This window comes from Hippopotamus amphibius, chromosome 1 (genome assembly GCF_030028045.1).
Source record: "Hippopotamus amphibius kiboko isolate mHipAmp2 chromosome 1, mHipAmp2.hap2, whole genome shotgun sequence".
NCBI classification, from domain to species: domain Eukaryota; kingdom Metazoa; phylum Chordata; class Mammalia; order Artiodactyla; family Hippopotamidae; genus Hippopotamus; species Hippopotamus amphibius.
The window spans coordinates 218,260,448-218,332,536 of NC_080186.1; positions in this window are offsets into that span (position 1 = coordinate 218,260,448).

Sequence of the window (72,089 nt, forward strand, 5' to 3'; positions counted from 1 at the left end):
TTCGGCCAGCCCTTGAAAAACGGTATTGGTTAGTTGCAAATGTGCAGAGCCCCGTTTTACATGATACGATTCCTGATCTTGCAAAGGGATGATGAAGCCTAAAGAGATAACCAAGGGGGAGCTTTCAGCGCTGAAGTGTGTGTGCCAGGGACCCAGGGCAAATTATGCCAGCAAGTGGCTCCCTCGGGGGCAGCTGGGCTCTGTGGAGGAAAAGCCTACGCATTTGTAAGCAAGTTTTCCTGCGCCCTCCCACTTCCTACCACCACTCTCTGGTTGTGCTAAAATGCATGCTGCCTAAATGCCTTCATGGAACTGCGTATTTTTTTTTCAGAGCCATGGGGGCATGAATGTTTAGAGATTTTTTCTTTGCCACTCAATTATGGAAAGAGAGTAGAGATGAGTGAAAGTGGTGACGATAGCAGGGGAAGAGTACTGCGTTCAGCAAGAACAATTGTGTTTGATGTCTTGACATGGCCTCACAGTGTAGTTACAGAGTCTCTGTGCTTCTGGGCTGGGGGCTGGGGGTGAGAGGGTGGTAGCTGCCCACCAGGGCGTGGCACTTCTCCTAACTATTCATTTGCCGGCAGCTACAGGCACCCATTTCTGGTCACAGGAATGGGGAAGAAAGGTGCGGATGGAAATCTCAGGGTGGAGAGACTCATCAGTTTCAGTTATGTTGCCTGAATTTTTAAGTGATAAAGAGGATGGTTTTGAAGACAGATTGGTAGGCTTTTTTCATGACGATAGCCATAGTTTGGAAGACAAATGATTTGAAGCTGTTTTCTTTGTCTGGAAACATTTGCAAGGATTTTTCTTTATTCCTCTTTGAGCTCATGACCCCGTTATTTTGTTTAGTTTTTAGTCTACCTTCCATTAAATGATAATAATACCTTACATTTGAATTTGACTTGTAGTTTCCACATTATTTTCTTACTGTTAGCTCATGCCCTACATGAATATTCCTTTAAGTGACTTAATTGGAGCCGGAAGGGAAGGGATGTTTGTTTTATTGATTGTGGGCATGTAAATTAAAAGTCCAGGGTCATAAATCACATTGGTGGCAAAGTGGGGACCAGAGCCAAAGTCTCCTGTCTCCTGGTACCATGCTCATCCTTCCTGAGAAGGCGGTGTTTAATGATGCCCATGACCTGATGGCATCCTTCATGAAGATGGTTCCATCTGTGGTCCAAGTGTTCAGTACATCGAGCTTGCCTCAGTAGACACCTGTAGCTTGTTCTTCAGTTTGTGGCCATAATAGCGTTTGTCCTGGCAGCTTATTCCTACCTTGCCTGTTGGATTTTCTGGCTAATGCACCGCCTTTGCTAAAAAGGAGGCTGCACAGCCCTCTTTCTGGAGCCTCACCAGTCTGCCAGTGGCACTCAGGTTCCGGGGGTATTTGGCTACCCTGAACTGCTTGAAGCTGTGCTTTTGGGCCCCTGGCAAGTGCATCTCTGGCTTTGCAGCAAGCATTTGCCTAACGAACGCTCCGTACAAAAGCTGCACTGTTACTGCTGGCCTTTCCTCCCCCTCAACTCCTCTCAGCAACCGGGGAGGGGTGCAGAGATGGTCCACCACCCCTCAAAAGGTAGCGTGGCATCATTCCAGGAACTTTGGTGTTGCTGCCTTGTTGGCTGACATTCTGAAAGCTTTAGAGATGAGGCTGGTTTAACTGGTCAAGGGTGACCATGGAACATCTCAGTTTTGCTCACCCGGAAAAGTACTTTCTCTGCTTTTACTGTCTTGAGGAGCTTGATGCTGGATTGGTGCTACAACCACCCAGAGGATGTGCTGGCTTTTTTGAAGGTGCAAAGAGTTGAAGATATCATTATTAGTGTACTTTATTCTTCTTGCCTTCCTAATTTGCAGAGCTTAACAAGTATGCCAAAGACTGTTTACTTGCACTGTAAGTCCACTGCTCATTAGTTGACATACAAGCTTCTCTAGAAAGAGCTCATCCTCTCGGGTTTTAGAAATGTGACCTGGTTCTCCGCTTAGGTAGAGGATCGCCTTTTCTCTCTCTGTGTATTTCCCAAGCTTCAGGCAAAATTTCTAATCTGGGATGATTTGTCTTTAGCTCTGTTCAGTCTCCATTTCCGAGGCTTTTTCTCTACACCCTCCCCCACCCCTCCTAGGCCCAGCACCTCCTAGCTGCTCACTGTTCTTTGCTGCTAAGCCCCAGCCTTTGAAAGCATCTCTGGGTCATTCCTGGACTCATTTCCTCTCAAAAATTCACCTGACCCCTCCTCTTGGCAGCCCTTCCCTTTCTGTTTATGGTAAGGGATAATTTTCCTTTAAAAATTATCCCTTTAAAAAATTATTCTCGTTAAAATAATTACCACTCTCATCACTACCACGTGGCCACCATTTCCTCCTAACATGTGTTGAGCACCTACCTTTTGCTAAGTCCTGAGGACACACAACATAAAAAGAACTTCTGCTTTGGGAGATTTTATAGTTCGATTGCAGGAAAGCAAGCTATTGATATTGATTGATAACTAATAGATTGCTGTCTCACTTCTAAAATGAAACACTTATGTGTTCTCATAGGGAAATTATAGGAATATGATGCCTGAGACCAGTGGTACTTTTGATAGGCCAATGGGGAGGTGCTCAAAAGAGGCAGAAAGGTTTCAAATCACATGACCTATCTTTTTACCTCTTCTTTCTCATGCTTTCCCAACTGATGACCCTCTAATCATCACAGACAGTAAAACTGCAGGGAATCGGTTTAGGGGTGGGCTTGTCTGCTGCTGGAGAGGTTCTGTTGACATTTCTGCAGCTCATTCTAAATTACTTACATCGAGCCCAGAGCACAGCGGAAGTGACGTACATACAGACTGTTGGAACAGCTCCTGCCAAGCAGAGGCAGGATGCAACAAGACGCTCAAAAGCAGAAATCTTCCCATGTCTGTAACATTTCCAGCTGGAAAACAGATCAGAGATACACATTCCAGCTACGCTTAGGAAGCACTGAAATATCCAAGTATTAATCATCTAGGTATGCTAACTGCAGCTCAAAATAATTCTGGGGTTGCCAGTGCCATATGCCTTGTAGGCTTCCAATTAACTGTGCTCACTCCTCTTTTTCTCCAAAGGCCAATTACTGGGGAAACGCAGCATTTCTACCCCCACTTCCATCCCCAGCCATTCAGAGAAAGGTTGTTACACACCAGAACCTCTGACCGTTACAATACACCATTAAACCATTCAAACGTGGGCGTTGGAAGAATTTAGCCCTTGAAACTTGGATTAAAGACTTAAGGTTTATGAATGTAGAATTTTAGTTAGTGGCAAGAGTTAGAGGAGACCCTAGAGAGGGATGGCCACACATTTATTTAACTAGGATGCCCTTGTCTCAGTGGGATTATTCACATTGCATCTTTTCTCTCAAAAGTGCTCAGTTTGGACAAGTTCTATGGTTATTTTTGCCTTAAAGATTATCCAGTTCATTTTTCAGTTTGGTTCAAATTTCATGCAGAAATTACTTTTTTTCTTTCTTCCAAACAAGCAATCATGTGTTTTGCTCTCCGCATTACTACTTCGCGAGGAACTTCTCATTGTTAAGGAATTCTTGGTTCTGCACCCAAATCTTCCTGCCTCTAGCCTTCACCCTTTGATTCTAGTTCCTTCCCCTGCAACAATGCAGAACAAGCTTCTTCTCTCATCCACAAAATATTTTCCATGTTGGTTTATTTGTGGTATATTTTTAAGAACATACTCATGTTTACTTAGGTTACTTTTTTCAGCATTTAAAATTGCAAGGAGCCTCTTGTGATTTGCTACATCTTAAAGACAAAAGCAAGAAGTTTGCTAGGTTCTGCCACTAAACCCCTAGGCAGAAACCGTACACTTTTGTTTGGGGATTGTGGATAAAAGAGAATGCAGAGGTTACTAACAAAGTAACAATGCCACCATCCTGTAGTGATAGTTTTGTTTTGTTTTTTTTTCAGCTTTCATTATGCTGTGAATGCAGTTGAATGACAGATAATGTATCTAGAACTTTACAGGCAGGAAACAAGCACGCCATAAAGAAACTAAAGGCTTTCTTTAAAGACTATTTCAAGCTACTGGCAGATGTAGCATTCATATGCCTTGTTTTTTAAATTTTATGTTTTAATGATTATAAAATAATACAGGATGATTGTTGGAGATTTAGAACATCTCAAAAAATAAAGAAAAAAGTCTCACTTGTACCCACCATCAGAGATAATACTCCTGTTACTATTTTTGGTGTATATTCTTTCATTCATTTTTCTGTGTGCATGTACTTGATAAATACATAATTTAACTAAATGAGGATCAGATTGAAACATTTTCCCTACTGCTTTTATATTAATATTATATAATAATCATTCTCCCACATCATAAATGAGCTTTAAAACCTGGTGCATTTTGCACTTTTCTAAAGAGTCTTCTATTGTTAGACATTTAGATTGTTTTTAACTGTTCCAATAATGCTGTAGGACACATCCATAAATCTTTGTCAACCTCACTGATTATTCCCTTAGAATAGACGCCTATAAATGGAGATTCTGGTTAAAGAATTGTATTTGTTTGGGCTGCATACAAAATACCATAGATTGGGTGACTTAAACAACAGATTCGTTTTCTCACAGTTCTGAAGGCTAGAAGTCCAAGGTCAAGGTGCTGGCTGATTCCATTCCCAGTGAGAGCCCTCTTCCTGGCTTGTGGATGGCCACCTTTCCACTGTGTCCTCACATGGCAGAGTCAGCTCTGGTGTCTCTTCCTCTTCCTTTAAGGGTACCAGCCCTGTTAGATTAGAGCCTCACCCTTATGTCCTCATTTAACCTTTGTCAGCTCCCCATGGGTCCATCTCCAAATACAGCCACTTTGGGGGGTTAGGGCTTCAACATATGAATTTTGAGAGGGACACAAATATTCAATCCATAGCAAGAATACAAATCCTTTTCATCCTCTTGATCTATAAATATCAACCAATTTAGGTTGAACCAATTGAGAGCTCCACCGGCAAGGTGGGGAGAGCTCTCTGAGCACATTCTCTCAACATAGAGCATTGTCATTAAGGAAAGAAAAAAGCTGTAGCTAACCTGTTATTAGAAAAGTTGCTGTTCATTGTTTGAATCTGAGTTTCTTTGATTTCTAATTCAGTGAATATTTTTCGTATGCTTCTATGTTATCTGTAGTTCTTATTTCGTGAATTAATTCTTCAAGCCTGCAGTTATTTATTTATTTAACTTTGCTTATCAGTTTGTCTGGACTATTTATAGAGAAATAATAAATGACAATCCATGCTGCCTACTGTTTAATATGTACCAGTATTCAAGCCAAGCATATTACACATAGCATCTCCTTTACCGGTCATCAAAATTCTCTGCCTATTGTTTTAAAACCCGTTTCAGAGACAAGAACCCTGAGACACAGAGAAATTAAGCAGATTTCCTATATGAGACGTTTACAGCTACAGCCTCCAAACTATACCCATGCTCATTGCTCTGGTCCCACTGTGTTTTAGTTCTGTCTTCGGTAACACCTATTATTGGTGGTTTGAATTTCCTTTTCTTGTCCTCTACATATATCACCTACTCTTTTGTCTTAGAAAACAGACACGTTTTTTGACCTCCTCCACATTTTCCCCATATTCTGGGAGAACTTTTCAAATTCTGAATGTTACTGATTTGATTTTCCACTGTCTATTTTGCCATCTTCAGTGATGACTTTAGTTCTCTTATTGTAATGTCAGCCTCCTTGCCACACCCGGTTCCCCTCCCATCTGGTTCATTGTCTCTGCATTCCATCGTCTTGTCTGTTCATCTCACCATGCTCTTTCAGTTCAGCTTTTTGGCTTTCTGCTCCCGTCTCAGAGAGGCTACATGTTCTTAGATCCTATTGAAGATACAAAAATATTTCATAGCATTTTCTCTTTTTTTTCAATAGTAAGTTATTTTCAAAGGTATGTTCATCTTCTTGATCTTCAGGATATTGTTCCCTTTCTCTGGAGCTTTGGCACTTTTTTCATAGACCTCCTATTTAGTTTATTGTTTATTAATCTTTAGATTAGACAGATTCTCCTTGAAGTCAGGGTTTGCCAATAGACAACAGATTTTGTGGTTTCACTGTACAGAAATGGGATCCTCTCATCCCACTGCTTGATTCTCTGACACTCTGAAACTGAGGATGTTCGTGGAGACGAGCAACTCCAGCAGGCCCTGCTGTTAGATTTCTGACAGCGTCTTCTCTTTCTAATATAGCTTCAGTGTGTAGGCTACACCCTGGAGCATGCAAAGCATCATGATAGACCCCCTTCATCTTCCTGCTTATTGTTTTCAGTCCATAGATGTGATAGAAAATTTGGGTGGGATGGGATTAGTTGGAGAGGACAAGATGGGGCGTAGATGACTGCTGTATCACTGGCATCTTAAGAGAAACTCTTGCATCATAGAGGGACACTTAACCTGTTTTCCTTTGGGCACTGACCCTGGGCCTATGAGGAGGGGCAGACAGCGGGGAAGGGCCAGGGCCTGCCTGGCTTTCTTTGCCACACGTGGGCTTCTTTGCTTCAGGAGAGCAAGGACAGCCTGGCTACTTACTGTTTCTCTGAATCCATCTTTAGCCATCCTGGAGTTGGTGGAAATTCTTTCCACACTTTGGCAATTCAGTTTTAACTTTTGTGCTGTATTTGAGTTTCATTCTTGAAAATGCGTAGGCATATGTACATCTATCAGGAAATTAGTGGAGGCAGAGCCTGCTAGCCAGGTATCATTTTAAACCAGAAGTTCTTTACATTGTAATTTTTTGCTCAACACCTCCTGCCTGAATGTATGTTGAGGCACTCAGCATCAGAATCATCCCTGATGCCTCATCTCCCCCACTTACCAATTGCCTGGTCTTTTTTTTACCACATTTCTTGCCTGTGTGGACATCCTTCCATCCCCACCATTCCCACCACGGTGCAGATCTTCACTGTTTGCTGTAGAGTTCTATGGTTGCAGCTGCCCAGGCTCCCAGCCATCAGCCTCTTTCCTTTTCCATCTTTGTATTACTGTTAAATACACGTTGCTTAAGGACAGCCTGGGAGAGTTTCCTGGCTCCCCAAAGTTCTGCAGTGGCTTCTCTTTGTGATACTGGTAAATTCTAGATTTAAATCGACATTCTAGGTCCTCCTTGACCTGTGCCCCGTCCTAACCCCTTTACTCTACTGCACCTCTTTGCTCTTATTAATCTGGATGGTCCACCGTTTCCAGATGCGGTCTCTATTGCCTGCCTCTTCCCCTTTACTTATGCCATTTCTTCTTCTGGGATCCTTATTATTATTATTTTGCTACAGTCTTACTCATCTCATAGAACTTTATTAAAATGTGATTTTCTCAATGAGGCTGGAATGCATTCTCTTCTTTATCTGAGCCCTGACAATTAAATCATCTAACTAGTATATTCTGCTGTGTGTTGGAGTTTGAATGTGCATATATGTGTGTGTGCTACCTGCTCTCTCCCTTTCTAGATTGTAAGTTATTCTATCTCACTAAGCCATGGTTTCCTGATGAATAGAATGAGAATAATCTTAGTGCTGAACTCACACATTTGTGGTATTGTTCAATAGGGGAATTCATCTAGAGGGCTAAGCACAGAGCTTTCTGTAAAGTAAGTGTTCAACAAACACTGGTGGAATAAATGAACAAATGATTCTTCTGATTTCCCACCTCAACCCCATATTATTTCAAATGTAAGCCATTGTCCTATCTTAAACTCTGCTAAATTTGCAAAGCTCTCAGTCACAGCTGCAGTCTCCATTTTTCTTGAACACTGCCAGAAGGTTTAGGGGCAAGGAGGGAATGATCAAATGGAACGACCATTAGTGAAAACCACAGGCACTGAACAGCTGGATAATGTGAAGAGACAAGTTCCGCTGAATCTCCAGAAATGCATCCATCATACGATGGTGGCAGTCTTTTGGGAAAGTTCAGAGATGCTTGAAAAGAAGCCAGAGTGTAGAATAAACCAATCCTTAGAGTTGGTTGGGTTTTCAAAACGAGTCTCCATCATGCCCAACACCCTTTGGAGAGATGGCGAATTTAAGTGTAAACAGACCTCTTTGTTTTATTGTGATCCTTAGGAAACTGGAGAGTTTTGTTTTTTGTTTTTTGTTTTTTTTTTGAGCAACTTAATAACAGAAATTGCCTCAGGGACGGGGCCTGCCATTGCTTTACCCGTGCAATACTCTTCTCCCTAAGGGACTTTGCGGCAGACTCCCAGAGCGAATTTTGCAAAAGCTACTAATAAAGGTCCTTCTCGGGTAACATTTTCTGGTATAAAATGTCTTGGCTTAATATCATCTAAATACATTGAAGAATAATGTGGTCAACATGACAGCATTCTGACATATAATACTATTGTCTTTATTTCTGTCTTGCTTCCTGTGGCGTCAGAGGTCCAAAGTGAGTCAAAATGATAAATCTTTAGCTAAGGCAGTGGAGCAGGCACCATGGTACTGCACAGGATTGAGAGTCTCTTGTTGTTCTCAGGAAAAAAGGTGTGGGTAATGTAAGACATAAAGCAATGTGAAGAAGCCTGGATGAGGAGCTAGGATTCAGCCCTAATACTTCAGGAGGGTGAAAGCAATGAGACCTGGGCCTAGCATTTAACCACTCTGGGCCTCATCCATTAATTAAAAGAAGTTGGGCCACAAGGGTCTTTAAAGGACCTTCCAAATAGGGACTTTTCAATTTGAGGATTTCTCATGGTGAGAAAGGAGTATGTCATGATGGTTAGGTCTCTGGAATCAACAGGTTTGGATTTGGAACTTGATGAAGCCCCTTTGTAGCGGAAATCCCAGAGCGTTACACCAATCCTTACTCACTCTGGGCCTCAGTTTCCTGACCTGTAAGATGGGGATAGTAATACTACTACTTGCATCAGTTTGCATATGCAGCAGCTCAACTAACTTATTAGGGACAAAGCTCTTTTGACAGCTTCAACATCTTCATTTTTTTTTTTTATAAATTTATTTATTGGTTGCGTTGGGTCTTCATTGCTGCATGTGGGTGTTCTCTAGTTGTGGAGAGCGCGGGCTATTCTTCATTGAGATGTGTGAGCTTCTCATTGCAGTGGCTTCTCTTGTTGCGGAGCACAGGCTGTGGGCATGCAGGCTTTAGTAGTTGTGGCACGCAGCCTCAGTAGTTGCAGCTCGCAAGCTCTAGAGCTCAGGCTCAGTAGTTGTGGCGCACGGGCTTAGTTGCGGCATGTGGGATATTCCTGGCCCAAGGATCGAACCCGTGTCGCCTGCATTGGCAGGTGGATTCTTAACCACTGCGCCACCAGGGAAGCCCTTCATTTTTCATCTTCATATTTGTTGCCTCATCTTGCAAGACTGCTGTGGTCTTTCCAGACATTGTCCTCCTTCATAGTAGGAAGCAGAGGGTGAAAATGAGAGGTTAAAAAATGATTAAGAGAAGGAAAAGGTGCATAAGGCAAAGGCCCATGTTTCAGGGCTGCCTATTCCTTTTCTCCAAAAAGGAAAAACCTTCCGCAAAGCTCCCAGATAATTTCTTCTTGTATTTCATTGGCCGGAACAGGGCTACGAGGCTCCACATCTGTGAGGGAAGTTGGCAGAGTCTTTTTCAGCTTTTGTAGTAGTGGTTACAGGAGAACGAGTTGGATGCTTTGGGGTCAGCCACACCAGCCCACAGTGATGTCGGGATGTCACCAGGGGTTGAACACTTCGTGCAGAGCCTGACCCGGAGCCAGGACGCGGTAATTGTTAACTCTTATTCTCCAGGTACTGATTTTTCTTCCCTTTGCACTGATTCAACCTCACCGCAGTGATTTTCAACCATGTAGTACGTGAACCTGAACCATTGATATTCAGTGTTAGAAAGTTATTGGTTTTCACAGAACTAGAACAAGCAATTTTACAATTTGTATGGAAACGCAAAAGACCCCGAACAGCCAAAGCAATCTTGAGAAGGAAAGATGGAGTTGGTGGAATCAGGCTTCCTGACTTCAGGCTATACTACAAGGCTACAGTGATCAAGACAGTATGGTACTGGCACAAAAACAGAAATATAGATCAATGGAACAGGATAGAAAGCCCAGAGATAAACTATGGTCAGCTAATCTATGACAAAGGAGGCATGGATATACAATGGAGAAAAGACAGCCTCTTCAATAAGTGGTGCTGGGAAAACTGGACACTTACATGTAAAAGAATGAAATTAGAACACTCCTTAACACCATACACAAAAATAAACTCAAAATGGATTAAAGATCTAAATGTAAGGCCAGACACTATAAAACTCCTAGAGGAAAACATAGGAGGAACACTCTTTGACATAAATCACAGTGAGATCTTTTTTGATCCACCCCCTAGAGTAATGGAAATAAAAACAAAAATAAATAGTGGGACCTATTGAAACTTCAAAGCTTCTGCACAGCAAAGGAAACTATAAGCAAGATGAAAAACAACCCTCAGAATGGGAGAAAATATTTGCAAACGAATCAACAGACAAAGGATTAATCTCCAAAATATATAAACAGTTCACCCAGCTCAATATCAAAAAAACAAACAACCCAATCAAAAAATGGGCAGAAGACCTAAATAGGCATTTTTGCAAAGAAGACATATGGATGGCCAAGAGGCACATGAAAAGCTGCTCAACATCACTAATTATTAGAGAAATGAAAATCAAAACGACAATGAGGTATCACCTCACACCGGTTAGAATGGGCATCATCAGAAAATTGACGAACAGTAAATGCTGGAGAGGGTGTGGAGGAAGGGGAACACTCTTGCACTGTTGGTGGGAATGTAAATGGATACAGCCACTATGGAGAACAGTATGGAGGTTCCTTGAAAAACTAAAAATAGAACTACCATATGACCCAGCAATCCCACTACTGGGCATATACCCAGAGAACACCATAATTTAAAAAGACACATGCACTCCAATGTTCATTGCAGCACTATTTACAATAGCCAGGACATGGAAGCAACCTAAATGTCCATCAACAGATGAATGGATAAAGAAGATGTGGTACATATATACAAAGGAATATTACTCAGCTGTAAAAAGCGATGAAACTGGGACATTTTTAGAGACATGGATGGACCTAGAGACTGTCATACAGAGTGAAGTGAGTCAGAAAGAGAAAAACAAATATTGTATATTAACACATACATGCGAACTATAGAAAAATGGTACAAATCAACCCGTCTGCAAGGCAGAAATAGAGATACAGGTGTAGAGAACAAACATATGGACACCAAGTGGGAAAAGCAGGGAGGGTTGGGGAGGAATGAATTGGGAGATTGGGATACCAAATTATACACTCTAAATATATGCAGTTTATTGTCTGTTAACTGTATCTCAATAAATGTTCTTAAAAAATAAATGAATAAATAAATAAACCAGCACAGAATTTAAAAGACCCTAAGACCTTGAACAGGATGGACTCAAGAATAATGCACTAGATGCAGATTCCAACTCTTATTCTACCACGAGTTGGCTTTGAACAAGCCACTGTCCCCTGGATTCTTAAAAACGATGTGAATTGTAGGAATAACCATTCCTAATCATTATTAACCTTTGTGTGTATATGGAACCATGTCATAACAAAAATCTGAGTGTGAGCTGGTTGTCACACGGTTAAGAATAATGAATGTTCACATCTAAAGTCAATAATGATCATCGTCTATAGATGGCTCTGATTCTGAATGCATTTGGATTTCCAGAAATACATTTGTGTATCATAATCTAGTTTTCACTTATGGATCCAAATTCAGTCAACATGCTTTCATATATCTGTATATCGTCAATAAACTGGCAGGCATTTCTGACAAAAAAAAAAAAAGTTATTGGTCTTTCCCATAGACAAACGTATTCCTTTCCCACGCGTGCTTTGCTCACACCAGCTTCCGTGTGTTGTTTAGGAGCTGTCACGTTGTGCATCGTGGAAGGAAAGCAGAGTCGCAGGGTAGGCTGAGATTGTTGTGGACGAGGTGTTAGGCTGCCTGTGACCCCTCCTGCCTCTGACAAAGCCACAGGGAATCCCTCAGGCGTGGGTTGTCACGCTGCGCCCGTGCCCCTTCTACCCTGTTTGTTAGCGGTTTGGAGCTGGTGCCTGACTCAGAGATAGCCAGCAGGAGGCTGCAGTGAGATTTCTGCCCCATAAGAAAGCTCCACACAGGGCGGCAATTAGCCGACCCAATCAGCTCCTCCGTCTGAATGCGAGATGCTAGAGCTGTCCAGAAGCCGAGGGGCACGCCGAGAGGGGGCAAGGAAGCAGATGCCATGAGGAACAGAAGCTGAGTAGGCAGAAGCCGTGAGGTAGATGGACCAGGTCATGGCAGAAGCTGTAAACGCTGAACAGAGTGTCGAGTTATGATGATGGGAGCAGCAGCTCATGCTGTGAGGGGCAGGGAGACCAGGTCCTGGAGCCACTGCTTTGCCTGAGGTTGCTGGAACTTCCCTGGGGCATGTCCCAACTGTCCTCTGTCTGGGCTATTGCCCCCTTGCTCCCCATGTGTCCCATTTTGGGCTGACTTGCAATGGTGTCCCATCCTGGGAGCTGCAGAGCCTGACTTGCAGAGGAATTCCACTAATGGAGGCATGAGAGTGTGCTACTCTGCCCCTCATGGAGCAAGAGGGTGACTGATGAGCAGGCCTGTGCATCCTTCCACACCTCCCACAGTTGCCCCTTAGGGAACAGCCATGCTGGGGCGGAGGGGAGAAAGCTATCCAAGGACTGGCCGCGATTCTGTCGTGTGCAGGCACAGTGGCCCATCAGCCTGGGCACCAGGGCCCCCCGGGCTCCTGTTGCCTGATGGGGAATCTCTTTGGAAAGGGATTCAGGGGAGCCCCCTTGGCCACCAGACGCTGGCTGCATTTACATAATCCTCTCTAGGCTGTTGCTTGTGTAATTCGATTATTTGATTGACTTTACATTGTGCGGTGCTGGAAGAGGTGAAGAGACAACAGGTTTTTGGCTGTACCCTCTGGCCTGTTCTGTTCTGTCTTGTTGGCTTTAAGGATTTCATGCAGTTTTGTGTTGCTGCCAGCTGTCTCCCCGGGTGTTTTTCACAAGCAGCATCCTGCTTCCCACGAGCGTGTCTTCTTCAGGAAGTGGGGCCTGGACCTAATCCTTCAGTTGCCGGCACGTGGGTGGGGTGTCCAGGGCCCCGGTCAGAGAATTTATGGTGCTGGTGCCTAAATTCTCTGCCTTCTCCCCTTCTCCCCGGGAGAAATGGTGGTATTTGCTTCATTGGAACAATCTCGTTATGTCTGGCGGCTCTGACACAAACGAACCCAGAAACCAGCTTCCCTGACATCTTGGCTCAGCCGATTTTCGAGTACAGAGTTGTGAAGCCACATTTCATCTCCACTTCCAGGCATGCGTCTTCTTTATTTATTAACTCGAAGCTTCTGCCATTTCTTATGGAGCGCGCATCCCTCTTATTTATTGTTGACACATTTTCCCCTTTCAGCTTTCACCAAACTCACGTAAGAACCCCGTGACTCGTCAAACGCCCAAGTTATGGAATGTTTCCCACACGTGACTGGATGGCGCCCACGCTGCGAGCAGCGTGGAGGTCCTGCGTGGGGCCCCAGGGTGGGAGACGCTCCACCAGACTCTCTGCCCCCCACCTCCACCCTGAGTAAGACTTGCAGTGCGGGCTTACTCAGGGTGAAGGATACAGGGTGGGCGGGCTGGTTTGTGGCTGACATCTGGAGTTAGAATCTAAATGCGTTTTCGCTTAGAAACAATATTTTTCACGGAGGTCAGAAAGCCCACTTCACCCTCATAGAGCTCAACATTACTGTGTAAGTTATATCAGTGACTTTAAACTCTGACTACGCATTTAGAATCACCTGGGGATGATTAAATCCTGCCTCGGTCCCTCTACCAGAGAGTCACATTAAACGGGTCTAAGCAGGGGCCCAGGCATAGGTGCTCCTAAGAGGTTTTACCTGGAAATTCTACCATGTGGACAGGGTTGAGAGCCCTGGGATGTTGTAGCAGGGCCAAACCTGGGGTGAGGCCCGCGAGATGCCCAGGGGCAAAATTCAAGGAGCCGCTCGCTCTCAGGGGGTTGCAAGTTGGCCCTGTTTTGGGGGTGACATTAGGAACTCAGACAACATTCAGTGTGTGGATAGAGATGGGTTTTTCAGTTTTAAACTTGCGTATCGTTTCCAGGGCGCGACTCATTTATGAGCTAGGGGTTTCTCATTTCCTCTCCTCCTGCTTCTTTTAATGACATTTCTCTTTATAACTCCTTTCAACCCAAGCCTCCTTCTTGTTTTCTCTTTGCCCTCATTTCTAGTACTTTCTTCTTCTCCATTGCATCCTCCTCTCTCTTCTCCCTCTCCTCTCCTCTGAGGGCAGGCTCTTCACTTTCTGTCTTCCTGTGTCCTTTGGCCATTTGTACGGTCCATTCCCTCCCCGTGATGTTAGGCCCATTGACTTGTCCGGGATCCCTGTCTGGTTCCACTCCCCGACCCCACCCCCATCGCCCAATAGTCAACAGCCAAATGGTTCCAGTTTGAAAATCTTTTCATTAACTGAGGGTCGCTTGTCCTGCTGCTCCGGCTGCTTTTTATGACCACTGCTCAGCCCAGGTCTACACCAGATGGCTTTTCTAGGCAGGGAGGGTGGGAGAGGGAGGAGGAAATAAAGATTGGTGAGGGTGGAAGGATTAAACTGTCACTCACCCTTCCTCCCCCGGAAGCTACTTTGAGGAGTCAAGATAAACGTCTGCAAACGTTTTAAAACCTTGATTCCCGCTGACCCGGGAGGCAGGTTCCCCTCCTGCCATCCCATTCCGTCTAATCCTGGGACTGTTCTGCCCTCTAGGTTTCCTTGGAAGATAAATGGTTCTATCATCTTTTCCCTCGGCCCCTCCAGCGCTCTTGGCACTTCTGCAGTTAGGAATTAGCCGCAGTGCATCACAAGCCGGGCCAGGTCTGTAGAGCTGGGCCAGCATCCCTTTTCTTGTGTGGGAAAGATGAGGATAAGGAAAAAAGCCCGAGGCCCAGATCACCGCGTTGGAACCGTCTTCCTGCCAGGCGTTTGCCCACACAGGCAGAAAATGGAGCTCCCTGGGAATTCGTCCCCGAGTGGCCCGTGGGAGCCTTGCGGGGGAGGCATGAGGGGTTTGTCCAGGGCTTTGCTCTCTCAACTACACAGAGTGGCTGCGGCTCTGGAGCCTGGGCCTGTCCTCACGGGCTCTGCTCCCACCTGCACCCAGGAGGCAGGACGGGGCGGGGGTGGACACGAGGTAGGGGAGGCTGCTGCCCGGCTAGCGGGAGGTCTTGCAAGGGCCTCCCTGTTCACAGGTAGCAGACCCTGGCACGTCCACATGTGCGGGGCCAGTCTCCGGGGCCCACCCCTTAGAGCATCCATCTTCGGTTGGCACAAGTGGGATGTCGCAAGAAGCTGAGAGAGAGGGGGCAGCATGGTGTTCCCGCACCCATCTCACTCTGCTGGTCTGGGAAGCAGGCACATGGACTGCCGGTTTCTTTCCATCTCCAACTTCCAGAGGAAGCCTGGAAGATTCACTGACATCTAAACCTCTTACAATCTCCTAATAAGGAGAACTTCAATCCAGGGCCTCCAATTCCAGATCAGTCCTGTTTTCTCTACGTTGTCCCATGTGCCCAAGTGTTAGACTAGGTTCCTTAACTTTAAGCCTCCAGAGCAGGCTTGAGTGTGCAGTTGGCAGCAGGCCTGGTGGGCCCAGCTGAGCAGAGGCCAGGGAGGCGGGGGACGGGTCAGAGGTGACGGGGCCTCCCCACACTTCCCTCCCCTGAAAAGGAAGCGAGGGCCTTCCCGGCCGGGGTAGGAGCTGCTGGCGCAGTGTCCGTGCTGTGATGTGAGGCTAGCGGCCTCCTAACTGGGGACAGCACTGGGCTCTCTGGGTCGGGGGAAATAGCAGATTTCTCTCCCAAAGTCTTAACAGGGTTTCCCTTAGCAAGGACCTTGTGTCTCCCCCCAGTGTCACTGCCGACACGTTTCCATAAACGCACTCCTGTCACAGGTGGAGCGCGGTTTGAAAGCTGCACACGTGTGGACCACACTCTCCGGCTCGCCTCCCCTCGCGTGGTGTTAACATGTGGGCCTGTAAAACACTCCTGCTTAACGGAAAAGCCACGTCCTATCAGCCGTGTGTGCATCCCGTCACCTAGCGGAACTGGAGGTCTTGGAATGGTGGCCGAAGCCCCGGAGCTGAGGACAGCAGGTAGAACAGAACAGGCCACCGTGGTCTAGTGAGAGCAGACAGGGCGGTGCTGAAGAGCCCCCTCGGGCGCTCCGCAGAAGGCGGCCAAGCTGGCGGGTCGCCCTCCCCTGACGCTGCCCCACGTGGCCTGCGGAAGCAGGAGGAATAGATGCAGAGGAAGGGGAGGTGCTGAGTGGTGACGGCGGGCTCTGGGGGACAGGGCTGGGGCATTTGCCCTCCCCTTTCCGTGCTGTGCCCTCAAATCAGGAGACAGAAGGCCAAGAAAACGCTCCTCAGAACCACCCTATGGCGGGGTCCCCGCTCTGACCTCTACATCCTAGAGAGACCTTCTCAGGAATTCCTCCAGCATTCCCTCCCCATGGCGGCACTAATCTGTGGCCTGAAGGGGACATGTCCTCCTGGAGCTCCCGCCCCACCACATGATAGGAATGCAGGTCTCCCAGGAAGCCCAGATCCCCTCCCGGGGCCTGCTCAGCCCTGTTCCGAGGTCCTTTGACCTCAGGTGGACTGGGCTCGGCCCTGGGCCTGAGTGTGGCCGAGGGGTGGCAGCTCTGGGGGGATGTGGGCTGAGTCCAGAGGTGCAGCCTGGGTGGCCACGTGTGTGCGCTTGAGGCTCCTGTGTGCGGGATGGAGGTGGGGGTAGCAAGATTTGCAGAGCAGGCTGTCCGCCAGGTACAGGGTCTGGGGTTGGGAGGAGTGCCTCTCTGTTTCAAATTCCAAGGAGATGGAGAATTCTAAATTCAAACTGACCTTCCAGGCCGTCATGGAGGTATGTTTGTCAAGGTAGGAGGCGAGAGCTATTTCATTGAACAGGGGGGCCTGCCACTAAGGGAGACTGGGGGTGCTGATAGGAAGGGGCTGGGCTTTTGCCCTCTGGGTGGCTGGTTGGGAGCTACAGAGGAGCAGAGGCTCACCCAGTGCCTTGGGAGAGGTTGGCACCTCCCCCGAGAGTCTGTGGGCAAAAGTGAACCGCGAGCCGGGAGCTGGCCTGGAGCCCACTGCAGTCAGGGCGCTAGCCGCCACGACCCAGCAGGGCAGGGCCAGGGGGCGAGATGGCTGTGGGGCCGTGTCCCCACCATTTGGTGTGCAGGCGCGTGCGAGCTTCCTGTGGCTCAGATGGGTACCTCAGTGCCTTCAGGGGACCCTGAGCCAGAGGACTCCCTGTGAGGGTCAGGGGCAAAGGTGGGACGCTGGGGGCGTCCACGGGAGGTCTGCCAGAATGTTCCTTAACTACAGACAGGAACTGCATAGAGAGAAGGGCCCTGTATGGCATCCTCATAAGCAGCCTCTGATGCCTGTGACACAGAACATTCGGAGTCAACAGATCACTGCTAAGAGGACCACCAAGCAGAACCCCTGAGCGCCTCCTGGTCCCCTCCACCCTGCTCTGACCCAGAAGGACCCAGAGTGATGGGTAAGAACAGGGGGAAGAAGAGTCCCACATCCCTCGCCACTCCTGACCCAAGCAGAACGAGCCTCAGCTACAGGAAGAGGGAAATTTCCATGTGGAGGGACAGAGAAGTCTGGACGTGGACGAGACATTTTAATACCTGAAAAGCTCGTAACTGACCAAACGGGACTCGTTCTTATGGATGGAAACAGCCCAGGAGGCTACAGAGTGAGCCCAGGAAGTTGTATGGGGGAGGGGCGGAAAGGGGATCGCGTGGTGGGAGCCTGTGGCCGTGGATGGACTCGCTTCCTTTTGCACCCCGACAAGTTCAGTAACCTGGTTATGCTGTCGAAGACCCTGCGCTTACAATAACCTAACCGGTGACCCCTCCTCCTTGGCCTCGAATCTGACCTGAACATCCTTTTGCAAGGAAAACGGCTGTTGACTTGCTAGCGGATCCTTGAGTACGAGTCACTTATGCTCTCTTCGTGTTGTCTGTGGGAATGAGGAGAATTTCGGTCCGTGAGCAAGTGCCCAACTGCCACTTGTTTCCCTCTCCTTTCTCTCCCAGGTGATGAGTGTATCAACGTGGTTTAAAAGGAGAAAAGTCACTCGGTTTTGCAAGAGTGACTCAGTCTCCCCAGCCTTTCCTGGGGTGGCTGCTGCGCTGTGCTCTGGCGTCTGTGTCCCGACGGTGAGCCTGGACCTTCCGGCCACGTCTTCAGTGAAATTTCATGCTCGTACTGAAAAGGGCAAAGGCTGCTGGCTCAGCCTTTCTTTAGCTCTCACAGCTGGGCGTATGACCTCAGGAGGTTTGGACAATTAATATGTCCTTTCCCAATCAATGCTTATTGGTGCATTATTTATTCTAGCATGATGATTGGGGGGCCACAGATTACCTCTGGCACTAGCTCTTCTTTTGTTTTGTACGTACAATTTCTCAGCTCAAGCTTGAGCACGATGAGCTCATTGATTCCACCCAAGTTTTGGGGAAAGACGGACTTTGCCGACTAAGGGTCACTGGCTGCGAGCCTGGATGATTGTGAATCCCCTGTTGAGCAGTAGGCTGTACATTCAGGGCTGAGAAAGGGAATGTGCCTCTCTTTTCCTTGCTACTTATTGTTCTGCATTAAAAGATGCCTCTTTGCTTCTCTGCCCAGAGAGATGCTGTCTCATTAAGGAAGGCCAGCAATCGGCCACACGAGATTGGTTACTTCTGTTCCCGTCGGGCACTCTCTCCGCGCCGGCCCCACTCCGCCGACTTCCCCTTCTGTCCTTGTTTGGTTCGGAAGAAGGTGGCATCCCACTCAGGGGAGATTCTGCAGTGGAGAAACAGTGGAGGCGCTCAGTTGGCCGAGAACCGCAGGGTAGCCATTGCGCAGGGAGCGGTGATGTCAGAGCCTGGGACCCCTCCCAGAAGACTGAGATGTGAGGGAAGCTGCAGGAGTGCTGTGGTCCTGTCTTAGCCAAACTCTTGTCCTGTGATGCCAAGATGACCACGAGTCTCTGGGTGGCATTGAAGGGTCGATTATGGAGGTTCTCTAGTATTTCTTGGCCACTGCCAGAGATGAAACCTCAGCCCTTGGGGTGTATCTGCTCTGCAGTCCCTACCTAGGGGATGCTCTGTGGGTGGTGAGATGGCAGCAAGACATGGGTATATCCCCCTCTCCCCGAGCTTGGTAGGGCTGGAGGAAGTCTGCCCCCAGGATGTGTAAGCTGCTCTGATTCTGTTAAGGGTGTTTGTGTGTGTGTGTGTGTGTGTTGGCCAGGGCCCTGGGAGCCAAAAGCCCTGAATGATGGCATTGTTGCATTTGAATACCTCTGAGGAGCTGTCTGCAAGAAAAGAAGAGATAAAGTTGAAATGTTAAACGTTTCCAACAAAAGTTATTAGGGGAGAATTTCCTGACTCAGCGCTGGTTGGCATTTTTTGAGCCTTTTTTGCAGACAACATAAAGTTACTCTTTTGAGTGTGGTTTTTTTGTTGTTTAGGTTTTTTTTTTTAAGCTTACTGGTTTTCATTGATGAGATGGTTGTGCAATCCAGGGCTGAGGCATTGCCAGGAAATGCTGGCAACCAGTCAGAGACCACTCATTTTCCGTGCCGGGGGTCCCTTCCAGACTGGCCTCTGCTGCAGAGGCACTCCCTTCCCCCGCTACACTGGACTCCTGCTCCAGGCGGCTCCAAGTCTCAAGTCTCCAGCAGTTTCCATCCCACTTCATGGAGCTCCGGCTTATTAACCCACATGCCCTGTGGCCCTTAACGTGTGTTATAGGTTGAATTGGGTACCCACCCCCCAAATTCATATGTTCAAGTCCTAACCCCCAGCACCTCCGAATGTGACTCTGTTTGGAGACAGGGTCTTTACAGAGGTCATCAAGTTCAAATGAGGTCCTTAGGGTGGGCCCTACCCCAACATGGCCAGTGTCCTTATAAGAAAGGGAAATTTGGAGTCAGACCTGCACACAGGAAGGATGCTGCGTGGAATATAAAGGCAGAGATCAGTGTGATGCTTCTACAAGCCAAGGAACGCCAAGGATTGCCCGCAGCCCACCAGCAGTGGGGGGAGAGGCCTAGAACAGATTCTTCCTCCCAGCCTCAGAAGGAACTGACCCTGCTGACACCTTGACCTTGGGCTCTTGGCCTCTGGGGGGATGAGACAATAAATTTCTGTTGTTTAAGCCACCCAGTCTATGGTACTTTGTTTCGGTAGTCCTAGCAAACTAATACAAGCTGGAATTCTCTGTTTCCCTCCATCTTCCTATTGATGGTCCCTGCTTTTCTTCCTCCTTCCCCCTCCCCCCTTTCCCATCATATTGGATGAGACCAGGCTCTGCAGCCAGACTATATTCGACTCATACCCTGCCATTTACTAGTTGTGTGTCCGTAACCACTTGGTGCCTGTGTTTCCTCATCTGTAAAGTGGGAATAATAATAGTAATATCGACCTCATCGAATAAATGAAAGAATTGGTGTTCAGCCCGCCTTGCTATCCCCGTGCCCAATCCGAGTCTGAAGCCTCCAAATACAGAGTGTCCACTCCGGGCACACCCTGCGATGCCAGTACTGAAAGAACGGATTCCAGGATCTTATAAGACCTTGTTTCCTTTCAACTTTATCACTCCTGGGAGTTTATAATCTAATGGAGACATAAAACGTTTGTGGGGGACAGTTCACAGTGCAAGGCATTATGTGATTATAGGATCACAGGATCATCGCACCAGCTCAGTCAAGTGGTTCTTGACCCCGGCAGCGCACGAGGCCCCCCTGGGGGTGCTTTGAAAATAGCCCACTACATGGGTTCTTTCCCCAAAGCAGCTACACAGAATTTTGGAAGCTTGAGTGAATTCATGAATCAGTCTGTCGTTCCATGTTCTCATCTGCAAAATTAGGATGAGACTTGGATGGACGTCAAAGGGCTGTAGTGGGAATGAATGAAAGCCGTTCCTGTGTGTAAATGCTTCTCACAGTGCCTGCCCCAGAGTAAACACTCAATAACCATGAGCTCCTTTTGGTGAATAAGTGTTCAAACATCCTCCCCAGTAGACTCTGTCCCAGCTTTACAGCGTGCTTGTGGATTCCTATTTGCCTGAAAAGCTGAGAATAGCTTTCCCCATCGTCCCCTTCCCGTGAAGGCCGTGGCAGTTTAGGACGGTTTCGAACCAGAGCTCCTTGTTGATAAGGTGGATTGTCCGGTTGGAGGACATTGTCTGTGGGAGCAGAGGGGGAGAAGTGTGCTTGCCATTTGAGGGTTTCCATGTTGTCAGCTGTCAAGGCTGCACCCAATGTTGAATCTTAGTGTTAAGTCTTATACCACATCTTCTTCTTTTATCTCCTTTCTTCCCCTCACTTCCTGTGCTTCTCTTCTGTCTCGCCTCATTCTCAAGCAATGCATTTAGGGTCCAAGGCCTGGGCTCCGATGCTGGCCCTGCCATGAACAGCTGTGCAGTGGTAGGTGAGCGTCTCAACCTCTCTCAGCTTCAGCTTCCTTAGTCTTATAAATAAAAATGAAAATCCCTTCTTAAATCCTATTTCAGTATTTAAATGGAAAGCTGAGAAGCACTTTTATCACAGACGAAAGTGCTCAGTAAATGTCATTTCCAATCAGTCAGGTGGCCTAACTCTGATGGTGACATATGGGGCCAAAGGGTGCTCTTGGTGGCTGAGTCTCAGCCCACCTCCGGATGGGGTGGTGTGAGCTCAGCTAAGGTGGCCAGGGTAGCACCGAGCCCTGATAAAGCTTGAGCTGAGCAATCTTTCCTTTCCCAGGAATCTCAAGAGCTCAGGCCCGCACAGCCTGTGCACTCATACTTTGAAAAAACAAAAACAAAACCACACAACAACAATAGCTGTTTGGGCCCACATGTTACTCCCTTATCTCCTACCATTGGCCTGTGCCAGTGCAGTCAGTTGTTCCACCGTCTCATTTGGCAACTGAGAAACTGTTTGTGCTGAGGATCTGTGATAACGATTTTGGCTGAGGCTAAGGTCCTTTTGGAGCGGAGGTGGGAGAAAAGGAAAGCAACGTGACATAGACAAGGCTAGGTGATTCTCTACATTTTGGCAGAAGGGGATGGAGTTTTTGAAAGCAGGCAATTAGAAGGAGAATCTTGTTGTACTTCCTTCTTCTTTTTCCTTCGTTCTCTGGGCTCACATTTCCAAGAGCTTTGATTTTCAAAACGTGAACAAGTATATTACTCTTAAATGTCTCCCATTAATCACCACGTCCAGTCCAGTGGCGAGAGAAAGATGACTCACTTCCACAGTTGATTTCTTAGTAATGGGGGGTCAAGGCTTGCCCTTGCATTTCCCCTCCTGTCTAGCTAATGGAGAAGGCTTCCCCTTAGGAAGTACCCATCCTGGAGCAATTTTTCAAGGGAAAATTGCAGATGGGAATAGCCACTGACGTGAAAATATTTCTCATAGGGCAACTAAGTGAGTAGAATAGTGTAGTGATTATAAATACAGGCCTCAACCTTTGAGAGCTGTTGTAGGATTAAATTAGAGAACCCAATGAAACATGTAATTCAGTGTGTGACATATGAATAGGTCTGCAATAAACAGTAAATATTTCCTGCGTCCCTTCTACGCGCCAGACACGGTGCTGAGCGTGTCCCGTTTGCCATTATGTGATCCTCACCATATTTTGTGTGTTACTTATCATCATTGGCCCCTGGTTTACAGGTAGGGAAACCAAGATGCTAAATGACTTGCCCAAGGTCACTCAGCTGGTAAGAGATGGAGCCAGAGTTTATGCCCATATTGTCACAACATGTTATTATGGAATTATGTACCTTCTTCTACACCAATGGCCTTGGGGTCCTTACAAGCAAATTAGCAGTGATCGAGCCCTGAGGACATGAATCCACCCCCTCCACTGCTGTTGCTGACCAACACCTGAATTCTTCTCTAGGAACTTAAAATTCTACATCATCAATAGGTGAAAGCACAGGGGTTGCTCTACCTGCCCTTGGCCCCTGCCGCCGCGGCATTCCAGGGGTTAAGATGCTCTTTAAAGGATCTTAAAAGGACGCCCTTTCTGGCCCTGGCAAATGTTATCTCGTAAATGTCACATGAGCTGCTCTGTCGCCCACCAGGCGGTCTGTCCTGGATTCCACCGTCAGTGCTGGGTCCTGGTGGAGCTAGGGGAATGCGGAGGATGTGGTGTGGGTTCTACAAGAGGGGCCAGTCCAGATGTGCGTGCCCTGGGGGCTTGGGGGAGGGCTTCCAGAACCTGGGGCTGGAGGGGAGGGGGTAGTGCTGAGGGACTGCTTCAAACTCTGGGAATACTCTGAGCAGTGAAAAGGCAAGTTCATTTTCGTGCTCTAAGAAAGTTTGCAAAGGTGTGAGTCTGTTTTTTTTATAAAGCGCCTGTGTTCCCAACTGGCGGAATCTAGGAAAACCCCATTGGGTTGGAATGACCCAATTTGGTGACTCCTAAGCTGGGCTCTGGTCACCCTACAAGCCAGTCTGTCTTCGCGCTTGCGTGGGGGTGCGGCTGAGCAAGGCGCGTGTTCCGGAACACCTTAATGATGTCAGGACGCTTTTCAGAGCTCATTTATCACTTAACAGCTCAGATTTGTAACCTGCTACCCGCACTCTCCCTTTAGTGCAGACAATGCATTCTTTCAACAGTGTGCGGCTCTGAGGGAAGGGCACTGCTGAAAGCCAAGCGCCCGGGCCTGACTCCTCGGGGAGGAGTGGTCTGGAGGGGGCAGGTGGGGACCAGATGCCTGGCTGCAGCCGAGCTGGGGGAATGAGCGCACAGAACAGCCACTTCTGGTTCCACTTACTCATTTCTCTGTGCTGAAAGGTGTCATATAAATGCTAAATAGAACAGAGAGAGATGGGGCCCATCTATTTGCATTTTGTCTAATGTGAGTAGATGCAGATAGAAAAGCAGCTTAGCCACAGCTGCTCACCTGCTCCATCAGGTCATTGCCATGCAGCCTGCGTAGGTTCTGCTCCAGCGCCGCAGTGGACAGGGCAGGGGGTGCAAAGGGGCTCACCCTCTCTGTCCTCAGTGGGTTCACAAGACTTGTTGGGGAGGCAAGTTGAACCACAGGGACCATCTGAGGACAATACAACCGAGCACATGGTTAAGCGGGAAGTCGTGGGGAGCCAGGGAAGTGCTAGAGGAGGCCATAGAGGAGAGAGTACCATGTGTGCTGGCTGGCTGGCAAGCATCCCTGGGGCAGAAGGACTGGACTTGCCCTGTGAGGGCTGGTGCGAGGCAGCTGGGCCGAGGTGGTGAGTGGAGGCGGTCTAAGCGTGCCACAGGACCTTCACAGCTGCTGTTCTGCGCACACTATTCCCTCTTCCATTTGGATGGTGGGTCTGCCTCATGTTTGAGGACTTGGCTTAAATGTCACACTTCCAAGAGATCTTCCTCCGCTCTTCTGCCTAGTAGCAGCCCTCCCCGCGGCACTATTCTCTGTCAGAGCATCCTATTTTTTTCCTCCCTGCACTCAGCACAATGGGTAAGTAGGTATGCGCTCTGCTGTCCCTGCCAGTGGATGGTACCCACCACACAGGCCGGGACCCTGCACATCTGTTTCATTCACTATTGTGTTCACAGGCGAGCACAACGCCTGGAGCCTAAGAGGTGCTCAGTACATACTTGTTGAATGAATGAGTGACATTTGAGGAAAGCCTCATTTCGCAAATGTGTGTGTTGGCCAATTGAAACCAAGCTCTTGTTTTACTATCCAGGAAGAAAATCTATAGGTTCCATAGATCCTGTCTTTCAGGAGGAAGAGTTTTCATTAAAACATACAACCACAACAAAGCTAGAATAATAGACCAATTGACGTAAGCGTGCCAGTCAAATCTGCGTGTCAAGGAATAGAATAAAAAGAAAAAATGTACGACCAATTGCACTGGGGCCTCACATAAATGTGACGTGCTATTATGCATATAATACAATGTGTGGCATTTGAGTCTTGGACTCTGTCCAAGGCGGTTTATTACTGGATGAAGCAGGAGATGCTTGTTAAAACAAAGGCTTACCTAAAACATGCTCTCAGACATGGACCCAGAGAACAGTGTTACGGGGAAGGTCCAATACGGTCATGAGAAGGCAGTGGAGTTCTCACGTCATTCTCTGTTCAGCTTGCTTTGAGCAAATCGGTAGCCTGGATTGTTCTCCTTTTTAAAAACGATTATTTGTTTGGTGAAGATGAGAAGAGCCATGCCAGCTCTAATGCAGGAGACAAAAAAATTTTTTTAATGTAAATATTCTTGGGTATATAGTCAATCGCCTATTCAAATTTAGTCTGAGCCATATATCATTTTCATTACAGAAATTAGAGGATGCAAATCAGAAATATCCTCAAATTTCCTTGAATGATTAAAAACGATCTCTCTTCACTTTTGTAAAAGTTTATCTAAGAAAAGGTGGAGGTGGGGGTAGGGTGGGCGCTGGGGGAAGAGGGTATGAACAAAAAATATAGAAACTGTGAATCCCTAAATGCTGGCTCTGTTGCCATTTTTTATGAAATCCCACAAGCAGAACCAGAAAGTTCTCATGTCTTCAGAAATTGCTCCTCCCCACTGCCCCACCCCTACCTTTCACCGGCCCTGGAAAGTCAAATTATCTGTGGGAAAATGCATTCTAATATCGAAAACAATCTTCTGATTGGACTGTAGCGTATTCTCAAAGCTGCTATGAAGGAATCTTTGGCAGGAGCTTAAAAATTCTACAGATCAGGTACTTTCTAATTTATAGGACATGAAAAATAAAGCCAGTGGTTTAGCTGGTGGTTTGAGCTAAAAAAATATTTTTGTCGGGCCTGTCTATGATCTTCTTCTTAATGTTAGCTAAGAACAGGGCTCATGTTCCTAAACATTGTGGTCGGGGTGGGTGATGGTCAAAAGCTAGGCTCCATGAAACACCCATTCCTGGACTGTCCCCATTGTCCCCACTCCCCCACCCCTGGCCTGAGTCCAGTTGCTCAGGCAGAGAGATACTCAGGATGGCTGTGAGGGGTCTGTTTCTTTCCTACCTTTCTTTACTTCACGCTGTTGTAAGCAGAACATCAATCATCATCTTCACATTCTCTGCCTAGAGTGCATGTAACTCGTGCTAGAAGGGAACTTTTCCCTACAGACTCTAGACCATAAATATATACAGACAGCTAAACCCTGTAAAGTACTATAAACCACAGACTATGATGTAGTGTAGATGCCGTCATTTATAAAAAGCAATGTGCTTTTAAAATTTTCTTTGTTCTCTAAGCTCTGAAATGGATTTCTTTTAATCTTCTTTCTATACTTGTGCAATCAAAAACTGGGATATTTGGTCAACCTAAAGTAATAAGAATGATGTGCTGTTATTGAGATTTACTCATAAGATGTTGAAGAGTGTGTATCAGTAGTGGGCTATCTCTGTGGATACAGAGCCTAAGACGCATTCCTTCTTTCTCGTGACCTCTAGAATTTATTCTTCCTTCTGCTGTGGAGGAAAGCCTCCCAAACACCTAGACCTCTCAGCAGTGCAAGTGGAATCTCCAACATGGAAACCAAAGAGACCACGTGCCTTCTAGCCTACCTTCCTGAAGAACTGCCAGGCACCTACCAAACTTTCAGGCTTGTGCTCCGCATCAGGACAATAGGAATTATATGAGCAGACAGAAAGTATTAGGCTCAGATGTGCATTATTTTTAAGCCAGAGAATTACACTGAAAAAAAAATGAGAATGAAAAAAACAGATTAGTAAAAGAGCATAGAAGACCAAGAGATAAATCAGTGCATTTATGGAACTTGGTCATTTAAGCTAGAAGTGATACTTACAAAAAAAATCAGTGGGGAAAAGATAAGTTTTTAAATTAGTGGCGCTGGAATGATTTCAAAGTAGACAAATATTCATCTGGATTCCTTCTTCATACCACACACAAAAATAAACATAAGAAACAAAATTATAAAACAATTAGAAGAAAGTACAGAATTTCTTCACTACTTCAAGAATAAGAAGTAGCAAAAACTGTATCCTATAACGGAAAAGATTTATGGATTTGACTATATTGAATTTAAAACTTCTATATGGCAGAAGACGGGAGAGATGGGGGCCAGAGGTAAGGGGTGGTGGGGAGAATTTGTACTGGGTATAACAGGCAAAAGATTAATGTCCAAATTATATAAAGAAAAAAAAATACATAAAAGAAAAAAGAAGCTATTTTAAAAATTTTCAAAGAGCAGAGAAAGGCAATTCAAACAAGAGTAAATCAAAATGGCTAATAAACATATAAAAAAACCCTATCCTTAGTAGTAATAGGTAAAATACAAATAAAGACAAGGAAATACCATTTTACACCCAACAAAATGGCAAAATGAGAAAGTTTGGTGACGTAAAATATTAGTGAAGAATGGGAGTTTACAGTAGCTCATTAGTATAGTTTATTAGTTCATTTGTGTAGCCAACTTTCCAGAGCGGTCAGTAGTTTTTAGTAAAACCTTTGATGGGTATAATATGTGACTCAGTATTTCCACTTCTAGGTGCCCTCGCTGGTAGAGGTGGAGAGTTAGAAACAACTCGTGTCCCTCCAATCAGTATAGAACAGGAGCAATTTTCAAACTATTTAGCCGTAAAGTAGGGTACAGGCACCAACCAATCAGAACAGCTGCTGGCTGTGGACGCGGGCAGAGTCCTACCTGGTGGGGGCGGAGCTTTGGGGTCAATATTTTCACAACAGGTGTGGCTATTCTGGTCAGGATGCCTGGATATTAGGCCTGGGTTATACAGAGTAGAAGTCAAGGCTAGGGGCTCTGGAGTCCAGTCCTCTGGGGTTGAACTCTGGCTCTGCTGCTTATCAGCTATGAAACCTTAGGCAAACTCTTACTTCTTGCTTGCTTTAGTTTCCTGACCATGTACAGCAGGGATTTTCACAATTCCTTCCTCATAGATTTGTTATGAAGATAAGCTCTTGGAATACTTCTTCTCTTTATTAAGTAAGCACTCAACATGTGTAGTAGGAAAATGGAAATGAAAAAATAAAACATATTTTATATTTATATAATAGAATGTCATTTAGCAATTAAAGTGAATGAACTATATATGCATTAACCTAGACAGTTCAAAAAACATGTTGAATGAAGAAAAAAAGCTGCAAAAACAACTTATTTATGGATGCATAAGAGATTAAAATAGAGAAATAGGGACCAGGAGGATAACCACCACATTAATGATATTATAGAGACACAGATGTAGAGAACAAACATATGGGCACCAAGTGGGGAAAGCGGGGAAGGTTGGGGGGGTCTGAATTGGGAGATTGGGATACCAAATGGTACACTCTAAATATATGCAGTTTATTGTCTGTTAACTGTATCTCAATAAATGTTCTTAAAAAAACCAAATTAATCCTAAAACAAACAAACAAACAAAACAAATTAATGATGTTGATTACCTCTGGAGAGCAAAGGGAGTGTGATTGAAGAAGAGTGTAAGACAGGTTTACAACTTCTCACTAGTGCTTTCTTTTTAATCTAAAAAAATCTGAAGCAAAATGACAAAAATCTCAGCATTTGTTATTTCTGAGTCATGGCTAGATATTTGTAATATTCTCTGAACTTTTCTGTATCTTTAATGTCTTTTAAAAAAGATAGAAAAAAATGTGGTGCCAGGTGTCAGGAGATCTGAGTTGCTAGGTACCAGTTCTGCCTCTAATTGGCTCTGTGACTTTGAAACAACCACTTAAACATTTCTAGATCTCTTTCCTCCTCTGGAAAATCAAGTTAAGGAAACCATTTACCTCAAGGGAGGGTTTTTGAGAGTTAAATGGGACTTGAAGGAAGTTCTAGAAACGCTAAACCTCTATTCAAATGTCAAAATAAAATTGGGTTGTTGGATTGATAATCCCTAGGACTTCTCTAGCTCTAAAGGCATATGGTTAGTGGAGGTGTTAGAAGCAGGATAATGTACATAATGTCCTCAGCTTGGGGGCTGGCACCCAGCTTGTAACAGAGACTGCAGATGTCTAGTCAGTGTCAAGTCTCCCCTATTCCTCATCAGCAGAGCTCTGATTTTATTCTGGGTGGTGATGTGTCTAGATAAAGAGATGTCTTTCCTAGTCTTCTGGAGGAATTGCTGGCTGGGTTTCTAGAAAGCTTTAAGGATGCTGCCTTTGCTGGGAAAGGTCCCCTTTCTGCCTTACCTTTTCTTTTTAACAAAACAGAGATGATGACTGGCCTTCCAACGGCCATCTTGGATCACGAGGTGACCTGGGAGATTTAAGCCATGTGCCAAGTCCCATGGAGAAGAAAGAAAAAAGTGCCTGGGTTCCTGATAACTATGGAACTTCCATTACAGTCTTGGGCTTCCCACTTCAGCCACTTCTTTTATGTGGGAGAAAATAGACTTGTATATTATTAAGTTACTTACTTGGGCTACGGGTATATGCACTGACCTCACTTGTAACTAGTACATTTTTGTTACTCTGAAGATGCTTATTCTCTTCCAATGTGTTTCAAATAGATCAACTAGTAAAGAGGAAAACAGTGGCATGACACCTGTCCCTCTCTTGGCCATGGAAGGAGAGGAAGTACGCAGGTGCTCTGCCTTTCTCACTCACCTGCCTTGTTGCTATGAAGGCTCTCAAGGGTGTGCCTCCAGAGGAGAGGAAGCTAAGGGAAGGCTCTGCTGTGCATGTGGCCCTGTGTACCTTAGCTGTGTACCTTAGCTCCCACTTGGCTGTTCATCTCACCCTGTTGCTGAGTGGGGAGGAGCCCTTCCCTCAGTAGCCTGCGGTGGCCAGCAGTGTATTTGTTGCCCCTGGTCATACTCAAAGGCAAGACAACAGATGGAGACAAAATAGCTCTCCTGGGAATTAGAGAGAAGAGAGACCGTGATGACAGGTTTTGCCAAATCTTGCAATTATGTGATTCAAAGCTTTCTGTGGCCTGATTCTGAAAATCGTAATAGGCACCCTGTAGAGAAAATATTATACCAGTTATAAATGAATACTAATCAATAATAAGCAATAAGCAAGACCTCATCTAAACTCTGGACATATGGAGAGCTAGATTATCATGTTTTAATGCAGCAGGAAGAAGAAAGAGAGACACAAGATGTTCCCCTTAGGCTTTAGTCATAAAAGGGACGTAAAAAGAATTTATCAGTCCTTCGGAGCTATGTGTAATATGCAAAGTCCCAAATGAGAAATTCTCTGAAAATATGAGAGCTCTAGTAATTTTACTCAAGACACAGATATTGGTAAGGAAGTAGGTTTAAAAAGTCATAAAAAGGAAGGAAAGAGAAAGGGAGATGGGCAGAGGGAGAGAGAGAAACAAGAAGAAATGAAGAAAGGAAGGAAGGATGGAAGGAAGGAAGGATGGAAGGAAGGAAGGATGGAAGGAAGGGAGGAGGGAAGGAAGAAAGGGAGGAAGAAAGGTTCAGAAACCCTCCGTTGAAACTTTTGCTACCTCCTTGAGTCAGATGGAAGTCCTTTGTTGGCATAGGATTAGTGTTTCAGTGGCGTTCAAGTGTGATTTACTTGAATTCAGGAAAGAGCTCAGGAGAGGTGAGTTCGTTCTAATTAGAGCAGTGGACGTCAGCATGCCTTCCATGCACTTGTACACAGCCAAGGAGTTCTATGTCCTCTCCTAAGGATGTCCCAGAACCTGCGGTGCTTTCAGGAGGTAACTGAAGCCTGGTTCTCAGCCTTATCTGGGTTTTAATCCTGATTTTGCCACTTATGAGAAATGGGCCGTGGGTAAGCCACTCAACTTCTGGCAGTCTGCTTTTCCTCTTCCCTAAAGCATTGGATTTTAACCCCTCTTGTGAAGAGTCCTTGGGAAGAAGGAAAGCGTTATTGTGCTTGGTAAAGGGATCCTCAATAAATGTCACTTCTGCCCAGTACCCTTCTTCTTTCTCACTCCCGTTGGGTATTATTGGAGATGCTCTGGGCTGTCCCTGCTGAGATGATTCCTGGGTCTGGGGTCATGGGCAGAGAATAACAGAAAGAGGCATAAGAAGGGCAGGGAAGTAGGAGAGGTTCAGCCCAATGCCAGCAACAGGGAGTGCAAATGTGTCAATAACTTAAAAACAGTTATAAAACTAAAACGGAATTTGCTTTGCATTATCACCATGTGCCCTGATTCTCAACAATGTCATGATAAAATATCTTCCCTGAAAAACTGTTAGTGATCTAAATTTTAAACAATAGCTGTGGTTACTGTTGAGTTTTAATGCTATATGTAATCCTCAAATCACAGTAAGTATTATGTTTATTTAATAAGCATTATGTTTTATATAGAAGTTAATTCAGAGAATTCCTGGTTATGTGGGAATGAGCTACTTGCTTTTATTTCCAGAATCAGCTCATAGCGGTTTGGAATCACTTGAGATTGCATCATGAACGTTTGTATCTCCAGTCCCGTCGTACTTCATACTCCTGCATTTAAACACTAGATTTGAAGTAAACAATGATTGCAAAAGATAAAGAAACAGAATTTGAATTACTTCATTTCTGTCATTCTCTGTGGACATTTTGGGTATATATTTGTGTCCAAAATTGGAAATAGTGAAGCACTGTAAACCTGTGGGGAATAACATTTTTATTAAGTGCAAATTTTAGTTCACACATAAAATATTTTACTGACTGTGAACAATATCTTTAAAATGGGCATTTTTGTCCATGTACTCTGCTTTTAAAATTATAATTATTTGTTTTTATTTTTTATTTTATTTTTTAAAATTTTATTACTTATAATAGTGAAGTAAGTCAGAAAGAGAAGGACAAATATTGTATGCTAACTCACATATATGGAATCTAAAAATGGTACTGATGAACTCAGTGACAAGAACAAGGATGCAGATACAGAGAATGGACTGGAGAACTCGAGGTATGGGAGGGGGCGGGGGGTGAAGGGGAAACTGAGACAAAGCGAGAGAGTAGCACAGACATATATATACTACCAACTGTAAAATAGTCAGTGGGAAGTTGTTGTATAACAAAGGGAGCCCAACTCGAGGATGGAAGATGCCTTTGAGGACTGGGGCAGGGAGGGTGGGGGGGACTCGAGGGGGGGCAGTCAAGGAAGGGAGGGAATACGGGGATATGTGTATAAAAACAGATGATTGAACCTGGTGTACCCCCAAAAAAATAAAAAAATTAAAAAAAAATTTTATTACTTATTAAATTTCCTCAAGGTAGTTACATTGGATCATGTTTTTTTTTTAATTAATTAATTTATTTATTTATTGGCTGTGTTGGGTCTTCGTTGCTGCACACGGGCTTTCTCTAGTTGCGGCGAGCGGGGGCTACTCTTTGTTGCGGTGTGCGGGCTCCTCATTGCCGTGGCTTCTCTTGTTGCGGAGCACAGGCTCTAGGCGCGTGGGCTTCAGTAGTTGCAGCACATGGGCTCAATAGTTGTGGCTCACGGGCTCTAGAGCACAGGCTCAATAGTTGTGATGCATGGGCTTAGTTGCTCTGCGGCATGTGGGATCTTCCTGGAGCAGGGATTGAACCTGCGTCCCAGGCATTGTCAGGTAGATTCTTAACCACTGTGCCACCAGCGAAGCTCTAATTATTTGTTTTTAAACTAAAGAACAAATCCAGTAAATAAAACATTACCTCACACAATTGTATCACTTAACAGTTATAATTTTTGTAGACCTTTGAATTTTAATAAAAGTTATTTAGAAGTTACTGGACAATTCTTTACATAAAATAATGTTACAGAATATTGAGAAGAAAAGATCAAAGTCCAAACTGTAAGGTGGATATAAAACTTTTGAATAAATGGTGCTTTTTTCCTTTCATATACATGGAATAAATTTTCTTTTTTACTGGCAAGATTATACATACAAAGCGTAATAAAGGAAATTTGTCACTGCCTGTGAAATTTTCCCTGCATTTTCTGGCCAAGTTATTTTTTATTTCATTTCAAGATTTTGATGAAAATAGTTTTGTTGAAAAGAGGAGGCGATATTAAAAATGATCTGCTCTGGATATTAAATACGTGAGATGGGCCACTGATGGCAGGTCCCCTTTTCCTGGATGCTGAATGTCCACTGTGGCAGGCGGGGACCCACAGCACAACGCTTCCCAGTTGCTTGAAGAGAAAACTTTCTCTGGTTCAGGACACTGGCTTTTCACAGTCCTGTGGGCGCTAACCTTAAGGAAAATAGCAGTAGCAGTAGTCAAAACAAATAGCTTCTCCAGGCATCAGGCAGATATTTCCATCAGTTTCTCTCCCAAATGGCCCAGACTCACACTTCCTTCAGTCTAGGTCAGTCGCCCTTTAAAATCCACCCACTCGGCCACGTGTGCAGGAAGGAGCGTCCACAACGTGACCCTTTCTCCATGAAGTTCATTTATTTCTCCCTCTTGTGCTGTGCAGGGCTTTTTTCTAATACCCTCTTGACACTGAATTAAACTTTAACTCTAGCTGGGGAGGAAGCTCTGGGTTGGGTTGGACAGCCCTGCGGTATCATCCATGAGACTGTCTGGGAGTTAATTATGCTGTAACCCTTTCGCTGCTTGGAGCCCATTAATTTCCCCTCCTCCTCAGCCCCTATCCCTGGAAAGCTGTTTAGTTATTTCCAGCTGAAGCTGCTCATCTCTTGGAAGAGTCCCCTAAGACTCAACTGCTCACCAAACAATAACCAGAGCTCTTTCTGCTCCTGCTAGAAATGCTCTCCTTTGCTGGGGATGTTTCTTTGGATGATAAAAGCCCAGGTTTGCATACAGTCAGGGCAGTGTCCTCTGTCCAATTGGACTGGGCCAGGCCGGGTTAGTGTAGTGAGTCACTGGCAGACAGCAGCTAATCTATCTCCCCGCATGTCATTAACATAGGTGAGCACAGATCCACATCAAACCTGGTTCCTTTTTGAAAGGCCATATTTACAGCCCATTAGCAGTTAGGGCAAGTGAGAACAAGGTTATCGGTGGCAAGTATGCAATGCATCACAGTAATTAAATGGGTTTAAGCACAGCACTGATCTGGAGAGGTGCAAACGGTTCTGTTTTGACATCCTAACAAAAAAATGAACGCAGCCAAGGAAAGTTCCTGTTCACTGTCTCTATTTCTCTTTTGGTCTGTCTCTGCTTCCAGCCTTTCTCTCCATCTCTGTTTTTCTCTGCCTTCTGTGTCTCTTTGAATCTCTTTCTCTGTATATCCTTGTCTCTCTCTGTTTTTCCAGCAGATGCCTTTCTCTTTTTACAAAATCATTCTTCCTCAATGTAACATTACAAGGTCTAACAACTTAAGTAAATTCTTCCGGAAATTAAAACAAAACAACCACCACTACGCCCACTGCCCCTACTTTCAGCACCCCACCCTTTATTTTTGGCGCCTGCCAAGTGAGGCCAGAGTGCCGATGCACTTGGCTACGTGGTTGGATTTTTCTCTGAGGTTTCAGTGCAGTCCTGGTACTGCCTCACGTCTCCCCTGCTGCCTGCTGTCGTTCAGTTTCTTTGGTTCATAGGTGAAATTTCAAGACACTCAGCTGATTAGATCCATCTCCCCTGGCCCCCGCCCCCCATCCCAAGAACCTGAGCTTCCCCATAAAATGCCGATCTCTGGTGCTTACAGAAGACGTGACCAAAAGAGAATCTTGCGCTCCGAGCATGTAATTTCTACCTGCACACAGGAGCATGTCATGGACCTGAGAGTCGAGGTGCTGAGGTGCCGAGGGTACCAGGCTCATTTCACACAGCCTCGAGAAGCAGCTGCCTGCAGAAGGCCTGGCAGCTATGTAACACACAGAGCAACTGTACACACCAGTTTAGGACGGGGAATGAAGAAGGGGACCACAGCCAACTGCCGCCGCAGAGGGCACTAGAGGAGGCAGGATACAATTACCTCCGATGCATCTCTCTGCCTCCCAGCTTCAAGGAAGTTTGTGATTCTTCCTTATTTAAAAAAAAATACAAAATTGTATACATCATAATGCCAGCCAAGGCTGGCTTTCAGAAACAGCTTTAAAATTTGCCTGCAGGGAAGAGATGACCCCGGAAGGGAGAAGACAAATACTAGGAACCACATTGCTAAAAGCCCCACTCCAGACAGACAAGACAAAGCAAGAATTTAGGGTCTTCACAAAACACTAGATCAATTTATTTTCCATAAACATATATTTTATGCTACAGCAGTCACGGTATACCAGAGGAAACGTATATATACATTTTCATCCTTCTACTAAAGCAGCATGTTTTACATTGGTGCAGGGGGCTTTCTTACCAATAAAGGACTGCACGAGGGGTTCTGTCCATTAAAAGGGACTCTAATCAGGAAGATGATGTCTGCACTTTTGATGACATTTCTTAACCACGAATTTCTGGTTGGACAATTTCTGTACTCATTTTTTCCTTTACGGCTTTCACAGTCATTAAATATAGCATACACACAGAAAAGCACATAAAATACAAATGTGCGGTATAACAATGAACACCCAGTCACCATGATCTATTTCAAGCAATGCAGCATCACATGTACCCCAGACGTCCTCACATTGCTACCCCCAACCCTGGCATTTTCTTTATAGTTTGACCACCTATATATCCCTAAACACTACAGTTTAGTTTTGCCTGCTTTGGAACTTTATATAAAGAAAACCATAGAATATATATAATTTCGTGTCTTTGCCTCTTTCACTCTACATTTTGTTTATGTGTCATTAATGTTAAATCAATGTCTAGTTTGTTGCAGTATCCTGTTGTATGAATACACCACAATGTACGCATTCCCCCTGGCTGTTTACCCAGTGCTATGAACATTTGTGTTTGTTTCCTGGTGTACAAGTGTCTCTAGGCTTTTCGTCTAGAGGTGAGTTATGGCTTGATGATAGTATTTAATCTTGAAATCCTGAAGGATTAGGAGGAGTTGATAAGTCACCTGCAAGAGAAAGGACATTCTAGGCAGAAGGAACAGGGTGTGTAAAGCACAGAGGTACAATGCCACATGATGTGTTAGTGAATTACAGTCCTGCAGTATTGGAGTGTAGCACTTGAATAACTCTAAACGGAGTTCCCAATATGAACAGGGCAGTAAATGTTACAGTGCACATTTATAATCTAGGGTGATGGACATATTTTGAGTTTTCACCTTCACAGCAATGGCCACAGCATCCAATTACAGTGGGACCATGTAGTTGGACCCACTTGTTGTGGGACCAAGATCAATCCTGAACAGTCTTGCTTGGTAGGGATCATCTAAATTTCAAATGGCATGTAGGGTTCATCTGGTATAATCAGATCTTATCTATTGGTAAGTAGGTGCCTAGAATGCCATGTTTTGAAGAATACCAGGCTATGGCTGGTATCAGTAAGAAAGCCTTCATTGATAGGGTAGAGCCCACGTGCCAAGGATGCGCTGACTTTCATCTAAATGCCTCTCTCTGCATTGGTTCAGACACCGCGGAGGAGCACTCCAGCATCCAGCTCATGCTGTTTCACATAGTGTTTACTTTATTACATGTGCAACGCTGCGTAACCACCAGGGTCGCCATTATAAACCGCCTCAGCCATCTGTGTGCCTGGAAAGAACAGCTACTGGGCAAACAAAATTTAAACTCCCTTGGCTTTCAAATGACAGGAGGAAGAGGTGCTGAATGTCAAGGTCTTATTTAAGGAATGATAAAACAATGAGCTTCGTGTGCTATCGTTCGGGTAACCGCACTTACTATAGATGAAACCGAACAACAATTTATATTTTGAGTCTCTCTTTTAAACCAAAATGATCTCAAGATTCTGTCCTACAAGTTGAAATAGCACAATGCATTTATAGCAAGCTGGTTTGAGTCACTATTCTGAAAGTATCAATTTCCTGGTATTAAAAAAGAAAAAACCCTCTGTATTAGAGCAAGGCTTTGCCTCAGGTAGCCTGGGTTATGGGATACTTATATATCAAAGTAAGTGACCAGGAAGAAGCAGGTCTCTGTGTTAATATTATCAATGGATTATTTGTGCACCTGTGGAAGAACAAAGGTGCGTTTCCTTGTCAAACGGCCATCCTTTGAGTGTTGCCGAGCAGTGGCAGCCAGACTGTGTGGACAAACCACAGTCACGTGCAATGGTACCTAGTAAACCTCAAGGACCTCTGACTTAATAGAGACAGGAAACTAGACATTGCCAATGCCATATGAGTGCATCCAAGATTAGTGCCTCTTTGTCCATGGTGGAAAAAAGCATTTTAACACTGATACGGAGGCCGTACATCTCAGTAGAAACCATTCTTTATGGTGTGAACATGGGTGGATTCTTCGCCATCTCCAAATCTCAGTTTTCGTATTTGTAAAATGAGAAAAAGACCTCACAGCATTGTTTACTGGGAGCTCATCAGGAGAGATTATGTATATGAAAGCGGCCTTTAAATTGCATAGCACTCTACAAAGATTCGTTGTTTTTATTATTATTCCCTCAGAAGGTTACTGCAAGGTTCAAAAGAGAGCGTGTGTGTGAAATCACTTGGGAAAGTACTTTGAAAAATCGGTCTGGAAAAGTACACATGCAAGGTGGTAGCTGAAATAATAGTATCAGAGCTTTTAGCTTTGGGTGGCTAGAGACTGCGAGAAGTATATGAAAGAGGGTATAAGGGCATTTATGGAAATACAAGATTTAGAGCATTTTAAAAACAGGTAAGTGGTCAATTCAATAAAAATGGAAGATGAACCTTGGAATTTTCTAGAACAGAAGCATCAATGTCAGTGGAGCTGTGAACAGGAAATCATTGTTCAGCAATGGGTCCATGTGGCATTTTATATTTAATAGGCATTTTCGATGATAAGAAAGAGAGACTGACTCAGGTTACAATGAGGAAATGGAGATTCATTGACGGATGGATGTAGGCAGAAATCTGCACCGTCCCTCACGGGAAATTACAAAGAGCCAAGTCTCATGGAGAATGGAATGTGCAGCAGGAACTGGGAGGTTATGCAGGATCAAAAGCAACTCTAGGAACCGGATTATCTCATTGCCTGGGAGTGACAGGGGTTTTCTAATTTTCTACTGTTCAAGCTGCTCCACAGCCAAGTAGCTCACCCTCTCTCCTGTGCATCACTCCATCTCTGCTTTCTAGTATCCCAAGCTTTGCTTAGCTCCTGCTACCCATGCTTTCCCTTGCCTATGGCTCCTGTTCCTCTAGGATTCTGCTGAACGCCTCTTAGCTTCTGTTTCCTTCCCACCTTCCAAGCCACGAATCTCTCTCTTTCTTTCTCTCTCTGACTCTTCAGGAGAGAGAATCTGAGTGGTTCCATTTATCCCTATCGTCTTTGCTGGATGTGATGTTGGTGTTGTGCCAACTCAGAGAATGGCTGCTCGTAGGTCAGGCTTTTGTACCTGAACCAGTTACCTGGGAGGTAGGATCGCATGACATAAACATAGCAATTTATGCTTCAAGACCCCTTAGTTGGGGATGTAGGTGGGGCCCTCTCGGAGCAGCGTGGGGCAGGGGTCTGTTGGTGGGTGTTCCGCAGCTTTGGTACCATGTGAGGACTTGGAGTTCCTTGGCTTACTTCCCGTTCCTTGGCAGGTAGGAGCAGTGGCTAGAGTAGAGCACTTTCTGCAGAGGATGATGGTGGTAAAGGATAAGAATAAAGAGAAGTAGAAAGAGAGAAAGGAACAATATAGGGATTTTGCAATATCTTCTCAAACCACTATGGGAAGAGACAGAAAACGCAAGCTTTAAAGGGTCAGGAATATTCTGCTTGGCCCCAAACGAGCATTGTTTTGGGTTCTGGTTCTTTTTCCTAAAGTAGGTTCAAAGTAGCTTCTTCTTCAACACAATTAAAAATCTCAGGATGTTGGCACAGATAGACACCTTGAGGTCACCCCTTCTTTGTTTTGCATGGTCTAGCCCCTTCTTCTCAGAGAGCTGGGACGGGGGCGCTCCCGGGGGAGAGGCCTCTACCCTCTGGTCTCGGAAGAGAGGAGTGATCTTGGCCGAGGAGATTCCCTGCCGTGGAGCTGACTGCTCTGGTCAGCTGTTGTTCCCTTGGGCACATGTGTAGATGGAAACGCTGTTGGCTTGAAGAGCTACCGCTTCCATTTGGGGCAGTGGGCCTGGAATTCTTGCCAGTCTTCCCTTTACATGCTTTTTCTGTAAGCGGTAGCATATTTTCTAAGATTTGTCTTCAGCCCTCTGAGTGCCTACACTCCATTTCTCCGTGTCCCATTCACACCTCCGATTTGCTCAGCTGCAGGCTTGTGGCCCAACGACTAGAAGAGGAAGCCACGTTGGCCTTCAGGTGCCTGTGAAGGCTGTTGCCACAAACAGCAAAAACAAAACAACAAGCAACAAAAGGCCCCTCTCCAGCTTAATCAGCCTCCCAACCTGATCACATAACAATGGCTGTCCTGGGTGAACCTTTGTACAAGTTTTGTCTTCTGCCGGCAAACAATGAAAAATATGGCCACTGGGGTTTTTAACATTTCACGTGTTGTGGAGGCAGCTGAGATTCTCATGGTTCTAAACGGACAAACAAAATAACCAAATATGCATTTGGTATCTGCCCTGTGTGGCCTGGGGCAAGTTACTTGATCTCTGGGCTTTACTTTGTTTCTTATCTGAACACTGGGCTATTTATTTTCCTAGCCTTGTGCCTGGCTTTCAGGAAATGTCTAATAAACATTACCTGTTAATATTACATACCATTGTATTTAGTCATCACGAGAACTTTATGAGGCTCAGAGAAATCAAATAATTTGCTCAAGTTCTAGCAGGTAGTAAGTGATGGAGTTTGAATAGGGAACCGGTCTTCTTATTTGAGTGAGGTGGTCTTTGTACCCCACCAGACATTCCTGCGACACCCCCTGTGGTTGAGAGGATGTTCTGGAGGAGGTGCCAGAGCTGGAAACATCCTTCCTGATTTTCTTTCCTTTCCAAAGAGGGCTGGGCAGGGGGAACCCAGTGTACACTCTGGATCCGAGTCTCCTTACCCTGGATTCAGGAGCTCCACGCAGCCCCTGCCTCCTGGGCCCTTTCCTTCTGGGCGTCTTGCGGGCCTCGTCAAAGTCCCCCACCCCTCTGCCCTGGTGAGCGGCAGGATCCTGGACTCTGGCGGAGTTCGAGGAGAGCGTGCCCCTCCTCCGCCCCTGCCTGTGGTTTGCACCGTTTGCCCCTCCCTACTGGGTCTTAAGCACAGCATCTAGGCTCCTTACCTTGGCAAAGCAACCCCATGCTCACCAAGACTCCCTTTCTTCAAGCTAGGGTGGCTAATGTACACGGAATTACTCAGTAAGATTTATGGAGGGCCCTGCCTGAAACTTGACAGGTTTTATTTCGTAGGTGATGAAAAAGGTGGCCGTTATAGTGAAAGGCTGCACCGCTGGCCACCACTTCTGAACCAGTCTTGTCAACTCAAGTTCCGGGCGGGGTTTTATTGGCACCTAGAAAGAGGCCAATTGGTGACTCCTCATTTTCTCCTTCCCTGATGGCTGTGGAGGTGGAGCCTGTTCTCAGATGCCTACCAGAGTCCCATCTGAGCACACTGGGCACTCCAGGAGAGAGAAGTCCAAACCTGAGTGAGAGGAAAATTAGAATTCAGGGAAACCAGGAAGAGGAAAGGACTTCAGGAAAAGGACTTTGGTGTAGGTCACCTGGAAAGTGTGTACCCTTAGGAGGTGTGCATCACAATGGCCTCGAGGAGAGAGTGGGGTGGGGCGGGAAGAGTCTGTGGGTCTAGACATCCACTCCGATGCGTACGTGGCCAGATGCAAACACCTAAAACAAATGCCTCCTAAGAGGCCACCACCAGCTTATTATGCAGACACTCAATTTATCTGCTTGCTTGTCTTACTCAAGAAAAGATTTAGACTGTTTCCACCATCCTTCCACAGACCACTGCTAGATGACCAGATGGGAAATAGTCTATTGCCTGACCTAACCGCCAGCGGCCCGTGAGCTTTCCAGATAGCGCGGGATTTGTAGCAAAGGAATTAGTATTATTCTTCCCCCACCCCACGAAGAAGCAAAGGCCTTCACCCTGACTTTGGCATTCGCTTGTTGCTTTCTTCTCTTCCACGACACCTAGGCTTGATATTATTTCTCTTGGGTCTTCTTGTGAATATTGGCTGGATTTTAATGTAGATGGAATACAATTCAGAAGACCGACGTTTTCCAAGCTTCAGACCTCCTGAGAGAGGTGGGAGTGCATGTGTGTTAAAGAAAAGCTCTCAGCTTGTCTCATGGCTGAAGGGCCTCCAGAGATCTCTGAGCTTAATCTGAGGAATCAAGCAGGTTGGTTAGCCCCTGTCTGAGGGGTTTTATCAAAATGTGATAAAACAGGGTCATGAAAAATGGTGGGCTGTGTTCATTATGGTTCTGTGCCGGTCTCTGTACAGGTAAACCAGGCCATAACTCACCTGCCCTGTGACAGTTTTTATTACTGTTTTAGTGCCGTTCTGAGGAGTGAGGGGAATTGCCCTAGACAACAGATGTGGGAGACTTTTTTCTTCCTCCTGGTCCTGTGGACAGGCCTGAGGCTCCAGCCTGGTGACTCACTGTTGTGGTATTATATGCCTCAAGATTAAGTGTGTGCTGTGGAAAGTGTGGGGCAGGATTTATCAGTGAGAGTTCTTCCTTTGAAGTATCAGGGCAGGCTACTTTGCTGATGGTTTCTGGAACCCGGCCAAGCCTCAATACGCTGTGAAAATAGCTGTCTTAGGTTTTCTGGGCACATGAGCACATTTGCACTAGATTCTCAGACCTCCACTGCTTTCTGATGTTTTTGAGGCAAGTGTTCTTGGGACTCAGGGCCCGGGGTCAGATTGTAACCCTGCCTGTGTGTGCCCCCTCACATGCCCCAGCCAAACACGGTTTTGATGGCTGCAGATACGGATGGTGACACCAACTCAAATGAGAATATCCTTGAGTTCCAACATGCGGGCTGGCTTTGAGTTGCTTTTAAGCATTGATGTATGAATTTCTCTAACCTGCATTTCCTGCTGCCCTGCCACCACTAACAAAATGTTGATGCCTAAGGTTTTTCACGACAGCAGTGCCACAACAGCACATCTTTCCTTTCCAGCTTGAAATGAAAGCAATACCTGTGTGGAGAAAAGCCTCGGTGATGCCATTATAACTCTACCAGTAAATTAACATAAAAAATCCATCTTTCTCTAGTGAAAAATCCGTCATCCATTCGCCTGCATCTTCCTCCTCCTACCTCTACTCATCGTCACACTGTTATTAATTTTGAGAACAAAGGACATAAAAAGCTAATTATGTTAGGTTCCCAGACACCCTTCCAAAGGTTAGCCTATCAGCCACATTTCTCATCACCCAGCTATGTGTCAGAAAGAGCTTCCTTGTAAATGCAGATTTCCCAATCGACTCCCCATTCCAAGTTTCCCTCTAGTCTGGGAACCAGACTCTGTCCTTCCTGATTTAAATATTGCCAACCTGTGTTGGAGAACCTGGATATAACTTGGCCTAGCATCTGTCTTTCTTTCAGCTTTCTGAGGGGGCAGATCATTTAATGAAGGCAACTTGATATGACTGGACTTGAATCTTAGGACTCAGGAAGCCATCAGGTCCATTTCCATTGACCTCCTGGTTGAAAACATAATTGGATGTGGTTGTAGGTTGGGTCCTGTCAGATGTTGCATTGTGTCTCCTCCTCCACTTGTATACGCTCAAGTCTTAACCCTAGCACCTCCGAATGTGATCTTATTTGGAGATGGCATCTTTGCAGAAGTAATCCAGTTAAAATGAGGCCATTAGGGTGGGCCCTAAACCAAGATGACTGGTGTACTTGCAAAAAGGGGAAATCTGGAGACGGACCCCCACACAGGCAGAATGTCATGTGAACATGAAATGGCCACCTGCAAGTCAAGGAGAGAGCCCTGGAATGGATCCTTCTCTCACAACCCTCAGAAGGAACCAACCCTGCCAACACCTTGATTTTGGATGTCTAGCCTCCAGAACCGAGAAAACAAATTCCTGGTTTTATTTATTTATTTATTTAATTTCTGTTATTGAAGGCACTCAGGCTGTGGTACTTTATTACAGCAGCTCTAACAAGCTAATACAGGGACCTTGGGCAGCGGATGCTGAGGCAGAGATTAACATGAAGGAAGTTCGTAAGGGAGCATTCTTTGGATAAATTCCTGTGGAAGAGAAGAGAAAGAAGCAGCCCGGGAAGAGGGGGAGATGGAGATGTGATGGAATCCCAGCCAAGGCTTGGCTGGCTCCATGGGATGCCCTGGATCTGGGATGGCCCTTCATGGTTGGGACATGGGTCTAAATTTCTATATGCCCTTGGCAATCCACATCTGGGTGAGGGCTACCTCTGGAAGGAGATATGACCTCAAGTGAGGCAGTTTTCTTCAGGCAAGGCAATTCCTGAAGAGGGCCAGCAGCTGGGGGTGGTCTTTTGGGATTAATCCCAGAGCTGGGGTCATGGTCCTTCATTCCTCAGGGGGGATCCGGGGGCACATCACAGCATCCACCATGACATCGAGCGGAAGGATGGCTTGTTACATTGCAGGGTTTTCAAAATGGAGCTGAGCGTTGTAAGCTGCAGTGTTCTGTTTGGTCTTCCTTTTCTCCTTTACCTTCTGGATGAGGCAGGCTGTGGCTCCCCTGCCCTTTGAACCTGCTCTGGGAGAACAACGGGCTGTTGGAGGTGTATCAATCGGCATCTAAGAGAGGAAGACAGAAACTATTCTGGATGCTTCAAATAGAGGGGATTAATAGAGGAAGAAGGTTCCAAAGGTGCTGGAAGGGCTGGGGGAGCACAGAGAGAGGGCGATCTTCCCCAGAGATCAGGAGGATGATTTTGACCTGGCGTTGGAAACTGTAAGCCCACACTCTCTGCCGAGTTGCTGCAGGTGCTGCTGCTGCTGTTGGCTGTATGCGGGTCCCTCGGAACTGGAACGTAGGATGCCAACGCTGATGCTGGGGAAACCAGGGCTGACACTGCTACAGCTCGGAGTCACCTCTGGAGTCGCTGGAGCCTGCAGTTGCTGGTCGTATACTAGTTGGTGGCACCACCAGCATTAGACAAAAGAGCCTACTTCTTGCTCCTACTTTCTGGCAAGGGGACTGGCTCCTAGTCCCCTAAGGTAGAGAAGAGAATATAGAAGAAAGGGCAGGGATCTGGGACAGCAGACGGCCCAGTTTTTCTCAGACTCACCCCTGCTGTGTCTCTAGTCAGTGGACAGTCCTGAGAGGGAGTGGAGGTCACAGAGCCATGGCCAGGAAGGCCCTCCCCAAGGCTGAGGAGGGGGCCCATCCAGGGAGCAGTGTATAGCCCTGGAATTGGATGGGTCTTCTGCTGCCCCCATCCCTCTACCCGCCCTGAGGAGGACAGAACTTCCCTAAACTATCTCAGGCCAAGGCCAATTTGTGAAATGGAACTTTGTTTCTGGAGGGGCTGTGACTCGGGATCTTGTTGTAGAATCCCGGTCAGCCCGCTCTCAGCCGAGACTCTCCTGACACCACCGCGCAGCTGCAGCCCTCCCTCCCTTGTCCTTTCCTTCCGGCTGCTGGCAGGAATGCTGGGTCACCACTAAGGCACAAGGGACATGACCACAAAGGGACAATGAGATCCACCAGACTACTCAGTCATTTCAGTTAGATACTCGGTCAAGCTGATGTCTCAAATGCATTTCTGGTTATTTGACTGCATCAACCCAGTGAATGTTCTTGGGATGCGTTTATTTTTCTGGCGCATGACTAAAATAATAGCATATACCCTATTGTGAATACAACTTCTTGTGTTTGCTACCTCTTAAGCTTTCCAAATGATTTCACATCATTTTCTACCTCCTCTTGGCAGCCACGTAACACATCCTAAACTACCCTTCTTCATCCATCCATTTGTTTTTTCAGGAAATATTTACTGCGTGTCAACCATGGACAAATGTTTGCAGTACATAGAGTGGAGGGAATACTGAGAAACAAAAGCAGTATCCCTGCTGGAAGGAGTTTATCCCTACCAAGAAGGAGTCTACTTTGACAAATAAAGGAACTACATTAAAAAAATCTACCAAGACTTCAGATTGGCAAACCCAAGCCATTTCAATAAACAGTCTCCTTGAATTCCGAGGTGACACAGTCAGTAGCATTCAACTCTAAGATCCAAGTGAATGTCTTCTTATTCTGAACGTCATCTGACCCTAGATTGAGGTGTGTTTGGTGTAAGGTCGCTTGGAAGCATCTTCATTTGTCCTCATGGGAGGTGACTGAGCAGGGTTGGTGTCTTCCACGTCGCTTAGCTTTGTAGATACAAAATAAGCAGTGCGTTGCATTCCTTCTGCCGAAGCATGTGGTTGGTATAATTTTTCCACAGACAGCTGAATTCAACAGCCCGTGCGTGGTGGTTCAACACAGGCAAGGACAAAGTGGGATGTGATACAAGTTGTCATGAAAGACATCTGGAACTTCGCTTGGCACTGCTCCTGGCGCCAGATCATCGGATTAAAGGCAAACTCAAAGGTGCTGCCAAGTCCTACAGACCAAGTGCTTCTCACCTGGGAATTTTACCCACCGACCAGACCCCATATTGTTTGTAAATCTAAGAGACCTTGTGAGAATTTTATCAAACCAAGACTGCAGTTAATGGACTTGTAATCACCATCTCGCATATTATTTTAGCCACCTAGCAATTTCTTCAAATCATGGGCTATTTCAGAATATTTCCCCAAAGCATACTTCTGCTTTCAAACAGCAACCTGAACCTATTCCTTTCTTTTTTGAGCCGTCACTCAGCTCCACAGAAGCACGAATGTTACCATGGTTTCTTTAGGGATGCATCTGTTACAAAGGGGAGAGGGTGGTTGGAGGAGGCAAAGAAGGAGAAGGGAAAGGAGCCCGAGTCCTCCCCATCTGTGGGGTGCCAGCTAGATTCTTCTGCTTTGCATTTGGGCTGATCGTCCACCTGTGAGAGGTTGCCCTCGGGCCATGAAAGCTTCCTTCGGCTCACTCCGCAATCTTGAAGGGTGTTCTGTGCACCAGGCCTGTTCCCTTTCTAACTCTTAGAAAAGAAGGCTGATTTTCTCCCGATACATCTGGCAAGTTTCCCTGAGAGAGCAAAAAAGGGAAGGCAGTTATGCGGTGCCGCAGTCATATATGGGCTTAATTTGAAACTATTAGTTTCATTAGCCTTGATATTCTAATTATATCTCTGCATTTCACCCTACCGCACTATAGCTCAAACAAGTTGGCTCAGAAAATAATTGCCATGTTCTTGCATAAAGAATATACAAAACAAAGGGCTATTGTGCCAGGGCTGGAAGGAGTGTTTTCTGATGGTTTCTCGTTCCCCTCTGTGTTTTCAGTAAAAGCCAACCCCGAATGTTCAGGAAGGCCTCCAAGGAACTGGGAGCCATTGAGGAGAGCCCTGCCAGGGTGTGGACTTACCCGACAGGTTTCTGACTAGTCATGGCTCTATCAGGACTTCAGGACGACATTTACTAAATTTCTCTTAGGCTGCTAGACAATCTGTTGTCTATTTCTTAGAGGTTCTTTCCTGAGCAGAGGTACTTCAATGTTGCCACAAACTCTGTGGAGTGTGAAAGCCACCAGGAGATTTGACTTTCACTTTGTATGTCAGAGTGATGGGGCACCCGTGCAATATCAGATAGTTTATAAACCTGTGCTACGTGTTGATAGGTCAGAGTTTCTTCTCTGGCCATCCGAACAGAGAAAGGGCAGAGAACCCCAAGCCTCAGAGTAACCTCCTTCTTGAAGGAGGAGAGAATTAAATTGCGGAGAAGAGAAGGAAGGTCTAATAGGTCCTTGATTCCTGTGAGAACTCAGTTTTACCAATACCATGATGGTATTTCATTTCTCCCATAAGCCGCAGTCAAACACAAAGGGTTTTTGCCCCTGCAGTGACAAGCAGAGAACCACGGGGCCATGTTGAGATGCAGACGATGGCAGGCTCCCTCCGAGCTGAGTGGTTCACATCTCTTCCCCTGGGTGCAGGGCTCAGATTGATGACAGGAAATTACAGACCATGGACCTTCCAGGTTGCTCTTTAATATATAAAATCAAGGTTCTACTACAATTCAAAATAGAGAGATTTAGTATGAGGCACACAGGGTTGACCGATGGAGAGTCTGATTGGGTTAGAGAAGAAAGCTTGTGCAAGAAATCAACAGAGAACAAGGTTTGCTGGAAGGGTGGTAGCTTAGTGCTAAAGAGTATTGAGGTCAGACATGATGCAGTAATTAAGGGGTAATTATTATTTTTATTGGGCAGGCTAGTGACATGGACAAAGAGGTCTTGTAGAAATACTTGAATGGAAGCGGCACACTGAAAGGATTGGAGGGAAGAGAAAACTAGAGTGAGGCAGAGGAGTTAGGATGCAGATTGTATGAAGGGATGGAGACAGCAAAGGCAGAAAAGAAAGGGCCAATCAGCAAGATTTTGCAGATAATAGGCTTGGTGACAAGCGAACATAGATTGAGGAAGACGATGAAGATGAAGGAGGAGGAGAAGGTGATGGTCTGAGCAGTACCCTGCAGCCTCCCAATACTCCAAAGTTGTTTTCCACCTTCACATGTGCTGGGTGATATTTCACGGGCAATATATACCGTGATCCCTTAGTAGCATTTTTTTTAATCTTTAAAATTTTAAAAAATTATGGTAAAATGCACATAACATACAATTTACCATCTTAACCACCTTCAAGTGTACTGTTCAGTAGTGTTAAGTACATTCAGCTTGTTGTGCAACTAATCTCCAGAACGCTCTTCATCTTGCAAAACCGAAACTCTACACCCATTAAATAACTCCCCATCCTCTCTCTCCTTCCAGCCCGTCAACCACCCTTCTACTTTCGGTCTCCCTGAATTTAACTATTCTCATACAGTGTTTGTTTTTGTGACTAGTTTATTTCACTTAGCATAATGGCTTCAAGGTTCATCCACATTGCAGCAGGTGTCAGAATTGCCTTCCTTTTTAAGGCTGAATATAACATTCTGTTGTGTGTACACACCACATCTTGTTTATCCATTCATCTATCCATCACTGGACACGAGGTAACTTCCACCCTTTGACTGTGGCTAAGTACTGCTGCTATGAATGTAGTGGGCAAATATCTCTTCAGGCCCCTGCTTTCAGTTCTTTTGGATATATACCCAGAATTGGAATTGTTGCATCATCCGTGATTCTATATTCAGCTTTTGAGGAACTGCCATGCTCTTTTCCACAGCAGCTGCACCATTTACACTCCCTGCAACCGTGCACAAGTGTTCCAATTTCTGCACATCCTTGCCAATACTTTTTAAAATTTTTTTGGTTTTTATCTGCTTGTTTTTAATAGTAGCCATCCTAATGGGTAGGAGGTGGCCCGTGGTTGTATATTGAGGATATGCAATTTCTTTCGCTAACTGTAATTCTATCTCTTTCTCTGCCATTTAAGAAAGCACATTGGACTACACGGGCTTCTGAGTGACTCTGAAATGGTGAGAATGTTGAGTCAGCTCTAACTGGCAAAGGAACTCATTCCCACACTTTGGTATTTCCTTATGAGTATCAACTCATTTGTGACACTTCTCGTAAGTTATTGTGATATAGCAGCCAGTGTGAATTGAGTTTCACTTCAGAATGGATTCATCTTGCACACCCAATGAGAATAACACACTCTCTCCTGGATGGGCACTACAGAAAGGGAAGAGAAAAGCAAAAGGGCAACAGAAAGCTCATCATGGAACAAGATTTTATATCGTCTTGTCCCAAGTGTTTCAATCAGTGATACTTATTAGAAACAATGTCCTTCTTTATCTACAGAAACTCTGCAGCCCAAGGTTTGGAAACCGAACCAGAGCATTGAACTTTCCTCTCTTACGTAGATATTTAACGATTATATTTTTGAGAGTCATTCCTACCTGTCCAAGTTGGTCACGCAGTAGCATTTACAGAGGAAAAGTTACAGCAATGAAGAGTTTTTCATTTTTTCTGAGGTTTTGTTTATTCAAACAGGTGTGGTTCCTTTTAAAGAAAGTTTGTGGGGGTTTTTCAGCGAAGAATTTATATCTGAAGAGCTGCTGTGGACCACTTAAATAGTATTCCAAGTGCCCAGTGAATCTTCAGGACCCCCAGAGACCATGGAAAGCTGAGGAAGCCAAGTGCTGGACTCCTAGACTACAGCGGAATAGCAGAAAGGTCTTTGGCCAGGGCTGCTGGTGACAACTTTCTCCCAGCAATTTCTCCTCAAGGGGGAAGAAGACAAGGTATGCAGGTAGAATGATGTCAAAAAGGCCGAGAATATTCCAGTGAGTTCTCTGTCTGAAGGATCCCCAATATTGCTCTACCTGGGTACTTTAGAGTCAAAAATGCCTTAGAATTACAATAAGCAGGTTTGTTTGTTTGTCTTCAGCTCCAGTTTGAGGTTTTAGAAGAGACCCGAGGACACCTGGAAACTCGAGGCTTAGTATTTTAAAGCAAGATTTCGGGCTGTGAAGTGTTGACAGCCCTGGGAAACCCTTCCCCTACTTACCCAGTGCTCAGAACCAGCTGAAAACCAAAGGGAAGGCAGAGGTTCTGTGCTGGCCGGGCTCCTTCTCCTGCGTGGAGAGCATCGTCAGCCGTCCAGCCACACAGATGGCCTCCCTCCTGCGGAGGCCGCCTCACCAGCCCTCCCACATGCAGCTCTTGCTCAGATTGTTTTCCGAAATCTGCTTGAAATGTCTCTCTACCCAGTTTTTCTTTCTTTAAACTTGTAATCTTGCCTTTGGGAAACCATTCCTGAGAGTAACGGTGAACACACACTCAAGAACCATCACCCTGGAGAAGTGATACCAGGCAGTGGTGAAGAGGGTGGGGTTTGGGTCAGACCACCTGTGTTCAAATCCTGAGTGCACCTCTTACTAGCTGTGTGACCTTCCGTAAGCCACAGGACCCCTCTGGGCCACGGGTTTCACATCTATGAAGTAGGCAGAGTGGTACTGCCCCGTGCCCCAGGGTTGCTGTGAGCGCTGAAATGTGGCGCGCGCTCAGAAGAGCGTCTACACATAGGATGTACCGTGTCCACAGTATTATCACTGCCCTCCCGGGAGCAGAGTTCCATTTCCTCTGTCCACCTCACACGGGGGCAAGTCCAAAGTCCAACGCCGTGACCTATACTTAATTCACACGTTCAATCACTGGATTCTGTTGGGGTGAAGTCTTAAGGTTTATTCGCTCTTAAAGCCCTTGATATAAAGACTGCCTGACTCTGAAATGGCCTCTTCCACCTCCTCTCCAGTTATTGCCTTTTCCTCTCCCTTCCTTTTCCTTTCCTCTCCCTTCCTCTTTGATTTTACCCTCACAGCAGAAGATACTGCAACCTTCCCTACTCCTTTCTGCCCCAGTGTGCCCGAAGAAACAGAGTTTAGTTCCCACTGTGCTTTCCTTTACTTGAAAACTGTAGAAATTATTTTAAGTTTATTTTTGTCAGTTTAAAAAAAATTTTTTTTGCTCTCTGGGAAATGAAAGGAAATGTTGCTGCTTTGCATATGTATATAATATATATAATATAATTTATATATTTAATAATGTGCACATTTAATAATATATAAAAATAAATATTTACATATATGTATTTTATCTTTGCATGGAATTGGCCCAATCTGAGAGGCGAAGGCCGCCGTGGGGGCCCAAGAAGTTCTGGCAGGAGAAGGAGTCTGATGGCTCTTTCTGAGGAGGCTTTAGGGAGCTGGTGACATAATCTTTCAGAACCTCTAGAACCTTCCCTGCCCCTCCCGGTACTGCCCCCCCTTCCCCGTCCAGGGTCAGTCAGGACCTTCCAGGATTCTTGGCGGTCCCACCCCTCGACCTACCCGACATGAGTTTCAGTCCTGCGAGGAGCCCTGCTTGGCCAGCACTACCTCGCTCACTGTGCACCGTGCACAGGCCAGGTGCCATGGCAACCATCCTCACAAACACACACAGGTGGCCAGGTAAGGCCTGGTGACAATAATCTGCAGTGCTGTAACCGGGCCTCACCGCTCAGAGGCGGTGGCTTCCACACCCTGGTGCCCTCTCCATCTGGGGCCCCCAGTCGGGGGACACCTATGCTGTTGAGCCAGGGCAGCTGGGATGCGGCCCCGGAGAACCACATGGGGACACGCCCCTCCCCAACTCAGTGCTGGGAAGGAGAGGAGGACTGGAAGATTCTCTGGGGATTTCCAGGCTGGGTCAGTGCAGAGCATTCCAGTGACTCAGCTTTCTGGTTGAAGCCCAGGAGCCCTGCCTGGGAAATCAGCCCCTGCAGCCCTATGACAATTGCTCCTTCTTGTGAGGCGGTGGCTGTGTTGTCAGCACAGCTGGGACACAAAGCTCACATGCATTTGCACAGTCTTGTTTGAAATTGGGCTGGCTGGGCTTTGTTCTTGTTCTTGGTTTATAATCAATTTAGCTCTGCCCCTCAGCTGGTCAGACAGCTTCCCTTTTTCCATTTCTCCTCACTCCTCCTCTTTGCCCTGATTTTTAAGAACCGAGGATATTGGATTCCATGTTCGTATCCTGAGAGTGCAAGGTGGCACCTGAAATACTGGGTGCATACGACACATCTTCCTGAAGCTTCAGTTCTAAGTACATAGAAATATTTTATTGCTTATGTTAAAATATGTGGACTTATTATGGGCAAAGTGGGGGATTTCCACAAGCTTGAAGGTAAAACACTGGGCTTTGAGGAAGCTCTTCTCTTGCTGAAGGCCTTTGGGCTCACCCTTTGGGCGATGTGCTGAATCAGCCTGTCCTTGGGAGATTTTGGTGAGAAAGTTTGCAAAGTGCCCTTTGTGACTTGGTGACGCTTGACTTTGACTGTCTCTATACCTGTTCTTAAAAGAGCAGGGATTTCCTGTGGACCACATGCCCAGTGAAATCGAGGCAGAGGGATTTGGAGAAAAGCTGAACAGATCCCCATCTGGTAAAATTTCAGATGCATAGTTACGTAATCATATTATTCTCACCACCGTGGTCAGTGTTGATTTGATGTTAATGAAAGAAACACAGATGGCACGGAGACAGTGATGGACGTCAGCTTGCCTTTATGTTGAGAACCCGTATTCTTCAACATGGTTCTACCGAATCACGTAATTTTAATTTTCTGCACTATCCAGAGCGTATAAACTCACAAGTGCGTGAATTTATCTTTCAAAAATGTGTGTAAACTTATGACTATAGTCTGTCTGAATGAAACTATACTGTACCAAGAACTCTCTAACACAAGGTAAAATTGCCAAGAGGCCAGGTAGGAAGGTCGGCACTAGGCACCAGGGATCTGGTAACTCTGGGTGGTTCACGTACCACTTGAATGTTTCTTGTTTCAGCAAGCTCTAGGTACTTCTTTTGGCCACCCGTGCTAGCCAGTTATACATTGAGGTTGGGTGGTGGATATTCACATGCAGAGGGAGAATGCCTCTGCTGTCCCTTGGTTCTCAGTGACGGGTGTGGTTGGCAGGCACTCCACTGACGAGCTGGGCAGATGCTGGCATCTGCACCTTCTGTGGATGTGGAAATTCTGCCGACAGGCTTGTGCTGCTGTGCACCGCGTGGACAATGCAGCTCCTTCCTGATTCTTGCCCCCTGGGCGAAGCTCTAGTCCTGGAGAGGTGGCTCTTGGGTAGTGAAAGGATGCATATTGAGCTTCCAATTTTTCAATCATTTACTATTTCATTTGCTCTTGGGAAGAAACTTAATTTCTTGGATTATCTGTTTGTTAGATGGGGAAATAGGATATCTGCTTCGAGAGATGACAATCGTCTTTAAATGAGATAATGCGTGTGCGTCGACTAAGCGCAGAGCATGGCATATAGTAGGGGATCAATAAACAATAGGAGAGCCAGAAGCTCCAAGACCACAGCAAGTAGCTCCAAAGGTGATAACACTACTCTCTCCCTCCCAAGACAAACATGCAAAAACCCCAAACTCAAAACTCCAGCCAAGCAGAAGGTTGAACTCCAGCATATGTTGAAGGCCGGGGAGAGCACATCGTCTATACAGACACCACGTGCCCGGTCTCCTCTCTTGTGCGTTACCAATGAAACAAAGGGATGAGGCATTAGCATAATCTCACTCTAAAACTTCTGCTCAGCAAAAGTACAGCCGTCTTCATGTTGGTAAATAAGCTCAAAGGAATTTAATTTATCCTGTAACGTATGGACAGCACCAGTTTATCTTGTAGAGAAGGCGTGCTGCTGCCACTGTAGCATCAGTAACGAGGCCATTACCGTCTAAGAGCGGCTCCCTCCTGAGAGCGGGTGGAGCTGCGGGCCACACAGCCGTGATTCATCTTCCATTTAGTCATCTCGGTGACTCCCTTGGTTGTGCACTGCTGTCTCAGAGGAGGGAAGAGGCAGAGAAGAAGTGGTTGGAGGGGAGGATAATGGGATCCGGGCAGGCTGCTGTGTTTTGTAAAACCATTACCCTCTATTACCCCCATTTCTGCATAATATTTTCTACTCAATTAATTCCTGGAAACATCACTGGAAATCGATGTGTGCATACTGAATAAGCTTGGGATGTTTTTTGTGTTGTTATTTGTCTAGATCATGTTTTCGCAGACAGCAGTAATATGTTAATCGTTCATTTGGGACATAGAAGAGCTATCCTGAAACTATCCTTCTTTATTGGATTTGGTTCATCTGTTCTTATCACAAATGCCATTGGCAATGGGGATTGAGAGCTGAGGATCCTACTCCAACTTGTTTTTGTGAGTTGGGTATGGAGATGTTCACTCAACTTCCAGTTCCTAGTTCTTTAGGTAAAACATAGGGATGGGAAGTGATCATTGGAGAACCTGAAATTGTTGAGACCCCCCTTACGTAGAGTCACTGTGGCCAGATAAAACACAGCAGCAGGCACCCAATTCTTTAGCCCTGATTGGTTCAGGTGGCATCGGGCTATTGAAGTCCTTGCTTGGTTTCCCTGCCCAGTCATGTAGGATATTGTATGTTTGATAGAGTCTTATTAGACGGCTGTCGATTGCTGATATGAAAGCCATACTGTAAGTGCCAAAGGAGCAGAGCAGGCCCAGTTGTGGAGTTCACGTTCTCTCCGGGGGGTCAGAGGTACCAAGTGTGGAGTCGGGCCATCCTTCCCCAGCCTTTGGGCACAGTCCCCTGCAGTCTTCCTGACAGACCTCTGTAACAGCCATTGGGGGGATTGAGGTCACAGACATCAAAGTGTACACAGAGGTCAGTTCCTGGTTTTTTAGATAAAACATAGGAATGAGAAGTGATCATCGGAGGACCTGAAACATCTGAAACAACACACAACCTCTCCAATAGTTCCCTGGTAATAGAGTTTTGCTCTTTTGTGTCTTGCTCAGTTGCTAAAGTCAAGTTTTTCTTCCAGTTCTTGAAGGGTTCCTCAGAGCCTGAAAAGTCCTGGTCAGTGCATTCTCCCATGTCACCCTGTCCTTAGTGGGCATACTTTTCCTCTGTGTCAGGAAAGCAAGCAGGTTTTCTTTCTGAGATTCTCTCAGTGTCATTCTGGGTTCTGTTAAGATACTAGGTTAAATTTCAGAAGAATTGTTTCATCCTTTGAGCAATTAGTACCTTTTTAAAATTCAGACATCTTTCAGACCCTGGCCCACAGAGCCCTCTGAAGTGCTTTTGTCAGGATGGTTTATCTGTCTTAGATCATGTTTTGCCAGCTGCTCAGGCCAGCAGCATAGAGAAAACACGGAGGCATATGGTTCAGATGCTTGCATTTTTATCTGAGTAAAATCTCTCTGAAAAGACCCCAGAATATAAAAAGCCAATCAGTTCATATGATGTAAGAATGTTTACTGTTTCTCTCTCCTGGGGACATTTTCTTGGCATCCTGGTCTGATCTTCTAGGTGTGTCTAATTGTTCTAAAGGCACAGCTGTGTGAATTTGATTTGCCTGCAGGAAAGAAAAAAAAAAAGCCATACCTTCCAACGTCAGGGAACAATCTTAAACTTCCCTCTTAGTTCTCACCATTGAATTTATGTGCAGCTTCTGACTTTAAACTCTTTTGGCGGCTAAGTAGAAAGCACCATTTTCCCGTCAGCCTCAGAGTCTGACTTTTGATATCTTTGAACTTGTCCTGAGGAACAAGGACCAAATAGAATGGGCCTCATCGCTTGGACTTTTAAGCACATTCGTAGCTCAGAGCTGAAAGGGAGGGAAAAAAAGAGAAGAAAAGAAATCTTTTCTGACTTTTCTCTTTGTGGATGCTGTGTGACCCTTTCCTGCAGGCTTTTGTGGGGGCGTTGCAGCAAAAGATAGCTTCGCCTCAGATAGCAATTTTGTTGAGACACAACAGACTCACTTTTCTGAAGCATTTCAGCATTGATGTTCAAGGCGCCCTCTGAGCCTGATCTCAGGGAAGCAGGAAGCTACTATTTTTAGTTGCGAAAAATATCAACATAAAGTGAAGAGACTCGGATAGTGGCTAAGACTCTACTGTTTCTTCAAGTTACTGAAGGTCAGTAATGTCAATGGTACTTACTAAGCAGTGGGCACAGCCCTCTGAGCAATGTTCTGACATGATCCAGTGCTCAAATGATGCAAGGATGTTGCCAAAACCCAGCCAGGGTAGACACTTCCGTGAAGAACCTTCCTCCTGAGTACTATATTCTTGCGATAGTAGGCTAGGGTCCCTTCCCCTACCTCCTCGTCCCTCGTGGGAAGCCTCCCTCATGTGTGAGGCTGGGGGACTCTGCTCCAAACCCTGGGACGGCCTGTGGCTGGCAACTTTCCCCTTAGCTGCCTGCACCAGTCCTACTGCTTCAAGAGACGGCCACTCGTCTAGCTTTGGAGATGGCCCCCAACACTGCTCAGACAGTGACTCAGCCACCAATTTTTCCTTACTGGCCTGATCAAACTGCTGGTAAAGCACTTACAAAGTAACCAGTCCATTCTCAATCATTGGCACTCCCACAGAAAGCAATGGCATAGAACAAAAATACCCCCGACTAGTGGTCAATCCCCCAACCTTTTGCTGTTGAACAGCTGTGCTTTCTCTTGGCAGGGTACGATCTTTCCTACCATCGGCATCAATGCCACCCAAACAGTCCTTTCTCAGACTTCGCACTGGATATTACTGCCATTTTTGCAGTTGTTAAGAATCCACAAAGGCCCTTGTAAAGGTTTATCTCAGGGGCGCTATGTCAGTTACAAGTAACAGAAAACTCAAAAAGGCTTACACAGTAAAGGGAATTTATCAATGAGAGGTGGTCAGGGCTTCCGGAATGATGGGTTTTGGGGCTCACTTGATGTAATCATCACTATTTGACTCAGTCTTTCTTTCTGTTAGCGTAAAACTCTCAGTTTCGTGTAATAGCTTGGAGTGAGCTTGCAATCTGGCAATCAAGAGGAGAGCCTGTCTCCCTGACAGACACCTCAGCAGAAATCTCAAGGTATCTCATTGGCCCGGATAGGGTCACATGCCCTTCCTAAGCCAATTAGTGAAGAATGCAGTGGTCTCTTTGGTTGGCCTGGATCGTACGTCACAATGAGCCTGGGGTAGAATCATCTGCCCTAGAACCACTGAAAACAGGAGATGCATGAATTTCCAGGTGAAAACGGGACTGTTTCCGTATGAAGGGGAAGTGGAAACTGAGTGTGACCAAGGGCACAGATACACCTAAGCAACCGTGCCTTCTCTGATGGTGCCGACTTCATGGCGGACACCGGGCTAAGTCTGGGTGGAGGGAGAGGAGAAGTAGGTGAGGCACAAAGCTGCATGGAGCAGAGTCTTTGCCATTGAGGAGCTTGACGTCTTAAGTTTTGCTTAGGCCAGAGGTAGCAAATTCATGGCTCAGGGGCCAACACGTCTTGCGTCCGTGGCAGACATCAAGACGTCATTCATGGACCCTTCCTGTTGAGCTTGGTGATGGCATTAGAATTCTTCCCATCACTGCGCTGCAGGCAGCCACTGCAAACTGGCAGCTACCAGCACATGAGAAGGTACTTAATTTCCAACCTTAGACTGATATTTGGTGAGTTGGATCAAATGAGCAATCTCTTTCAGTGGGTTTGGGTAAAGTGGGCTGGGTGTAAGCTGGAGGCCGAGATGGATGGTCAGCAGTCGACCACCAGTCACTCGTTGTCTCGAAACCCCTAAAGCTATGAGAAGACAGTAGCTAGTTGACTGTACTTCACAGCTTGCAGACATGTAGATTCTTTCAAGTAGGTCAATAGCATATTACACTAATTTCTTTTCAAAGCATTAAAATAATACTAGATGAGAATAACAGTGGGTAACTAAATTGACTTTTGCTTTTTACAATTTTGTTGAGTGAGATCTATGTGGGTTGGGGCAAAGAAAATTCTTATTTTACACAACTGGAGCAGAATTAATCTAGCTGTCTACTCTCAATATTTAGAAATCACACTGTGTTAATTAATGGTAGAGTAAAAGGCCAAATCTGCCATATGTAGAGGTATATGAAGCCAGGAAGAAGGCTATAAGGTACAAAATCATGACAGGATACACAAACATTTTGGAGAGGTGAGCTTTCTCAAAGCTCTGAGGCCAACCATGAAGGCATGTTACCTGGAAAGATATGAAGTGATGAACTTAAATGGGTCTTAAATATTAGCGTTAAACCACTTCTTATTAACAAATTCAATCAACAAATGCATCGAGCTTCTACTGTGTGCAAATCACTCTTACATGTTTTGTGAGATACCAAGAGAATAAACGTGTTCCCTTCTAAAGAAACAGTAAACACTCGAATTGAAGACACAAGGTTTACAACTATGACAACTTAACAATAAAACATTTAACAATGGAAAGCAATAACTGTTGAGAGGTCAGTAGGCAGTAAGTGGTTCATTGTCAGTTGGATTACATGAAGAATAAACATGGGAGATTTTTTGGAAGGAGTGATTAGTTCAAACTGGAGGGTGAAGAACTTGATTACTAAGGAAGGGGGAGCTGACCTCGGTCTTGGGAGTTAGGATTGGTTTGGAAGTGAGTCTTGGTGGGGAACGCAGCCTGTAAAAAAAGCAAGGTGAGTGGAAAGAGAAAACTATATTTGAACAAGAATGAATAAGTAAATTTGTTGATGTTTTGTGTACAGGAGTGGAGGGGAGATGAAGTCGTGAAAATATATTGGGGTCCGTGGTGGAGTCCCAGTTGAAGGTTTTAGATGTAATCCGGTAAGCAATGGGGGGTCACGGAAGGTTTCTGGGTAGCAGAGTGGCACGGCCAAACTGTCTTTGGGATGACTAATTTGACATAGAGGTGGGGACAGAATGGAAGTAACAGGTATTAGAGTTAAGGAAATCATGAAGGGGCCTTTTTCAATAATACTAGGAAAGGTTAAAGGGTCCAACATAGTTTGTTGGCAGTAGAACTATAATCCTTATTGTGAAGTAAAAACAAGAGGTGGTCACTAATGAGATACTTTGAAGAGAGGAGGAAGGAGACCTACTTTGGAGATTTTAGTCCCAAGAGATTGGAATAATGGAAGAAACTGGAGAGGAGACAGTTCTGGGCTCAGATGAGAAACTTACGCCAAGACACTGAGGTTCAGGTGAAGGCCCAGTGCCTGAGTACAATGTCTAATAACCTCCCTGGGCTGATGGCCAGAGAGGTTTCAGCTGCAAGTTCAGGAGTCCTCTGTGTGGAAGAGATGTTTGAATTAATGCTTATCACCTAGCTTTGACAGTGATAATACCTGACCAACCTTGTTTTATTTGCCCCTTCACTTCTATCCTCTCCAGCACTCATTTTCTTGGATGGGGGAGTATGCTGGCTGACTTTTCTTATGTCTAACTGAGGCTCAACCCTTGTCTGTGTAGCACAGAGCATCTTGTTTGAAATTTGTGATGAAATTGATGGAGCTGAGATGTCAGGAAATAAAAAGCACTGTTTCTCTTTGGAATTTTAAGACTACTTGTTTATGACAACAAAATAGATTGGCTGATGGGTCCGATTCTTGGGCTTTCCCTTGCTTCAATTCAGGATGTCCCTGAGCTTAAGACAGTGTATACATGAGGTCTGAGCTGCTTCTTGGGAATCCCTCTGCTGGATGCAGACAGCCATCCAGCCTTCTCCAGCAGCCCAGGCACAAAGCTCTGACGAGTCTTCATGCCAACAGTCCCTCAGATCGGAGCCCCACTGTGGAAAATGAGCAGGAACGCACAGCTCTGGTCTCTGCGGGAGGCTGGAGGCAGAGTTAGTTGACCCCCGCTCTTCCTCCTTTCTCCTCTCTCCATCAGAAGTATCCAGAGCCATAAGGACAGAGACCTACTCATGGGAGGTCACCAACAGGAACCGAGGACAGTGACGCTTGTTGAGGTTCTTAGCTGAGCGCAGAGACCCGAGCCTGCATCACAAGTAAGTCTTCATTTTCATTTCTTGCCAGATTTTGTGCTCCAGACAGATTAAAAGAGGATGAACTTATTAACTGGTCATCTTCATTTCCAATATCTCTTTTACTTTTTATTGAAGTATAATACTCATGCAGAAAAGTATAGATATTATAAATACACTGCTTGATGAATTTTCAAACTGAACGTACCTGTGTAACTAGCACCCAGATCAGGAGACAATGCTGCCCACACCCAGGAGCATCCCTGTGCCGCTGCCCAGTCATTGCTCCTCCCGAGGGTAACTGCTCTCCTGACTCCTCACAGTGGGCATTACCAGCAATGCTTTCTACAATAAAATGGCAGTGGAGATAGTTCTTAGAGAAACTCCTTTCTTTTCAGATCCTTCCTTTCCTTGCCTTACTCCTACGACCCTCTGAAAAATAAGCCAACAATCCCAGCAGTGCGGGAAGTGCCCAGGTAAAAAGTAACGGCCACTGGATAAGAGCATCACTGCAATCTCTTCCTGTATCCATGGTGGGCTTTCACCTTAGTGGCTGCCCTTCTATTCTTGACTAGCTCCTAGGAAACTCCTTGGAGTTGATGGTGTCACGTGACAGCAAAGAAGGTGTTACTGATGCTTTGGAGTGCTCTAATGCGATGTGCTGAAACTACAGCCTTGGTGGGCCGAGCTGATGTGTGATGACCACCCAAGCCTAAAAGCTTTGCTTCTGAAGCTCCCTGAATCCTCTCCTCCATCAGCAGAGACACAGCCAGCTTCTGCATGGCCCAGGTTTCTGCCCACAATGAAATATAGGCGGGGCAGAAACATGGGCACTTAGCCCTCCGTCTCTCCCAAATCTGGGGTCCAAAGGGAAGACCAGGAAGGAGTGGAGGTGAAGAGTGAGGGTGTCAGGCAGTCATGTCTTTACCTTGGGTCATTTAAACATGTCTTTAAATGCAGTTTTCTTATCCATAATATTGGGATAATAATAACATCTACTTCACAGGGTTGCAGTGGGACTCAAATAGGACAATGCCTGTGTAGTGCTGGGTGCCCATGGTAAATGCTCAATAAACATGAGCTCTTACTACACTCTAAGAACCATCTTCCCGATGAAAGAACAAGGGAGCTTTAGGTTGGCGGAATGCAACACTTGATGAGCTCTTGCAGACTTGAAACAATTGCCTAGGATTGAATTTGAGTATTTTGATGCATACAGACCTCTTGGTTATGTCTCCAAAATCAAATTGGCCTTTTATGGCATCGATGACTCAGAGGCCCCACTCCCTGCGTGGAGCTGGGGGACAGTGCGGGGCTTTCTCCTGCCACAGATCTACATTTGGGGGTGGGGTGGGAGACCCCATAGAATGAAATAAGGTTTTGGTAGAAGAAAATAATTCTTTGAAAGTTCATAGTGAGGAAAGGGGAAACTGGATTGATTTTCCCCTAAGACCATTTTAAATTAAAATGCAGACTAGTGGAAACATGCAAATGTCTTTTGGGCACAAAAGTAGAACTTCTATGCTTTTTAAAATATTTTCTGTGGCTATCATATTACCCTCTTCATCTCATCTTCATCCTCTCATCTCATCACACTTCCAGCTTCCCCTCAATCACTGGCCTTGTGTGTCTGCTCCAACGCTCCAGTCTGCTGCTGGCGGCAGGCTTGGTCAGAGCCCTACTTCCCCTTGCACTCTGTGTCTCTCTTGGAACCATTTTCTAGGATTGAAGCCCTGTGTCCACCATCTACTAGCTGTACAAACTTGGGAGAGTATTTGCATACTCTTTTAAGTTCAGTTTTTTCCTCAGTAAAGTGGGGCTGTTGACAGCACCGCACTCATGGAGCTATTGCAAAGAATAAACGAGCTGATGCAAGTCAATGGCTGACCACGAAGCCTGGTGCTTAGTAAGCACTCAAGAGCTATCACCATCACCACCACCATCACTGTCACCGATCCCTGAGGTACAGAAATCTTACCAACAGTCTTTCTCACATGTCCATGGTGTAGTTATCTCCTGACTTGCTTTAAATGTGAACTCTTGAATTTACATCTTTAGGTCACGTAGTTGCCTAATATATTTCCAGATGCTCGAGCCTCCGAAATGTCTGCCTGTCAATCTCAGAATTTTCACGTCCATATTGCATCTGCACACCCAGATGAAAAACTCAATCAGATGTTCAGATATTCAGTATATCTAGTACCAACCACTTAGGTTGTCATAAATGCCTGGAGCCTTGACTGAAATTTTTAATCTGCATTCGGATGTCCGGCATCAGAAGACACTGCCTTATCCTAGATGAGGCTGGGAAGAAACAAGGTACTTGGATGTAATCAATTTGTCACAGCTTGTTGATACAGAAGACACTTTGATGACTCAAAGCAATTTTAAAAGCTGTTTTTAACCAAAAAAATTGGTTAATCACCATATATCCCTGGAAGATGAAAGATGGGGTGAAGATTTGGTAGGAGGTGAGAATAACTCTTGCACATATTACAATTTATAGTTCATGATTTTTGAAAAACAGGTATAATTTACATTCAATGAACTTCACCAATTTAAAGTATACGAGTTCATGAGTTCAGAAACATATATGCCATCACCACATCAAGGTATAGAAAATATTTCCATCATCCCAAAAAGAGCCCCTCATGTTCCTTTGCAGTCGGTCCCCATCCACTACCCCCTGTCCCTTCCAACCATTGCTCTGCTTTCTATCACTATACTTCTGCCTTTTCTAGAATTCCACATGAATGACATCATCTGATATGTAGACTTCATGTCTGGCTTTTTTTTTCTCTTAGCATAATTTTTTGAGATTTAGCTGTGTTGTTGCAGGGATAAGTAGTTCGTTCCTTTTTATTTTTTTATTTAAATTAAAAAAATTTTTTAATTTAAATTTTTAATTTTTTTGGCCGTACTGCGTGGCATGTGGGATCTTAGTTCCCCAACCAGGGATCGAATCTGCACCCCTTGCATTGGAAGCACAGAGTCTTAACCACTGGACCTCCAGGGAAGTTCCTCCTTTTTATTCTTGAGTGGTATTCCATCGTACCACAATTTGTCTATCCAGTCCCTGGTTGAATGGTTTTTACTTCTTGGCTATTATGCATAATGCTGCTATGAACATTCTTGTAAAAGTTTTTGCACAGACCTGTGTGTTCATTTCATGTGAATAAATACCTAGGCATGAAAATGCCAGTTTGTACAGAAAGCATATGTTTAACTTTTGATGAAACTATCCATTTTTCAAAGTGGCTGAACCATTTCACACTCTCAACAACACAAAGAGTTCCAGCTCCCCAGTTTCACCAATACTTTATGTGGTTACTCTTCCTTATTTTAGCCATCCTAGGGGGTATGAGTGCTTTCTTATGATTTCAACTTTCCTTTCCCCAATGTGTGTGGTGTTGAGAATCATTTCAGGTGCTCTAAGGCCATTGACACATTTTCTTTGGCGAAGCATCTCTTAAATCCTTTGCCTGTTTATTTTTGTCGGATGTTTGTCTTATTATATACTAAGAGTTCTATATATATTATCGATGTCCTTTAGCAGACATATGTTCTGCAGTTATTTTTCCCAGTCTGCGACTTGTCTTTTCATTTTCTTAGCAGTGTCTTTCAAAGAGCAGAAATTTAAAATTTTGATGAAGTTCAATTCATCAATTTTTATAATGGTTTGAAGTTTTTGTGTTCTAAGAATCTACTTATTATGCCAAGGTCATATTTTCTCTCACGTTTTCTTGAAGAATATTATATTGTTTTAGCTCTTACATCCAGGATTTGAGGTAATTTTTTCATAGTGTGAGGTCAAGGTTGATGTTCATTTGTTTGCACATGGCTATCCACTTCTTGCAGTAATGTTGGCTGAAGAGTATCCTTGAAATACCTTGATATACTTGATACTTTTAAGAGCTGAAAGTTCTCTTTTTTTTTTCAGTTATGCCTTTTTCTTCTGAATGTCTCTTTCAAAAGGATGTGACAAATTCCTGTGTACTTCTAATTTTAAAAATTAGAAAATTATTGAAAAGTTACCCAAAGATACAAGAATGATTATTACAAAGTTATTTACAATAGCAATAACTGGAAACAATCTAAACATATAGCAATAGGAAGTTAAATAAATCATGGCATATTCATATTGCAGCTCCTAAGAATCTTAATGTTGATTTACGTTATGAACAGGGGAAGATATTCACCATAAGCTTTAAGGGAACATACGTAGATCACAAATAGAATGTCTGATGTTCTATTTTTGCAAAAAGAAAACCAATAAAAATTATAATCATTTATGCAGGTAGAGAAAAGGATATAAAATAGTATACATTGTTTATTTTTGGGTGCTGGGATTACAGACAATTATTTTTTATATTTCTCTTTCAAACAATGTGGATTACCTTTAACATGAGGGAAAGACATTTCTTTACAAAAAAGTTACGTATTCTTAGCCTTGGTGTTTAAGGATTCCCTATATATGTGGCTTACCATATCACTATGTGATATTCTCACCTTAAATGCTCTTAGGTGATGTGAACTTTCTGGAAAATCAGATTCCAACAGAAATCTGTTTTGCTCAAGCTAGAGAGACCCACAAAGGGCTTCCTGAAGAGAATGAGGCATGTGAAGCTTCATTTCCATTAAAATGCAAATTAGGATTAAGGTTTTCCATATGGTGGTGCATCTAAGTTTCCCCCGTGCTCCTTCTAACCCAAATAAGAGCTAATTTCTAACTTCTTTAATGATGTAATTCCTCACAATTATAAGTATACATAATCTGCTCTATTTTTCTATCAATAGCACAGATAGATGCATCTGATCACTCATGTGGCCATATGGTGTGATGAGACATGAATCTACTTTTAAAAGTTTTCTTTTCCCAGAATATATTTCGCCTTCAGCTATATGTACGTCATCACTCTGTTTTTTAAAGGGTAGCTCTCAGAACTGTGACTAAAGCCAGGACAGAGCTAGACTGGAATGTTCCACGAAGACAAGGATCTGCAGCCCCCAGCCCAGTGCCTGGCTCCCAAAAGCCCCCAGAAAATGCCTGTAGAGAATATGATTGAGAAGAACATGGGTGCTCATTTAAGAACCAGGGTCATGTTTATACTCGGGTGATCAAAGGAAAGATGCTTTACCTTCAGGGGTCCTGACGTACATCTTTTACGATGTGAAAATAATTAGAATCCTTAGCATGGTCTTATTTATCACGTAACAAACTTTACTACTCCTGCTATTTTATGTGAAGACGCTGACACCGGGGTAGAAAGTATCAGAGTCTGGACTCATGCCAGGTTTTCTGTTCAAGGTCCCATGCACACACTTACCTCCTCCTCCTCCTCCCCGCTAGTCCCCAGCCCCAGGTACTCCTCACCTCCCACTGCAGCCTTATTCCCAGAAAATAGCTGAGAAACCGCTTGAGGAGTAGAGGAGAAACTGTACGTGGGCCAGCAGGATGTGAATAAGACATTTCAGTCCATCGTGGTTTGTCCATTATTCTTCATAAAAAGTATAGAAAGACTACAGAACTAAGGGAATCTGACCGCAGTGTAACTACAGGTACATCAGACAAAACTTAAAGTACTAACCAGTTAACTAATTTAATAGGTATTTACTGCATACATATCATGTAGCAGGCATATGGTAAAATAGATCACATCTTCGTTTACACTTAGTACGACACAGAAATTTAGTGGTGGGAAACTAATTGGCATAAACACATAGTGAGTTATTTGATGACAAGAAACTTTCCTATGTAGATAAGAAAGCTTAAAGTTATTGCTTATAAAAATACATGTATAATAAGTAATATATTTATGTGGTGCTTTACAATTTTCAAATGATGTATTTATCTGGTTGGATTCACACAATACCTAGGATGAGAGAAGCAGGTGTTACCCTGTTTCCCAGATGAGGAAACTGAAGCCCAGAGGGCCAAAGACTGTCTCTAACCAGTAAATATGTGCTCTTACATTTTCTGTACGTCTCAGGTATTCCTGCAATTTATTTTAAGGCTTTGTTTGCACAAGCTCATCTTCTTGTTTTAAGAGAGGTGGAACTATACCAGTTGGCCAAAATAGACAACTGAATGGATAACTAGCTTGGTAGAGTCTCCCTTTCCTAGATGGGATGTAGCACACTATAACACCTAGTGTTTGAGGGGCCCAGCAAAGCAGCTACCCCTCGATGACCCCGGTCAGCCCTGCTGGCGGGGGTGGGGGGGCAGTCAGTCACCGGCACAGCACATGGAATGCATCCTTTCTTAATTTAAAAGCTGCATAAAATAATCCAAGGAATTCTGTCCACTCTGGTCCTTGTAAGTGCATGCTCTGCTTATGAGTATAAGAGAGAACGCAGGTGCATCAGCCCTGTTCGAGAATGCCTTTGGGAAAGTATCACGGTGCTGTAGTGCTTGGAGCCTGAGCAGAGGCTGCCAGGAGTGACCTGTCAGAACAGATTCCAAGGTGCCTGTCATTGACCTAACTCCACGGCGCTAGTGTTCTGCACTGGCTGTCACAGTGACAGGAAAAAGCCAGGGTGAGGGGATCATCTGGGAACTAGAAAGGTAGGATACGATTGCACCAGGTGGAAGTGCTTCTTACAGAGCTGAACAGTTTGGGGTGAGTGTAAAAATAGCTCTCTAGGAGTCATTAATAAAGATGGATATTTTCCGCAGAGAAATGTTAAGGTCAAGATATGATGGCTGGGTGTTAATGACGTCACAGCCAGACCCTCTGCCTCCTGCTGCCATTTTCTTAAAAAAAATTTTTTTGTTGTTATTTGCCTCCTCTCCGGAGCTTAAATATATTATAGACTAGTGATTCATTTCAGCTAGTTGAATGAACAACCCAAATTACTAGAGTGAAATCAGGAAGAGCAGCTCTTTTGTGACAATGGTTGATTTAGGGTATCAAGGCCTGTTTGTCTTCATGACTTCACTGCCGACCTTCTTCATTCACTCATCAATCAACACTGTGGGAGAGACATGTGCCAGGTGCGGTGCTGGGCACCAGAGGGATAAAAGGTGAATGCAAGCCAGTTGTGTGGCTCTCGGTGGGTTCAATGCTGAGCAGGAGAGATGAGAGGACACACACGTGACACAGGCCATCATGATGAGTAAGGGCTGAGCCCGGCGCAAAGACTCCACCTTGAGAGAAGAAGGCAAGAAAGGCTTGGTGGTGTGGCATTTGAGCTGAAACTTAATGAATGGAAAATATAGAACAGTCTGAGGAATGGGGAGGCATTTGAGTTCAGGGAGTAGTTAGAAAGGGCGGAGCCCTTTTCCAGGAGCTGCGAGTTTTGCAGTTTGAGCAGAGCAAAGGTCTAAGGAAGGAAAAAGCAGGACACAAGAGCGATTGGTAAGCTGGAGCCAAATTATTGATGGTTTTAGGTGTCAGGCTGAGGAATGTTCACCAGGCAGTGGGGAGATGACGAAGGGCTTTTTCCTGAAGACAGAGGCAAACAAGTCTGCACGGTAGAATGATTCATCTAACGGGTGTATTGGATGGAGGGAAATGGGGAAATGCTGTGGTGGGAGAGACCAATTAAGTGGAGGCTATTGCCGTAGACCAGGTGAAAGATCACGTGGGCCTGAGCTAAGAAAGGTGATGCATAGGTTGTGAGCTCTTCAGAAATTAAAATCAGCAGGCCTGGGAGACTGACTAGGTGTGGCTGATGAGGCAGAAGAAAGAGTCATTGGTCAGTGGAAAGGGGATAAAACAGGAGGAGGAACATGTTTCAGGAAAGATCCAGCGATTAGAGCCTGGGACGTGTAATAGTTTGCTAGGCTGCCAAATACAGCCTGGGTGGCTTAAGCAACAGAAATGCATTTTCTCATTGTTCTGAAGGCTAGAAGTCCAAGATCCAGGTGCTGGGTAGGTTGGGTTTCTCCTGAGACCTTTCTCCATGGCTTGCGGGTGGCTGCCTGCTCCCTGTGTCCACATATGGTCTTGGCCCTGTGCACTCATCCCTGGGATCGCTCTGTGTGTCCACATTTCCTCCCCTGATAAGGACACTGGTCAGATTGGATGAGTGCTCACCCTAACTGCCTCCTTTAACTTAATCATCTCTTTAAAGGCCCTCTCTCCAAACACAGTCACATTCTGAGCAGGACGACAACATACGAACTTGGGGCGGGCGGGGGGAGGACAGAAAGAGCCTATAACAGGACACAGAACTTGAGGTGCCTGTGGACATGCCAGAGGAGGTCTAGTAGATGGCTTGCAGCATCCATTGGCGCTCAGGGAAGAGGTCAGGGCTGGGTATGTAGGGGTGAGTGACACGAGTCGAGGGCATGAGCTGAGGTCAGGGGAGAAGAGGGAAAGAAGAGCTTGCTCCGGGTGTCCGGATGATGACGTCAGTAAGTAGGAATAGCGTCCACGTGTTGAGGTCTCTGTGCGTCAGCGCTGGGCCGGGCCCTCGGTTGGCTTGGAACAACGCTAGGAAAGAATGATTATTATTTTTTTATTACTATCGTTGTTGCTATCGCTCGCTTTTGTTTTACAGATGAGAAAGCTGAAGTCTAGAAATGTGAAGTGATTTTCCATCGTCTGAGTCTAAAGTCCGAGAGCGCACAAGGAACAGAACCAGAATATACAATTCAAGTCTGTCTGAATTTCAAGATCTGTGCCTTGGCGCTGCGCTGCCCTGTCTCCAGGAACAGCAAGTAGAAGAGAAAGAGAAGGGAGGCAGGGGCAGACTCTGTGTTTGGAGGTGGGGGGAAGGCAGAGGAGGGACAGCAGAGCAGAGTGAAAGAACGGTCAGAAGACAGAAAAGCCAGGCAGAAATGGTGAGCTGGGAGCCAAAGGTAGTCGCCAGGGCATAACCAAGAAGGTCAAACACGGCAGCAAGATGAGCAGTAAAAGTACGCCAGTGGGCTGGGGGAGAGGGAGGCTGCTGGCACCCTCTGTGGGAGCTGGCTTTCTGGAGGGTTGGAGGCAGATGACAGATGGCGCATGTTGGGGAGAGAATGGGAAGTGGGAAGAGGAGGTGGTGGGCCGCCTCATCACCGGAAGGAGCAGGAGGGAGCGAGCGCTGGTGGAAGGAGAAGCCGAATCAAGGCAGATTTATTTTTAGAATGAGCCCGGAAGATTGCAAAATGTTGGTAGGCAGAGAGGGGAGACACAGCTTCCCAAGATAGGAAAGGGGAAGTCATCTAATGAGAAGTGGGGGGGGCAGGATGGGTCCTCAGCTGGAAGATGGCTTTAAAAAGCAACAGGGACGCTTCCTCTCAGACAAGAGGGCGTCATTAAGGATGGATGATGACATGGACAAGCCAGGAGGTTGGAACAGAGAAGAGTCGAATTCCAACGAGTAGAATACAAGTGTCTGAAGAAAAGTTACCAGCAAGAATGGTGAGTTCCTGATGCACAGCTCTGTCAGTCCAGAGATGGTCCATTTTCCTCCGTCTAAGGCTTGGGCTCGTCCTGAAACTAGGGCAAAGCAGAGCCTGAGATTGAACCCAAATGTTTCAGTTGAAGGAATTATTGGGCTGTCCAGGATCAATAAATATTTGTACACAGTGAGAAACGTTCCCAATCAGCTAATATTTATGGAATGACCTCCACGTGCAAAGCATGATAAATTCTTGGGAGATGTATTTTACAGAGGTTTCCCAACATATCTTCACTGGTAAATGAATCCCATTTTTAGCCCATGCACAGGGGCCAGTGTAGAAGCTGGATGGGGAATGGCTCTGTGCTGGTCCCTGGACTTCTCAACATTGTCTTTATAGATGTTTATGATTTGTTAGACTTGGCCTGAGTAATAAGCAAATCATCCAGTAAAGGGACTCAGCCTCTAGCAATCTGGTTTGGCAACAGGAGAGCTGATTAATTAGAAGGTAATTTTATAACACTGCTTTTAAGTCGTCCATGTGCTATAGCAGAGGATTCAGGGCTTTTTGAAGTGATGCGCATTGTCTGGGGAAAATGCATGTATGAGCACATTTCACAGTGTGGGAGTGAGAAGGGTGCAGAGCTCAGCTGTTCTGTAAACCTCCAGGCTCTCAGGAGAGTGGTCACTTGTAGTTGGTCGTCTTTGGATGCTTGCTCTGTGGGCAGTGAGGATGGCAGTTTCTTCCCAGGGAGTCTCCTGTTGGTGGGTGGAGAGCTCAGCTTACGTACTCAGACCCAGCAGGAAGTGGGCATTGAGAAGGTGGAAAACAGAGCTAGGTTTCTACAGATGCTGTAAAGCCGTGTAGGCCACATCAAAACCAAAAGAGAGTCTGGCCAAGATTGGCATTCTTTTCCCCAGGGGCTGGTAGTAGCTCACACTGGTGTGTGCCTCCTTGAGGGCATCTGAGACTTGGCTTCTTGGTTGTTTAGAAGCAAATTAGTGCTGTGGAACTTGGCTTATGGACTCCTGGGTCTGGAGGAATCCAGCCTAGATCACGATTTACACAGGGAAGCCTTCACAGCCCAAACTGGAGCTTCCAGAGGCAGCACACATACTCCCCTCATCCTCAGTTCCACACATCCTGGGCATTTTAAAGTAGGGATTTGCTTGAAAAATGGCAAATGATATAGCATACATTTCAGCAGAATTCAGTGTAGTTCCTCTGGGAGGCAGGGTGGGGAGTGCAGGTGTCTGGGGAAACAGGCTCCAAAATAAGATCCTTCAAGGCTGGTTACAGAATAAAGGCTACAGGGTTTAAAAGTAAAGTTCTATTTTTTTTTTAAAGGAAAGACAATAGAAACATTAGACTAGAGGAGGTATTTTGAGGCCATTTAGTCTCTCCCCAGTGAAAAAGAAGAAACCCATTGCACACTCCTATTACCCTTCATTCCAGCTCAGCCCAGGGCTGGGCGAGGGAAGGGCTCTGCCTGGGTTTGCTGAATGAATGAATGAATGAAACTCTCACGGAGTTGTTTGCTTTGAGTCCTTAGCAAACAGCCTTGGAATGACTTATGTTAAGAAATATAGGTTCAATATATCCGAAAGACATTTATTTAGATGAAAATGAAAACCCTAAAGCTGATTAATAGAGCATGGAATGGGGTGGTAGCATCAGAGGGTTAATTCTACCAGAAACTTAGACTAAGGAATGCTACTAATAAATGAATGCCAAACACATCTCTGAGTTTCCTATCAGTCAAAGCAAAAAAGAAAGAAGACAAATTCGTGAGTTTTTATTTTTAAAAAGCGTGCCAAAAACAAAGCTCTTGAGTGCAGAGAGGAATTTGTCCCTATAAATAAGGCTGTTTCTTACACTGATTATTTATTTATTTATTTATTTATTTTAGAACTTTTATTGAGATACAGTTAACATACAATAAACTGCATATATTTAGAGTGTACAATTTGGTATTTTTTTCCTTATTAGTAATGTATATATGGCAATCCCAATCTCCCAATTCATTCCCCCCCACCCTCCCCACTTTCCCCACTTCGTGTCCATATGTTTGTTCTCTACATCTGCGTCTCTATTTCTGCCTTGCAAACCAGTTGATTTGTACCTTTTTTCTATATTCTGCGTATGTGTGTTAATAGACGATATTTGTTTTTTCTCTTTCTGACTCACTTCACTCTGTATCTTACATCATTCTTAATAAAAATGCTGAAGCTGGTCTGACATCACATTGACATGAAGGAATTCTAAAGGGAACCTGGTGGGGTGGTCTGGCTCTAGAAGTCTTTGGTGGTCGGACTTGAAGGGATGACTGGCTACCTTTAGTTGGTGTTTCTTCCTCCCTTTCTGAGATGCAGGGAGGACCCAAAGCCCCATGATTAACAGAGCGCAATCGAGGATGCTCATTTCATTTCATATAGGGGTGGGGTGAGTACAGAGAGTTGAGCAGTTCAGCTGGTATCTTGAAATCCTACGTATAAAAACAAACATGGACGTATTATGGTGTATAACCAAAAAAACCACAACAATGTTTTTATGATGAAATCTCTTTGAAGGAATTTCTTTTTCTTCTTTTTTCTTGGAGTGTAATTGCTTTACAGTGTTGTGTTAATTTCTGCTGCACAGTGAAGGGAATCAGCTCTGTGTATACATATACCCCCTCCCTCTTGGACCTCACTCCTCTCCATCCCACTCATCTTGGTCCTCACAGAGCACTGAGCTGAGCGCCCGGTGCTGTACAGCAGGTTCCCACTAGCTATCCATCTTACTCATGGTAGCGTAGAAATTTCTTTTCCTAGCAAGCCACTTCAGGCTGTACCCCCAGACCTTGAGATAAACATATCTATTCTCAGTGCTGACACTGGGAATGATTTGATGGAAAAATCTGAAAACCCTCTCAAACATGTTATTTCACCTGAGCTTTTAATAGGAGCTATATGGTTGACAATTCAAAATTGGGGTCCCCAATAAGTATTTGAAGGGCAGACATTGTGGATTGAGACAGAATGCCTGTGCCCTTGTCCCAGGCAGACAGGCAGGGAAAATGAGAGCTCATTGTTAAATATATGCACTAGCATTGCTCCAAGCAAAGGAGCTTTGTTCCAGCCAACAGACAAATGCTGGCACACCTACACATGCCTGGACGGAGAAATATTTATGCTGTGAGTTAGAGATGCTATTCTAGTTTAAAACTGATGTGATTTGCTGAGGGGTTCTGCATTTGCCTACAATACTCTTTGCTGTCAATTTAATCTTCACATTAAAACTGAGTCTTTGCAAATATCATGATATCACATATGTGGAATCTAAAATATGATGCAAATGAACTTATTTACAAAACAGAAATAGACTCACAGACATAGAAAATAAACTTATGGTTACCAAAGGGGGGAGGGGGGGAAGGATAAATTGGGAATTGGGGATAAATAGATACACACTACTATATATAAAATAGATAAATAACAAGGTCCTACTG